Here is a 72,089-nt window from a genome sequence, read left to right as displayed (position 1 = left end):
CCCCTCCTCCATATGTCCCACAGGCTATTGAGGACACCCTCAAGGATATTTTGGACAACCAGAAGAAAATCCTTGACACTCAGAAAGTGCTTACTGAGGCAGTGGATTCTCATGGGAAAATTCTCAGGGAGATTTATAGGGAGGCCAAGAATATGAGGAAGACGCGGGCTTCCAAAGAGTCCGTAAAGGAGTTGCGGGTTGAGGTTGATAGGTTGAAAGAAGATCACCTGCCTTTGGATTTATTGCTAGATGACTCGGTGCCAGCAGCCCATCACTCAGAAAGTGCTTATAGAGGCAGTGGATTCTCATGGGAAAGCTCTCAAGGAGCTTGCTAGGGAGGCCAAGAAGATGAGGAAGATGTGGGCTTCCAAGGAGTCCGTGAAGGAGTTGCGGGTTGAGGTTGATAGGTTGAAGGAAGATCACCTGCCTTTGGATTTATTGCTAGATGACTCGGTACCAGCAGCCCGTCCTCAGCCAGTGCATTCATAGAGGCCTCCCAAGAGGAAGAGGGTGATTCCTCATGGACATGACACAATCATACAGATGGAGGACCAGCAGGGAGATTCCTCCAGCCAACCCCAAAAGTTATCCCAGGACTCAGTCCAGGCACAGGTCCCAGCAGAGCCACAGGTCATAAGAAGCCAATCTTAGGTTTCTGAGCTTATAGAGGTCCCAGGGACCACTCAGGATCCCATATAGGCAGACGGTCCATAGGGAGTTTCTGTATCCTCTTCCCTTTATTTTGGTGCTTATTTTGCTTAGGTCATATTGAGGATAATGCCAGCTTTCATTTGAGGGGGTATGCCCTACTTTGATTTTTCGGATGACTGTATATATATGACAAATTTTGTTATCTCTTTCTTTCCTTTTTCATCTTTGGTATGTATATAATTTTAGTACTTCATTACATTTTTCGTACTTCTCACTTTGGGTCTGTATATAAAAGTTATGTTACATTGTATATATTCATCCCCCTTATTATATATTCGATCAAACCCCTCTTGTATATATTCATTTTACTTTCCGAAATTTTTCTTTTTTAGCTTCTTATTTTTGTTCGTAGCTTCTTGTTTTGGATTTTTGCATAAGCCTTTGGTTTTCTTAATGCCACGGTTCTTTCCAAAGGTAAATTTTGTGTGAACCAGGTGGCTCTTCCCGATGATGGATGGCATGACTACCTTCTTAAGAGTTAGAGTCTGTTTTTCCTTTCTTTTTGCTTTTTAGTGGTTAAGAGTGCCTCAAGCAAAGCTTCACTTGGACCTATCACATTTGCCTTTGATCTTATGGTCAAAAACAAATCGTTGTGTATAGGATGGTGAAAGTTGTGACATTGAGACTCTTATGTTGGCCGATAATCATCAAGTGGTTTTTCGGAACCATTGTGTGCTCAAATCTTATCTAAGTTTGTTATGGGCCCCTGACTCTGTGTCTTTATCGAGCCCATAGCTTGTGTGGTAAGAAATTTGCATTGCAAGTCCAAGTCCCGAGCCATTGGTCTAGAACTTGCCATGAATGTTTGTTGAGGCAAAATCCTAAGTGAATTTTGACTTGAGACATGATTATAGGCTATCCTTGATCCAAATGATAGCTAGAACACTTCCATAGCCTAACAATGATAAAATCCCTAGTCAACCCTTTAGAGCTTTCGAACTTTTTCCTTCAAGAACCAGAATACGAGCCTTTACCCATTCTAAAAGATACCCTCTCTTGGCACCCGATCTTTCCTTAGCACATGGAAAAAGTATAAGTTTGGGGGGAGAGACGAGGATTGCAACAAAGTGGTAAAAAGGCACAAAATGAAGAAAAGAAAAGGCAATGAAAAAGAAATAAAAGCAAAAGGACAAAAAGAATGTTCAATATATAAATGAATAAAGGGATTCAAGAAATGCAAAGAATGAAAGGTGGAAAGTTGAGAAAGGAGAAAAGATTTGAAATGAACAAGAAAGAGTGACAGTGTGTCTCTCTAACCCCTTAGAAAGAAGTGAAATGACTTAAAAATTCAAGTGAATGTGTGCCAAAATAAAACAAAAGAAGTGCTTAAGGGAAGATGGAACCTACTTAGACCAAACATTTCCTGCCCTGAACCAAAAGCCTTCACTATGTCTCCACAAAAGCCCTATATGATCTTGAGTTGAATGAAGCTTACATTAGTGGTGACTCACATAAGGGGCAAGCATATGGTACTTAGAGCCGAACTTGTGACTTTTCCTTGAGAGAGATGAGTGAGTTTCCAATAACCTCGTTCTGAATGCCACTATCCCAAATGTGAGGTTTGCTTAGGGAGAGTTGAGGATGTGTGAGTTTGGGTTCCACAATGACCAAAGTAATAGAAAGAGTTCTTTGATGTGTTGAGTCAACTCTTGATGCTCTTGCGTCGCACTTAATCCATGGTGTTTAAAGGAGTAAATGTTGTTAATGATTCATTTGTATTGAGTGCAATTGTTAGTCCTAATTGATGCTAGATGAGTTCACTTTAGGACAACTGAAATTCTTGAATTTTCTCTTAAGGGGTGGGTCTTATTTTGTTTGCTTGAGGACAAGAAAAAGCTTAAGTTTGGAGGAGTTGATAACTAGGAAATATGATGCATTTTACACTCTTTCTTGCTTAAGTTTTTATTAGAAATGTGCACAAAATAGTCCCAAAGGCTCACAAGTTGTGCTTGATTGCAGGTTTGATCAACAAGGTGATAAGAGATGTCAAAAACCAGCTCAAAATTAGTGAAACTTGCACAAGTAGCAAAACAAGACAAAGCTCAGTCAAACAGGGCCAGTGCGGCCGCATACCATTCTGTGCGGTCCGCACAAGTGAAGTTCAAAGAGGTTGATATTCAGGCCAAAAGGCAATGCGGCTGCAAGGTGTTTTGTGCGGTCAGCATTTAGGATCATTGCGGCCGCACTCGATTTAGTGTGGTCCGCGGAGCCAAGGTTCAGAGATGTAGTGTTTTGGAGGTTGAAGCTTAATGCGGCCCGCAATCCTTTTTGTGTGGACCGCAATGGAAGCCACCGCGGCCACACTCGATCTCGTGCGGTCCGCATTTTCCAAGTTCAAAGAGCTGAGTATTCGAGTTCAGAGCCTTAGTGCAGTTGCACTTGTTTTTGTGCGGTCCGCACTAACCCCGCAAGGGTATTTTTGTCCAGATTTTTCAGCCTAGTGTAAATAGATTCTTTTCCCATTTTTAGGGCATCAAATAGTTTTTTATCAAGAACTGCGCTCGTGACTTCGTTCTTTTAGCTATTTCGAGTAATTTTAGTGTGATTTCAACATTGAATCTTCAAGTTTAATTTAGCAATTAATAATTATGAGTTTCTCTTCATCTATTTCCTTGTTTTCTTCTCTAATTATGAGTAGCTAGACCCATAAGCTAGGGTTCTGGCTCAACCCTAGTGTGGGTAATTGATGGGTCTTGTGTTTTGATACTTGATTGTCTATGGGTGTTTGATGTTTGGGATAATTTAGGGTTTTAATTGTGAATTAGTGGTTGCAAACACTAGTTTATGCCTAGTAGACTTTGGCTCTTCTTGAGAAAGAGAGCCTAAGTCCATGAAATTATTCCAACAAGGAATTGGGGCGTACTCAAGAGATTGATAGCCCCAATTAAAGGGTTAAACCTAGAGATAGCAATACCCCGACTTGAACCTTGATTGCCTACACAAATTTGCATTCCCAATTGGTTTTGAGAAAGTCAATTCGGGCAAAATCACTCGAACTACCGAGAGGTGTAGAGTGAGTATTGATACCCAATTTTTTCCCATGTATTTTATACCCAAAATATTTTTCAAAATAACATATATGTGCATATATAAGCACACCCAAGAGTTTTGGTGGTTTTTGTGATTTTTAAACCAATTTACTACCTATTTTAATACCACAAAAATCCAAAATCATTCCCAAAATTATCATTTGATGAATAACTTATTTCATTCTCATATTTACACCAAAATATAATTAATATGATTTTTTCATATTTTTACAAATTTATTCGGAATTTCTAAAAGCTGGCCCATTTCCATTTCAATTTTAGCCACAATTGAACCTCAATTTTGACCCCAACTCAGCCTAATTAGACGACCCAATTTTTACCCGATCCAAACCCAATTAATTTAACCCGCCCGCTTCCCATCTTTAAATCCTGGCCGTTGATTGTTTTAATCAACGGCCCTTGTTCTTTCTTTCCTTTTTTAATTCCTCCCCAGCCCCTAACCCTAATCATTTCTCCAAAGTAGCCGCCCCCGAATTCTCTCATCCTCTCAAATTCTCTCTAACACTCGAAACCCTAGCCGCCTCTGTCGTCGTCTCCGGCTAGTCCTCACCGGAGTCCATGGCTTCTCAGGCCATGGACGGCCTGTGCTCTCTTCCCTTCACTCCCAAACCATGATTATTCAAGGTTCTTCGAGGATTCGATATTCAACAGGCTTGTTCAGGTCCTCCGCCGACCTGAGTTCCTTTGGTTTCTCTGGCCCCGTTCCGGCATGTTCGAGCTTCGACAAGGCTTAGCACGGCCCAGACTCGTTCAGAGACCAAACCATTCCAGGCCTTCTCGTCTCTAGGGTTTCCGAGAAACCCTAAAAAGCTTGATTCGAGGTTTTTCTTTCCTTATTTTCTTAGATCTGTAGCAGATCTATGCTCTATTCGATGTTTTAACGATTTCCCCTAATTTTCCTTTTTCAAAATTAGTCTGTTCAAATTAGGTTTTCAAAAACTCCTAAAACGATTCTTCTTCTTCTTCTTTCCTTATGTGAATCTGTGTGTTCATGCCATGCTTTAGGGGTTTTCGTTTGTTTCTTATGATTTGCTGTTAGTATGCATGTCTCTCTGCCTTTGTTCTATTACTGCTTCTACTGATTTTTCTATAAGCATGTTTATACGTCTATCTTGCCTGTCCCTTTACTATTTCTGCTACTGAAAGTGTTTACTCCTATTGGATTTATTTGGGTTATTGAACTTGCTTCTTTTACTACTTCCTAAACTTCTATGGCATCTCTTCTCTCTTCTGAACTGGTTGAGTTTTAGCTTGCACTCTACTGCTTTCGATTGCTACGTATGTCTGTGTATTTCCTCAGGGAATTCTGAAAGAGTTCCCCAGGCTTGTTGAGTTTGCCTTCTCTTTTTGTGTGTCATACTCGGACTGAAACCCTATTCAGGGATTTTGCGAGCTTTTGGTTCTAGGGTTCTACTCTAGAAACCCTAGGCTCTCAAATTTGTGCTGAGTTCATAGACTGAACTGAAACTTGCTTTCCTTTTTGCTTATGATTCTAAAACTGTTTATGCCAATCTTTCTTTCTTGCTTGATACTAGCATGCTTATATACGAGGGTTTTGTTCTTTTTGAATTGATACTATTAGCTTGTGATTGATTTCAATCTCCTTTTACTGAGGCTCGATTGATTTGCTACTGATTTTTTACAACTTAGCCTTTTCCCTATTTTCCTAACTAAGTTCATTCAAAGCTTTTAAAACTTTCCGGCTGTTTGATTACTTTGTTTCCTTATTATTTCAAAACCGTGTACTATAGTTTCTTACCTTAAATAGACTATGTATGAACCTACCCTTTATTATGCTACTCTAAAAGGTTTTTCTTCCCTTAATTACCACTCTCGTTTGAAATCAAATCCCTTTGACTAAGGGAGATTTTATTTGATTGACTGAGATTTTATTTCCTTGCCTTCTTGTCTACTCGTTTTGCACTATAAAAGCTCACAGCTCTCACAAGTTCTAAGACAAGTTTTTTTACACAAACACTCGAACACAACACAGTTCTCAGAACTCTTTTCTGCACCTTTGCAACACACAATCATCTCTGTCTTTACTGGCTACTACTCTCTTTACTACTACTCTCTCTATTACCATTTTCCCTACTACTGTCTCTCTACTGAGCACTCTGCTCCCTTATCTCCTACTGTCTGAACATTTCTGGAGTTCCTCTGAACTCCCAAGTACTTGCTGAAGTTTTGAATTGTTCCTGCTAACTGTCTGGCTGTCTACTTGTTGTTGTTTCTCTGCTGTACTAGAACTGAAAACTGGTATGTACTTCTAAGTTAAATAATACTCTCCTACTATGTGTATTCACTTCTCTTGTTTTACACATTCTTCACTGTGTGTTTATGTTCTGTAACATGTTCTTCTATGTCCTTGCATCTGCAGTCTGCTATGCTTTCTTATATTTTTTTAATGTCAGTGTATGATTCTGTATGGAAATCCCTTCCCCCTATTCCCTTTTGTGTGCTAGTATTGTTCTGAATCATGGCAGCATCTGATATTGCTGACCATGATCCAGAATCAGACTCTCCTGAGTCTCTACTCAAATGCTTTCCCATTTCCTCTCCCATTTATGTGTTGAGCTTTAACTTGGGTCTGGTAGTGTCCTAATCACCACTCAGACCCTAAGTTTGACTCCCCAGAGTCTGCTCCTATTTGATGACCTAAGCAAAGGGTTAGGGGTGTGCCAGCCTATGCCATGGTTGGGTATGACCACCCTCTGCTATGGTTCCCCTCTCACTTTGCACTCATTCCTAGTTCCTAAGTTCTACCCCCCTTTGGTAAGCCATGCTTAGGGACCCTGGAGTTCCCTCTGAACTTGGATGCCTGAGGGCTGGTAATTTCACACTCGCACTATTCTGTTACAATATTTACTCTTCAGAGTGTAAGCATTGCCTGGGCTCTTGAAGCTCCTTGGAACTTTGAAACACTCTGAATAAGAGAAGGCCTTGGATTCTGGAATCTGGATTTGGTGGAACACATGTTATTGGATATTAAGATTGAATTAGGCTGCTCGGATCTAGCTGTAGGCTGTGATGTATTTCTGTTTACCTTCTTTCTTCTGGTTCTGTAATATTTTTGTAAAAAATGAATTCCGGGAAATATTAGTAAAGGGTATGGGAGGGGGTTTATATTTACTTGCATATGTTAAAGGGTAGATACCATGCCTATAGGATCAATATTGTTGTTTAATCACTTAGATATCATGCCTATAGGTTAAACGTATAAATCACCTAGAGATCATGTCTATAGGCTTTTGCATTCCTTTCATTCAATCATTTAGAGATCATGTCTATAGGATTTAATGTTCAACCATGTTGCCAATCATTAGAAATCCTAACTATAGGACCTAATAATCAACTAATTGCATATAGAAATCATGCCTATAGGGAACACACGAAACGTTAGGCAAACCGTAGGGTAATCAAATACTCTTTTTCTTAACGTTTAATAACAGTAACGAGCCTTAAAAATCAAGACGTAGATACCATGCCTATAGGAGCTCAAACCGCCTAATGTGCTTAAGTAAGAATAATCTATCAATTGGCTTCAAACTTTGTCAACAAAAACTCTTCCAAATCTGTTTGCTTTTGAAACTCTTACAAATCTGCAATGCTCTTAAATTTTCTAAACTTGCATATTTCTTTTTTTTTCCTGAAACGGTTCCTTTAACCCTCTGCCTGAATTTATTCATCTCATGAAGCTACTATTTCAAAACGGCCTTTAACTCACTATTCCTTTAAGGTCTTTTCACTTTCGAAAACTTTTCTTCACAACTCTACTGTAGTTTCACTTAAACAATTCTGCTGATTTTCAAGTCATCTCTGAACCTCTGCAAATTTTCAACCTTCTGTCTTAAACTATTCTGCGTTAGGTCCTTTCTGAAAACAGTGCTTTTTTTTCTCTAAATGACTCGCTTAAAATAATTCAATTTCTGACAATTGGATCCAGGCTGCCTAATGTAGACTTTTTATCCAACTCTACGTGTTGAACCAATCTGTCCGCTGTTTAATTTTTTTTAAGACCAAATCAGTACACGTAAGACATGCTAAACTAGTTGCTATGTGATTTATGGGGATTATATGAGCCTTTTGTGTGTTTGTTTCATTCCCTATTCATTTGCTATTTGTTTTGATTGATGCCTTAGTATTTTATCCTTTTGCAACTCCATATATGCCCATACTTCCCTTCCTCCTCCCTTTAGGATTAGAAGTCCCAAAACCCCAGGACTGATAGGTTGGGACGGGTATTAGCATGCAATAAGTAAACGAGACTAATCGCGTTTAATACCTTAATGGGGTGGGAAGGGTAGAATATGGATATGATGACCGGTGCGCTAATATCTCGTGTGAGAATGATTGCTGGGTATTGCACCAAGGTGATCCATTTTGTATTTAAACCTAGGACCTTTTTCTTTATTTATACGATGTGATGTATTCTTAAAAGTAATGTTTTCTTCAATCAATCTTTTCTTTCCAAAACCACTTATGTCTTTTTTCTCTCTTTTCTTTCAAAACTTTCAACTTATTTGTATTCCTTATGTGCAAACATTATCTGTTACTTCTACTCTTCTTAAAGTCACAACTAAGTACGGCCGGGAACCACAATAGTGGATCTTGAGGGGTGCCTAACACCTTCCCCTCGAGATAATCTCAAGCTCTTACCCGAACTCTGGTTTTTCTTCCAAAAAATCTTCTTCTTTTCTCTAAAGTGTCCTAATGCACTATAATCATTAGGTGGCGACTTTTCAAATTCCATAACCCGATTCCTCGAAAGGGAATAAGAGTTGTTTTGCCCATAATGTCGTAAACCCGATTTCGCCTTCTTTTAGGGAGGGAAAAAGGGGGTGTCGACAGTGAGTATAATCATGAAATGGTTATATCATATTCCCCAAATGTGACAATCTAGCTTTAGACTCAAGAATCCGTCAATTGACCACCTAGGAGAAAGTCACTACCCTAGTGCCTTTTAATCATTTGAACAACTCGCAATAGTTTTACTTTAGTCTTATTTAGCTTAATTTAGAATTGAAGCATTATAAAATTAGAATCATAATCAAAACCAAAAATGTGTAGAAGTGCAACTAAGATCAAATACGCAACTCTACTTTAGATAGACACTCAACTCCAATATCTAGCTCCATGAGGAAATTGATCCCGACCTTAATCAGGTAAAAGCTGTTTCGACCTCTCTCGCTACTCCATAGTAGTGCAGGGTTGGCCTCGATCAGATAGTCCTGGGGATCCTCTGAAGATGTACCGCCATAGTGAAATGGGAAAAGCTTGGTAAACCTATCCAATCTCCACAAAGCCTCAAAAGACATAGATGTGTCGTCATCGGTCTCTACTGCAACACCCGAAGGAACTACCCCAACTGGCTGAGATGCTGGAGTCTAAAACGAGGGAACCATCTGCTCGAGAGTGTGAGTAGTAGGAGTCCGGACTCATCCCCCAGCCTGAGAGACGGCTGATGCCATAGGAAATGTGCCGGTCTGAGCAACACTTTCCATAAGGACCACTTGACGGACCAAGACATCCTGAATACTAGGGTGGCTATGAACCCCTCTAGAACCTGATCTGGTCCGGCAGGAACATTCTGGGATGGAACCTCATCATCAAACTCCACCTGAGGCTCTGCTTCTGGTGCTGCTGCTCGAGCTATGGGCTGAGCCCTTCCCCTGCCTCGGCCTCTCGCATGGCCTAAGCCTCGACCTCTGCCCTTCGTGGGAGTTGCCACTGGGGGTTCAGGCTGTTGCTCAGCTGAAGAAGTGGTGCGTGTTCTCGCCATATGCGAGAGAATAGAATAGAAAAGTTAAATTAGCATTGATAGAATAAAATCGCACAATAGAGAAGAATAGAAGTGCAATTGTTCCTAACTCCATAGCCTCTGGCAGATAAGTATAGACGTCTCCATACTGATCCTCTAGACTCTACTAAGTTTGCTAGTGAATTGTGAGACCTAGGCAACCTAGTGCTCTGATACCAACTTGTCACGACCCGGATTTTCCATCGTCAGGACCGTGATGGCGCCTAACCTTTCAGTTGCTAGGCAAGCCAACAATTAGAGATTAATACACTAACTCTTAAACAATTTAGTAAATAACAACAGTTAAACCATAGAAGATTAAAGGAGTACGGAATTTTATAATAACCCAAATAATTATACATAACTATCCAGAATCTGGTGTCACAATTCACGAACTTCTAAGAGTCACTACAAATACTTACTGAAATAAAGTACAATTGTTTTCTAATTAAAAGAAACAGTAAACTAAAATAAGTGGAAGGGGACTCCAGGGTCTGCGGACGCCGGTAGATCTACCTTGGGTCAACACGGTCCAGTACCTAAATCTGCACAGAAAGTGCAGAGTGTAGTACCAGTACAACTGACCCCATGTACTAGTAAGTGCCGAGCCTAACCTCGGCGAAGTAGTGACAAGGCTAGGACAAGACACATATATAAACTTGTATAGTTAAACAATATACTAGCAAAATAACAACCAGTAGAAGCTAAACATATGATAACGGGAGGGGAAACATGCTGAGGGATTGCAAGATAAAGAATCACAGCAGTAGAGGAATTTAAACAACTAGTACACCTTGAGCCAGTAACAACAAGTAAATACAGTAACAGAAAATGCACGGTATCACCCTTCGTGCTTTTACTCTCAACCTCACCATGTTAATCAAATATGAATGTCATGGCATCACCCTTTGTGCTTTTACTCTCATCCTCACCACATAAAGCAGATAAGAATGGCACAGCATCACCCTTCATGCATTAACACTCTCCCTCACCAAAATAAGGAACAATAATAATAGGGAGATAGAAATGACAACAGCAAGTCTTACTTCAACAATTACTTCCACAATATCAACCTCTACTTTGAGTCAATACCCAATCAATACCAAAATCTGTATATATGATAAGAACAATCAACATAACAATAAACTAATCTAAGTACGGATAATATGATCACGAAAAGCTACAATTTTATAAATAAGACTCACTCACATGCTATGACTCAACAACAACGCATAGATACTCGTCACTTCACCTATACATTGTACTCAACATTCAAACACATAGCAAATAGGAAAATAAGACCTAATCCCTCAAGCCAAGGTTAACCACGACACTTACCTCGCTCCAACGGCTAAACTCAAAGCTCAATCATAGCTTTCCCTTCATACAAGTCTCCGAACCAATAGAATCTAGCAAATTACCAACCAAACAATTCAATTTAAGCCTTACCCACGATTACCAGGAATTCAATTTAGGCCATTTCTGAAAAAATTCAACAAAAGTCAACTCCCAGACCCGCTTGGTCCAAACTCAAAATTCGGACTAAAACCCGATTATCCATTCACCCCCGAGCCCAGATATATAATTGCTTTTGGAATCCGACCTTAATTTGAGGTCTGAATCCCCAAATTTCCTACCCAAAAATCCCCAATTCAACCATGAAAATCTTTGGTTCTAGGTTGAAATCTTGTAAAATGAAGTGAAAGATTGAAAGAAACGAGTTAAGAATCACTTACCTATGATTTGGGGAAGAATGATCTTTAGAAAATCGCCTAGAGGGTTTCTCATTTTAAAAAATTTGAGAAATGATAAAAATCTCGTCAAAGTTAGGTTTTACACAGCTGCAGATATTGCAATTGCGACTTGAGCTTTGCAATTGCAAAGCTCGCAAATTCAATAAAACCATCACATTTGTGATGACATCCAAATCCACTACTAAAAAGTAAATGGACACGGACGCATGGAATATAATATACCCCACTATGAATCGGGGTCGAATCCCATAGAGAACAATATATAGGCGATTAGGAATGTAAGAGAATTATCACTTGTTATGCAATATCAAACACTTAGAATTGATTTGAGAAAATATTTATATCTAAATGCGGAAATGTAAACTAACCTTGAAAGCGAGTAAAATGATCAATGGCTACAAGTATGGATGCATCGGGAATTACACTCAAGTAACGATCCAATGTATTTCACGATTTTACAATTATCAGCGAGTTTATGTTATTTAGCCTCGGGTAATAATTCTATATTAGCTTTTTCCAAAGACTAACAAGACTTCCTAATTAAATTATCCCTAAAACAATTAAGAGATTAAGTACACCCGGATATGGCTACAAGTAGTTCAATCCTATCCCTCGGTAGAATCTATAAAATAAGGGTTAAAGCCTCAAGTTCTTGTTAATTAATCTTTCCCAACCCCAAATAATCTTTCCCAAAATTAATTCGGAGTTAATGGGCGAGTCCTAGGGTTAGCTAATACCTTTGGAAACATTAAACAACAAGAATAATTAAAGAAACAATAACTCACTTCATAAAAAGATAAAAATCATTCAATACATAAGCACAACAAGGTATTTAATCCACACTTTAAATATGAATATTCCCATAAACAAGATTCAAGTGTTGGATAAAATACTACACACTTAGATGTACAATACAAGGCAAGGAAATGAAGAAATAAACACAAATGGGTAAGAAATTCTCCACTATAAGCTTCATATCTTCAAGACCAAAGTGTATGTGCAAAACCCTAGTTTCCCACCTTGTTCTCTCTAGTTTTTAGAACTGAAAATATGCCAAAAGATATTTACAAATGAGCTAGTTTGGGTATTAAATGGTTTGGGGTGAAAAATGTGAATTTCCAGAACTGCCTAGTTTTCTCGCCCAATTTCTTCTTCGCATTCGCGACAATACCATCACGCTCGCGAAGGTTTGCTTTCCTTGGGCTTCGCGTTCGCGAAGGTTTGGTTTCTGATTCTTCACGTTCGCGAAGGTTTGGTTTCTGATTCTTCACGTTCGCGATGTGTACTTCATGTTCGCAAAGAGTAAATCATTGGCAGGTCCCATTTGTCCATTTTAGCTCCTTTTTGACTTGTTTTCACTTGGTTTCTTCACCATTACTTCTAAATCACATACAACCTGTAAAATAGAAGTAAATGACATTAAACACACGATTTTATCACTCAAACATAGCAAACGTATAGGCTTAAAGACAAGATAAGTTGGTAAAATACCAACTTATCAAACCCCCAAACTTAAACTATTCCTTGTCCTCAAGCAATGAAAGCGACAAAATCTCCTCCCAAGTATTTAACTTAATAGTGCATCCATATCATGCCAAGCCAAATAGGTCTACTATAAGCACAAACACATGACTTCGATTGGTACCAATTACTTCAAAGCATATGAATTATCAAACACTTCTCATGAACTTCATTACATTTCAATTGCTCAAACACTATGCAAATCAAAGTAGCAATCAAGTCATGACACTAAAGCTTCACAATTTGCCTCTTTATCATAATTAACTTTCTTTGGTCATTCCTTCCAATTGAAAATGGGATTAAATTCACAACTCAAATCTCATATGCCCTCACATTTAAGAGAGAATCCCATCTTTTAAATTGCAATTTAAATACACATGGGATATCAAATGGAAAGAATTAACTCTCACTCTCTCAAAGATGTTCAAATGCATACAAGTAGTACCATAGGCTTGCCCTTCATGTAGTTCTCCACTAATGTAAACAACTTGGTTCAAAATCAAATAGGACTTAAAGGGTTGTAGTTTAGGCTTTTGGTTAAGGTAAGGCACAATTTTTGTTAGAGTGACTCAAAACCTCCCCAAGCACTACACAATTTATAACTAAAGTCCATTTCCTTCAAAAGCATTTTCCATCCTTTCTTCACTTTTCATTCCACATCTAATCTTCCCTTTATTCACAACTTCTTATTAATTTATTTTATATTATTTTTCCTTCCTTTTTAAAATCAAGGAAGGTTTCATTTTTTATCATTTTTTTCTACCTTCCACCTTTTAAACAACTTCTATATCACAACTTTTCCAACCTTCACCCCCAAACTTAGGCTTTTAGCCTATGTTTACACTTTCAAAGTACTTAGGGAGGTAGGGTGTCAAAAGCTAGATCAATAACAAAATAAAGGATTAAATCTTGTAACATGGTTGCCAAAGAACAAGGTTAAAGGCTCAAAATGGGTTGACCAGGGAAAATATTCAAGGATAGGAAATTTAAGGCACAATGGCAGTCCAAGGAAAACCTAATATCATTTTTCAAACCAAGTTAGTCTATGATTTCTCCTTGAAGCACATTCCGAGCAAGTTCTAGACTACAAGTAATGCAAAAGAACTCACAATAAATCTCATCCCACATGGTACATGAACACTCAAGTGGAATACAAATCCAAAATTCAATTGAAACCAATGACTCAAAGAGGTTACATATAGCATAGGAAGCTATTTAGTGAATCAAAGAGCCAAAATTTGAGTCTAAAAGTCATGACATCTTTACTTCAATTATTTTTCTTTTTCAACAACCAAAAATTCATATGCTGAGGTTTAAATCATGCTGGTACCAAGCAAGTCACAACTTGGTCAATGGGCACAAACCGCAACTCAAATCATTTATTCTTCCTAAACTAACATAAGCTATATCTAAACTACAAGACTAATTCCCTTAACAAAGTTGCCTAGCTATCCATCATCGGGAAAAATCAACAAAAATTTACTAACAATTACCCGGTTCAAGAAAAAAATTGGTTTCCTTGGAAAAAGAACCGTGGTACAAAGAAAACCAAGGATATCTCCACTAACATAAAACGTACTACATATAAAAAAAATTAAGAAGCTAATAACCAAAATTAAGAAGCTAATAAATATCATGTAACTAAAACATAATTATATATATATATATATATATATATATATATATATATATATATATATCATGTAACTAATAAACATAATAATATAATATCACACATCACATGAAAATACAATAACAACAAAATGAAAACAATCACAGTACCAATCTGCCATACCCACAGTTATCCACAGTTATACAAGAAGCCACCCCTAACTAAAGATGTTGCAATGTCCCCAATGCAACTAAACATGATAGAGTAAAATGGTGGAAAGTGCTCCCTGAATACTGCATCAGTCAGAGTTGGAGGTGGTGGGAAATTTGAGCTCCAAGTCCGCATCATCATCATCCTCCAATTCATGTGAACCACAAAATATACTCAGCTTTTGCATCATCTTGGACAGAAGTTTGCTTTTCTTCTTCTCATGTTCCTTGAACTTTCTCTGCCTCTTCTCAATCTTTCTTTGCCGGCGACTCATGTTCTCCAACCTGGTGTTAATGGCCTCCATCTTGCCCGCGATTGCTTTTTTCTCTTTGACCACATCCTCCATGGATGGTGGGATAGCGGCCCCAGTAGATGTGCCAGCCCCAGGTGGGCTAGTGGGAAGGCCAGCTATAAGCTGCCTAATATGCGCAACTACTCCATGTATCTGACTGGATAAGTGGCGCATAGTGTGAGGACCAGACTGGAGTGGTCCCATGGGGTCAAAGGACCCTGATGCAGGTGCAAAGGATCCGGCGGGATTAGTAGTGGCCTCAGAGAACTGCCCAAATGAAGGGGAAGCAACATCAATTCTTCTCTTTTTCTGCTTGTCACTAGGTCCCCTTTTCAGCAAAGGATAGATCATTGGCTTTCCTGGACCTTTCTCAACATCATTTGGGCGTTTTGGCACCCCAGCATCATAGCAAAGTCTAGTGATCAAGGATGGGAATAAAAGGCTCTTGGACCTCCCATGAGTGGCTTCCTTAATTTTTCAGACAATGTGCTCCCCCACGTTCACAGGTAGTCCATCCATGATAGCAGCAATTATCAGTGCCATGTCTAGTGTTACATCAGTGTCATTTGTAGAGGGTGACACTCTTGAACAGATAATAGAGAGCCATGTCTTTGCCTCAGCCGTGAAATCATAAGAATCAACTCCCTTGTGCACTGTCATCCACTTCGGGGTAACCCCATCATGTAACTTATCCGCTAGCCACTGGTTTCCTCCTGCTTTAACTTTGTCTCTGTAGACCTCATTATCAGCATTGATAAGGCCATAAATACCATTGATTATCTCAGAGCCAAAATGGACTTGTATGCCCCGCACAGTAGTAACAAAGGCACCTTGGAAGTCGGTTCTCAAGGCATTTGCGTAAAATTCCAAAACTATTGTGTGGTTGGCATTGTTTGGTTGCTCGGCAAAACAAATCCACCTGTTTTCTATCAACCATGTGTAGAAGTCTGGCATTTTAGCTTCGACCTTTTCCAAGTTTATGCCTATTTCCCCGACGATGGTCTTTGACAAGAGTTCATCGTATCTTCGCTCACATGCTGCAGATAGAAACCGGTCATTATCAAAGGGTTCCTCTTGTTCAGCTCCAAAGACATGTTCTTGCTCAATTTCATTGTGTTCCGGATCCATTTTATGCCCAAAGTTCCTACAAAATAAACCAACAATGTTAAAGGCCCATATAGACACTTAAAACAATGCATTAGGAAGAATTTAGGCCAAAGAAATAGGCGAAAAAGGCCCCGGATAGAGCTGTGCGAAGCTACTATTTTTCGCCAGTTTTGGGACTGCTAATGGTTGCTCTTCGCGTTCGCGAGCAGACCATCGCATTCTCGAAGGACAAAAAAAAATTGCCCAGAATTAGACCTTCGCATTCGCGAGACCACATTCGCGTTCGCAAAGGTAAAATATTTCTGCCCCTGAGTTTTGCCTTCGCGTTCGCGAAGGTTATCTTCCTCGCCCAGACCTAGTTTTCTTTCAGGCTTTTCTTCAAATAGTTAGGGTGCCCTTTTTTGGTTCATTTTACAGATCATTTAAGCACAGATCTTGCCCAAATTTTTCTTCAACAACAAACACTTACACTCAACCAACCTCACCCAGCAAGCACAACAAATTTCACACATGAATTTGACATTTATGATTTCATATTTTTGAACCCTAAGCACCAATCAACCTTGGTTGTTCTTCCCATGTTTCACATTAATAAAGAGAAGAAAGATTCAAGAGGGAAAAGAAGAAATCACATACCTTGAGAATGGAGATGGAAAAATGCAAAAGACTTGAAGATTATGGATGATTTGATTGGGGGGTTTAAGGAGTAGAGGGAACTATTGTTTGAGAAAATGGGGTGAATTTCTCATTTCCAGTAGGCTTTTTGTATTTTAAATTACCTGACCCTATGCGTTCGTGAGGGCTATGTCGCCTACGCAAAGGGTAAAAACTGTCAAAGGCCACGAACGTGAATGATGTTCACGTGATCACGAAGGTTTAAAATTTGCTAAACCTACGTGAACGTGATATGTCCACGCGAACGCGAAGAGTTGTTGTTTTCTCCAGTTCTGGCAACTACTAGTTTTGGCTCTCAGGACCACTCCGACCTGCTCAAATCAACTCCAAAAAATCTAAAACATGGCAAATTAGTTACAAATAATATTCTAATCTATTATAAAAATAAATTTAAAAAATGACTAAAAATTTTGAAAAATGATGGGTTGCCTCCCACCAAGCGCCGCATTTAACGTCGTGGCATGACGCAACTCAATTTTACCACTTTTCTCGCCACTTGGACGATATGAATTGGGCACCCAACTTGGAATCAAGCTTGTGACCACGAGCAGTGGGGGGTGGTAAGTAGATGATCAAGCTAAGACTTAATTTCTTCATTTTGCACTTTTTGGCTTTCATGTGAGGAATGTCATTTTGCCTTCTTGTTCCCTCAAATTGTAAAATGTATGGCTTTTGCCTTTCCTCCTCGCAATCTCTCATTGACTCGTGTAGTTCAATTCCCATATCACCACACAATTCCAATGTTGAAAAATGCTTGGAATGTGACATCAAACCTCCAAGTTGCAATTCTTCCCGGATTTGGACATCCTTTTTTTCCCCCGGATTAGAGTCAATCTCACAAATTTTTATTTACACTGGTTGACTCTAATTCCATATTTTTCTTGGCATCACTAACACTCATGGAGTCGGTTGGTGGAGGTTCAATTCTTGATTCCTCAACGTAGAGCTCACTTTCTTCCTCGAAATCGGACTCTTCTTGACTTCCTTCCACACTCTCAAGTTGGTGGGCATAGTGAGCCTCAACCAATATTTTCATTTGATCTTCCAAAGTGCGGATATGTTCATCATTGTGAGTCAAGCTTTGTTTCAAGTCCTCGAGTGCAAAGTTTTGCTTTTCCTCATTTTCAAGAATGGTCTCCAACATGAGCATCATCTTCTCATTTTGAGCAGTTGAGAGTTCTTCTTGGTTTTGGTCAAGTGCCAAGGAAGGATTTTCGGCTTCCATATTTAAGGAAAATTCTTGGCTATCATTTACTTCCGAGGATTTTTGGACCTCTAAATCTTCAAGCATTTCTCCCATTTGTAAGTGCAACCTTTCAAGTGCCAAGTCATTTTGGAGACTATTTTCCAAAAGCTCCTCCAAGGCACTTTGTTCTTTGTTTCCTCCTTCAAGTAGGCATTCTAACATGAGCTTGAACTCTCCATTTTGACCATGCTCAACTTCTTCCATTTCCATAGCCCTATACTTTTTCATCACAAAAAGTAGAATCATCATAGCAGGGGCTTGGGGAGGGGAAGGACAAATAAGCACAATACTCCCAATGACTATTTTGACAACCACATTCATCACAAATACTCCACTCATGGGTTTGAGATTGTGCGCACAATCCACCCCCTGGAATATTTAAATAATTTTGCCACGAGTGTGGTCCTCCACAATACGGACAAGGGTCATCAAAGTATGAACAACTACCATCCGACCAATTTTCATTAAAAGATGCCATTTTTCAAAAATAAGAAAATAAACAAGAAAAATAGACCAAGGTAAGAAAAATAATTACACAAATATTCACAAGTTTGGACCAAAGCACTTATGCTTATTTCTCAAACAACCTAAATTACGCCAAATTGTTCCCCGGCAATGGCGCCAATTTTGATGACGTCCAAATCCACTACTAAAAAGTAAATGGACACGGTTGCATGCAATATAATATACCCAACTATGAGTCGGGGTCGAATCCCACAGAGAACAATATGCAGGCGATTAGGAATGTAAGAGAATTATCACTTGTTATGCAATGCCAAACACTTAGAATTGATTTGAGAAAATATTTATACCTAAATGCGGAAATGTAACTAACCTAGAAAGCAAGTAAAATGATCAATGGCTACAAGTAGGGGTGTATAAAGGAAACCGACAAACCGCACCAACCCGATAATCTGAGTCAAACCGAGAAAAAAACCCGACTATGGTTTGGTTTGATTTGGTTTGGTGTTGGAAAAAAAATCCGACCATAATTGGTTTGGTTTGGTTTTAACTAAAGAAAGTCAAACCGAAACCAAACCAACCAGACATTATCATTATATATATATATATATAAAGAAATTTTGATATATTTAATATATAAATATATTTATTGTAATGTAATTTATAAATATTTCTTAAAAAATTTCATAATTTTATCTTTTAAGGTATTATTTTAAGATTGGACTTAGAACTTTTGACTATTCCAACAAATTTTATAGCCACTAATATTAGTAAATTAAATAATGCTAACAAAAGCCCAAACCAAAATCAATTTAATACGAATGCTAACAAAAGACATTCAATTCAATAGTCAATACTACGAATGGGAATGTATTGATTATCTATTTTTTGTTTACAATAATTTAGATTTAAATGCATAACCTATTTTTATCTTTTCTTTAGCGTTTAGTCATGTAATTAATACTCCCTTATTAGTTTACTTACTTTAGCATGCCTTAGTACTTTTAGATTATGTTTATTTTGATTATGATTTTTTAATTAGCAATATTTATATTACATAATTTTATTGTCTTTATTGTTGAATATTTTAGGATAATGCCATGACACATCTCATATTTTGTATTGTTTTCTTGAAAAATACTTTATATAGTTGTATCTTACTTGAGCACAAGTTATATGTTTTGCTCTACGAAGATTTTACCGGAAAAAAATTCGAAAAACCCGAAAATCCGAGAAAATCCGAGGGTGAAAACCCCAAATTTTATTGGTTTGGTTTGGTCTTTAGATTTAATAACCCGACACAATTGGTTTGGTTTGGTAATCGTAAAATCCGAACCAACCCGACCTATGTACACCTCTAATTACAAGTATGGATGCATCAGGAATTACACTCAAGTAACGATCCAATGTATTTCACGATTTTACAATTATGAGCGAGTTTATGTTACTTAGCCTCGGGTAATAATTCTATATTAGCTTCTTCCAAATACTAACAAGACTTCCTAATTGAATTATCCCTAAAACAATTAAGAGATTAAGCATACTCGGATATGGCTACAAGTAGTTCAATCCTATCTCTAGGTAGAATCTATAAAATGAAGGTTAAAGCCTCAAGTTCTTGTTAATTAAGTTTTCCTAACCCCAAATAATCTTTCCCAAAATTAATTCGGAGTTAATGGGCGAGTCCTAGGGTTAGCTAATCCCTTTGAAAACATTAAAGAACAAAAATAATTAAAGAAACAATAACTCACTTCATAAAAAGATAAAAATCATTCAATACATAAGCACAAAAAGGTATTTAATCCACACTTTAAATATGAATATTCCCACAAACAAGATTCAAGTGTTGGATAACATACTACACACCTAGATGTATAATATATGGCAAGAAAATGAAGAAATAAATATAAATGGGTAAGAAATTCTCAACCACAAGCTTCAAATCTTCAAGACCAAAGTTTGTGTGCAAAACCCTAGCTTCCCACCTTGTTCTCTCTAGTGTTTGGAACTGAAAATATGCCAAAAGATATTTACAAATGAGCTAGTTAGGGTATTAAATGGTTTGGGGTGAAAAATGTGAATTTCCAGAACTGCCCAGTTTTCTCTCCCAATTTCTTCTTCGCGTTTGCGACAACCATAGCGTTCGCGAAGGTTTTCTTTCCTTGGGCCTCACGTTTGCGTTTGATCCTTCGCATTCGCGAAGGTTTGGTTTCTGATTCTTCGCGTTCGCGATGTGTACTTCGCGTTCGCGAAGAGTAAATCACTGATAGGTTCCATTTGTCCATTTTAGCTCATTTTTGACTTATTTTCACTTGGTTTCGTCACCATTACTTCTAAACCACATACAACCTGTAAAATAGAAATAAATGAAATTAAACACACGATTTTATCAATCAAACGTAACAAAAGTATAGGTTTAAAGATAAGATAAGTTGGTAAAATACCAACTTATTAATTTGCGAGGTTTCTCACACTCCTGCTTCCTTCGCAAAAGTGAAGAAATGTTCGCAAATTGCGAGCTGAGCTGAGCTGATCGCAAATGCGATCAAATGGTTGCAAATGCGAATTCTACCTTCCCCCTGTCCCTATCGCAAATGCGAAGGGTTGTTCTCATTTACGAACATAGACTGGCCCCGCTCCTCTTAGCATTTGCGATGAGGAGCTCGCAAATGTGAACCAAATAATGGTCACAAATGCGAAGCTTGACCTCGCATTTGCGAGGTCTGAGGCTTGCAACAAAAACCAACATTGATCAAATCCCTATTTTCACTCTGTAGCCTATCGGAAACTCACTTGAGCCCTCGGGGCTCCAAACCAAACATCCATACAAGTCTTAAAACATCCTACGAACTTGCTCGCACAATAAAATTGCCAAAATAAAACCTAGAACTACGAATTTAGCACCAAATCAAATGAAATTCTCAAGAACACTTTGAAATTTCTATTTTCTCAACCAGACGTTCGAATCACGTTAAACCAACTCCGCTTCTCACCAAATTTCACAAACATGACTTAAATATTATATTGAACCTCTACCAGGCTCCGAAACCAAAATACGGACCTGATACCAACAAGATCAAACATTAACAATTTCTTAAAAGCCATTAAATTTTCAGACTTATAATTTTTAACAGAAAATCATAACTCGGGCTAAGGACCTCCATATCCGATTTCGTACATACGCCCAGGTCCCATATTTCACTATACCCATCGGGACTGTCAAAACATGGGTACGGGTCCATTTACTCAAAACGTTGATCGAAGTCAACTAAATCAATTTTAAAGGCAAAAATTATTATTTTCATCAACTTTCAATATAAAAGATTTTCGGAAACTCGCCCGGACTGTGCACACAAATTGAGGAGGAATGAAATGAGGTTTTAAAGTCCTCGAAACATGGAATTTGGTTTTAAATCATAAGATGACCTATCGGGTCATCACACCCTGCCTCGTGCTCTGGCACGACCTCGGCCTCGAACTCTGCCCCTCGTACGAGATGCCACTGGGGGCTCTGGCTGCTGCTTAGCTGAAGATGCAGTATGTGTTCTCGCCATCTATGAGAGAACAAGAGTAGAAGAGTTCAATTAGCAATAAGAGAACAAAACCGCGCGACAGAGAAGAATAGAAATGGAATTAGTTCCTAAATTTCACAGCCTCTGGAAGATAAGTACGGATGTCTCCGTATTGATCCTCCAGACTCCACTAAGCCTTCTCGTGATTGTGAGACCTAGGCAACCTAGTGCTCTGATACCAACTTGTCACGACCCGAAATTCCCACCTTCGGGACAGTGATGGCGCCTAACATTTCACTTGCTAGGCAAGCCAACATTAGAGAACCCTTAAGTCCATTTTCATTCAATTTCAATAATTAAAGTCAATTAAGCCAAAAAGAATTAAAATTGAGTGCAGAATAACATAAAATCCCTATAACTACTACAATACGGATCTGAAGTCACAACTCACGAGCTTCTAGAATTTACTACAAATAGAGTCTGAAAGAAATACAACTGTTTGAAAGAAAAGAAACAGTAAAATAAGAAGAAGAAAAATAAAAGGGGACTTCAAGGTCTGTGGACGCTAGCAGATTTACCTTGAGTCTTCAAAGCTAGTCCAAGCTACTCCAACTCACGGACATCTAGGGCCGGTACCAAAATCTTCACAAGAAGTGCAGAGTGTAGTATGAGTACAACCGACCCCATGTACTCGTAAGTGTCGAGCCTAACCTCGATGAAGTAATGACGAGGCTATGATAAGACACCTATATAATAAACATATACAGATAACAGTATATGTACAAGATAACAACAAATAAAAGCTAAACGGGTAATATCATGAGGGAGACATGCTAAAATGGATACAAGATAAGAGAGATACAACAGAATGATAACCAGAACAGTTAATATGCCGTTGACCAGTAAAAACAATTAAGCACAATGAAGGAAATTGCACGTCATCAACCTTCGTGCTCTTACTCTCAACCTCACAATGAAACATTGATACTGCACGGCATCACCCTTCGTGATTTTACTCTCACTCACAGCATAAATCAATAGATACGACACGACATTACTCTTCGTGCATTAAATCTCATAACATGGCACGGCATCACCCTTCGTGCATTAACACTCACAATATGGCACACATCACCCTCCGTGCATTAACACTCACATACGGAACGATATCACCCTTCGTGTATTAGCACTCTCCCTTACCACATAACAATGAACGAGTAATAACAGGGAGATAGGATCAACAAGTACAAGCATTAATTCAACAACGGTTCCACAATTTCAATCTCAACTTTGGAATCAATACTCAATTATCACAAAAGCCTATAAACATGGTAAGAACGATCAATTTAACAAATAACTAGTCTAAGCATAGATAACGTGATCAAAGAAAGCAATAATTGCAACGAACAAGTCCTACCTGCATGCTATAACCCGACAACAATGCATAAGTACCTGTCACCTCACATATACATTGTACCCAACATCTAAACATATAGCAAATAGACAAACAAGTCCTAATCCCTCAAGTCAAGGTTAACCACGACACTTACCTCGCTCCAAAGGATCAATTCAAAGCTCAACTACGACTTTACCTTTCAAACAAACCTCTGAACCAATAGAATCTAGCAAATTACCAACCAAACTATTCAAATTAAGCCTTAGGAACTATCTACGATTGCAAAGGATTGAATTTAGGTCATTATTGGTAAAGTCAATAAAAATCAACTCCCGGGCCTGCTTGGTCCAAACCCAAAATTCGGACCAAAACCCGATTATTCATTCACCCTCGAGCCCAGTTATGCAATTTGTTTTGGAATCCGATCTCAATTTGTGGTCTAATCCCCAATTTTACAGAAATTCCTATTACTATCCAAACTCTCAATTTCCACTATGAAAATACTAGATTTTAGGTTGAAATCTTAGGAAAAGTAGTGAAAGACTGAAAGAAAATAGATTAGAATCACTTACCAATGATTTGGAGGAGAATAGCTCTTTAAAAATCGCCTCTAGAGTTTTCTTGTTTTGAAAATTTGAAGAATGAACAAAAATTCTGTCTAACTCCCATTTTGATCAGGTGCAGATGTCGCAAATGCGACCTGGGGTTCGCAATTGCAAATCTTGCAAATGCGAGAATTGATTCGCAAATACGAAGATTCCCCCATCTCTGCTAATATCGCATTTGCGATGGTTTGTTCGCAAATGCCAACTTCGACAATTCGCAAATGCGACCGTTTGACAGCAATTGCGATCACTGTACCCCCTGACTCACTTCGCAAATGCGAAGTTTTGTTCGCAAATGCGAACTTGAGGTGGCCCAGCTGCTCATCGCAAATGCGATGAGTTGCTTGAAAATACGAATCCATCAGAGGCCGCAAATGCGAAGCCTGACCTCGCAATTGCGAGGTCTAAGGCCTGCACCAAAAGCTGAAGCACACCGCGATGTTCTAAGTCAAATTTCACTTTGTAGCGTATCTGAAACTCACCCGAGCCCTCGGGACTCTAAACCAAACTTGCACGCAAGTCTAAAAATATCATACGAACTTGTTCGCACGATCAAATCACCAAAATAATACCTAAAACTATGAATCGGACACCAAAAATGAAATGAAATTTTTAAGAAACTCTACAATTGCTATATTAACAACCGGACGTCCGGATGATGTCAAACCAACTCCGTTTCTCACCAAATTTGATAGACAAGTCATAAATATAGTATTGGACTTGTACCGAGCTTTGGATAAAAAATACGGACCTGATATCCAGAAAGTCAAACATTTCAAAGTCATTAAGCTTTTAAACTTCAAATTTTAACAAAATGTGATATCTCAGGCTAGGGACTTCCAAATTCGATTCCGGAAATACGTCCAAGTCCTAAATCATGATATGGACCCACCGGGACCGCCAAAATACGAATCTGGATCTGTTTGCTTAAAACGTTGATCGAAGTCAACTCAAATGGATTTTACGGTAAGAATTTCATATTTTCTTTTAACATAACAACTTTTCGGAAACATGCCCGAACTGCGCACACAAATCGTGGAGGGATAAAATAGGGTATTTAAGGCTCCAAAGCACAGAATTAGGTTCTAAAACATAAGATAACCTATCGGGTCATCACAAGTTTGAAGTGTAATAAATTACTCACAGATTCGTTCAAGTGATAATATGGCTGATTTGTTCACAAATCTCTACCGATGTCAACCTTCAAGAAGATAGTGTATAAGATTGGGATGTGAAGGCTCAATGATGTGAATTGATGCTCTCATCAGGGGGAGTTAATGCACGTTATTTTTCCTTATAAGATTTTGCCCCACTAATTTTTCCTTGCAAGGTTTTTAACGAGGCAATTAGTATTTTAAAACATGTGTACTCTTTTTCTTCACTAGAATTTTTTTCCACTGGATTTTATTTTAGATAAAGTTTTAACGAGGCACATTATCTGTTGAATAGACATTCAAGGAGGAGTGTTGTAAATAAAATTGCATTCTAGATGAATGTCTATCTTTTAAAGAGTTTGTTATTTTGTGGCTAAGTCACTTTTTCCCTATAAATAGAAGAATTTTATCCCATTATAATTTATCTCAAAATTAATAGAATTCTCTCTTTCTATGCAATATTCATCTTTTCATTATTGCTTTATTTCAAAAGTAAACTTTTAGTACTGAAGTTCCATTATCTGTAGCCAACTAAGCAGCTTCAAATAGTCTTGGCAGATCATCTTTGTATTAATTATACATGAATTGCTCGGGTATTATTTTATGAGATTCAAAACCTGAATAACAACTCCTAAAAAAACTACAATTCAAACAAAGAAAGAATTTATATTTATATAAATATAACCCTTAAAGAATTTACACTCATATAAATATAATCTTAATCGATATTAGATGCCTAAGTATTAAGAGTAAATAAGGAAAAATTTAATTAGCAAAATTTTAATTAATTTAAAAAATTTTAAATATTAAGAAAATAGTTAAATCACTATTTTGTTTAGTGCAAAATTTACTTTTAAAAGTTAAAAGGTAAACGATATTTTAATAAAAAATTTCTTACTTTTAATATAGTATATAAATATAGACAAATTCTGTTAATCTCTTTGATGGAACTTATGCCGTCACTAATTACACATCATTTTAATACTAGTAACAGATAGTTCGTGCTGCATATGGGCCCAAGCTCAAATACACTAACACAATATAAGTTAATTAATGATTTATTTTTGTATTCTGTAGATTTAGGTATGATTAAGAAATTTAATCATAATTAAGACAATACTGGTAAAATATTAAAAAATTTATTAAGGAATATTTCTAAGGAAATAAATGTGATGTTTCAGGCGCAAGTTTTCAATAAATATTTTCATGTCAAGTTCACGTCCAAACACAATTTAACTTGCAAATAATTTTTTTTTATTTCAGCTTTAAAAAAATTTCCTTCAACCTCAGTCAGATATTATTTGAATGCCTATTAAAATTTGAATTGAATCCCAGCAGATATTCTAATATAACCTGTGCTAGACCCTTTTATTTTGAGGAAAATGGGTATATAATAAAATATTACTAAGATCCAACATTAAGCTATAACAATATTATTCTCTTAATTTTTCTTTAAAAGAATGACAATGATGCAGTAAGAGAGTCAAACTTTCTAGTTTTTATTTCATATTTTTATTACGATAATAATTCCTTTTTAGTAATAAAATAATACAATTCTAACTCGCTAATCCTAGACACTTACCTACGTATTATTTCATCATTTTGTCTTCTTAATATTACTCCCCAGTATTTGATAGGGAGTCAGCTTTTTCTTAATAAATAAGATCATCTTCTTCCTCAAGCTAAGGCCTAGAATTTAATATTTTTATTGCTTGTTTTTCTTTTTAATAAATTCATTAGTGCCCTCTGGATCCCAATTAAATCTTTTCTTTTCTCTTAAATCTTCTGCAAAAATTCCCTAAGCTTTTGCTCTATTTTTGTAAATTTATTAGCATAATGTAAATGCCTTTCTTCGATTTGATTAAGGAATTTTTCATCAATATCATTGTAAGCAAACTAAAATTTGCACCAATTATAATCATGTTACCTGACAATACTTGATTTTAAACTAATAAACTTTGCATGTTTATCAATCCTTTTAGATTATTTTTCATATCACCATTATGTGTAGTTCATTTACTTTTATATAAATTGTTGAATAATTTACTTCTTTTGGAATAAATATTTGTGTTGCTTCTAGAGTATTAGATTTGCATGTTGTTTTGTTTTGATATATTTTCTATAGCCTATTATAAAAAAATAAAATAAAAAATAAAAACATTTTTACTCCACAAAATATTTTCATATTACTTCCAGTATATTAGGTTCCTTGTTTAATTTTTGATAAATTTTCTATAATCTATTGTAAAAAATAACTTTTTGTGGTACAATCAATATTGACCTTAAACTGCCTGATAATGTTTTTGGATAGCAAAAATAATTAATTCAACATTTCCGTCCATTAAAACTTTGTAAAATAACTACAAGCAATATAAAAATCTAAATTATAGCTGCGAAAGGAGAGCAACAAGAGAATTGCTATTTACGTACTTTATACTGCTGAGTTCTCCACGTTTACTAACTTCACACAAAATCAAGGTCATCTAAAGCAATAAACTGATAATTCAAGGGTATATACTGCTAGGCAGTGGCGGAGCGCACGTGGTGGCAAGGGGTTCAACTGAACCTGCTTCATCAAAAAATTATACTATGTATATATATAAGTTACGATTAAAGCTGTCTAAATTTTGTATAAATATTTTATTAGAACTCATTTGATAACTGCGTACTATTTTACGATTAAAGTTATATACTTTTAAGATTGACCCGCTTGTACAAAAACTTAAATCCACCACTGCTGCTAGGTGTGACATTGGAATATGCAAAGAGAGACCACGTGAACAGGAAATTCAGTTCCAAATACTACTGCTATGAAGGCGTGGAATGGGCCCGTATACTTTCAGCAAACTCATCAAATATGTCCAAGTGATAATGCTACAAAGTACAATATCTTAAAGCATATAAACAGTGCCCTTGTCAACAAGCAGGTATGTTGATGGGAGGTGCCTGCTAACTCTCTCTCATAGAATAGTAGAAAAACTTAATACATACTGTAGTCATTAAATTTTATAAATAGGTTTGTACAATCTTCCGCCGTATATGTCAAAAATAAATGAGAGAATCTATTTTCAGCATTTAGAAAACATGATCTTACCCGTCACCTCACATATACATTGTATCCAACATCTAAACATATAGAAAATAGACAAACAAGTCCTAATCCCTCAAGTCAGGGTTAACCACGACATTTACCTCGCTCTAAAGGATCAATTCAAAGCTCAACTACGACTTTACCTTTCAAACAAACCTCTGAACCAATAGAATCTAGCAAATTACCAACCAAACGATTCAAATTAAGCCTTAGGAACTATCTACGATTGCAAAGGATTGAATTTAGGTCATTATTGGTAAAGTCAATAAAAGTCAACTCCCGGGCCCGCTTGGTCCAAACCCGAAATTCGGACCAAATCCCGATTACTCATTCACCCCGAGCCCAGTTATGCAATTTGTTTTGGAATCCGACCTCAATTTGAGGTCTAATCCCCAATTTTACAGAAATTCCTAATACTATCCAAACTCCCAATTTCCACTATGAAAATACTAGATTTTAGGTTGAAATCTTAGGAAAAGTAGTGAAAGATTGAAAGAAAATGGATTAGAATCACTTACCAATGATTTGGAGGAGAATAGCTCTTTGAAAAATCGCCTCTAGAGTTTTCTTGTTTTGAAAATTTGAAGAATGAACAAAAATTCCGTCTAACTCCCATTTTGATCAGGTGCAGATGTCGCAAATGCGACCTGGGGTTCGCAATTGCAAATCCCGCAAATGCGAGAATTGATTCGCAAATGCGAAGATTCCCCCATCTCTGCTAACATCGCATTTGCGATGGTTTGTTCGCAAATGCGAACTTCGACCATTCGCAAATGCGATCGTTTGACCGCAATTGCGATCACTGTACCCCTGACTCATTTCGCAAATGTGAAATTTTGTTCGCAAATGCGAACTTGAGGTGGCCCAGCTACTCATCGCAAATGCGATGAGTTGCTCGAAAATACGAACCCATCAGAGGTCGCAAATGCGAAGCCTGACCTCGCAATTGCGAGGTCTGAGGCCTGCACCAAAAGCTGAAGCACACCGCGATGTTCTAAGTCAAATTTCACTCTGTAGCTTATCCGAAACTCACCCGAGCCCTCGGGACTCTAAACCAAACTTGCACGCAAGTCTAAAAATATCATACGGACTTGTTCGCACGATCAAATCACCAAAATAACACCTAGAACTATGAATCGGACATCAAAAATGAAATGAAATTTTTAAGAAACTCTACAATTACTATATTAACAACCGGACGTTCGAATGATGTCAACCAACTCCGTTTCTCACCAAATTTGATAGACAAGTCATAAATATAGTATTGGACTTGTACCGAGCTCCGGATAAAAAATACGGACCTGATATCCAGAAAGTCAAACATTTCAAAGTCATTAAGCTTTTAAACTTCAAATCTTAACAAAGTGTGATAACTCGGGCTAGGGACTTCCGAATTCGATTCCGGAAATACATCCAAGTCCTAAAACACGATATGGACCCACCGGGACCGCCAAAATACGAATCTGGATTTGTTTGCTTAAACGTTGATCGAAGTCAACTCAAATGGATTTCACGGTAAGAATTTCATATTTTCTTTTAACATAACAGTTTTTCAGAAACATGCCCGGACTGCGCGAGGAGGGATAAAATGGGGTATTTAAGGCTCCAAAGCACAAAATTAGGTTCTAAAACATAAGATAACCTATCGGGTCATCACAAGTTTAAAGTGTAATAAATTACTCACAGATTCGTTCAAGTGATAATATAGCTGATTTGTTCACAAATCTCTACCGATGTCAACCTTCAAGAAGATAGTGTATAAGATTGGGATGCGAAGGCTCAATGATGTGAATTGACGCTCTCATCAGGGGGAGTTAATGCACGTTATTTTTCCTTATAAGATTTTGCCCCACTAATTTTTCTTTGCAAGGTTTTTAACGAGGCAATTAGTATTTTAAAACATGTGTACTCTTTTTCTTCACTAGAATTTTTTTCCACTGGATTTTATTTTAGATAAAGTTTTAACGAGGCACATTATCTGTTGAATAGACATTCAAGGAGGAGTGTTGTAAATAAAATTGCATTCTAGATGAATGTCTATCTTTTAAAGAGTTTGTTATTTTGTGGCTAAGTCACTTTTTCCCTATAAATAGAGGAATTTTATCCTATGATAATTTATCTCAAAATTAATAGAATTCTCTCTCTTTCTTTGCAATATTCATCTTTTCATTATTGCTTTATTTCAAAAGTAAATTTTTAGTACTGAAGTTCCATTATCTGTAGCCAACTAAGCAGCTTCAAATAGTCTTGGCAGATCATCTTTGTATTAATTATACATGAATTGCTCGGGTATTATTTTAAGAGATTCAAAACCTGAATAACAACTCCTAAAAAAACTACAATTTAAACAAAGAAAGAATTTATATTTATATAAATATAACCCTTAAAGAATTTACACTTATATAAATGTAATCTTAATCGATATTATATGCCTAAATATTAGGAGTAAATAAGGAAAAATTTAATTAGCAAAATTTTAATTAATTTAAAAAAATTTAAATATTAAGAAAATAGTTAAAGCACTATTTTATTTAGTGCAAAATTTACTTTTAAAGGTTAAAAGGTAAACGATATTTTAATAAAAATATTTGTACTTTTAATATAGTATATAAATATAGACAAATTCTGTTAATCTCTTTGATGGAACTTATGCCGTCACTAATTACACATCATTTTAGTACTAGTAACAGATAGTTCGTGCTGCATATGGGCCCAAGCTCAAATACACTAACACAATTTAAGTTAATTAATGATTTGTTTTTGTATTCTGTAGATTTAGGTATAATTAAGATAATACTGGTAAAATATTAAAAAATTTATTAAGGAATATTTCTAAGGAAATAAATGTGATATTTCAGGCGCAAGTTTTCAATAAATTTTTTCATGTCAAGTTCACGTCCAAACACAACTTAACTTGCAAATGATTTTTTTTTATTTCAGCCTTAAATAATTTTCCTTCAACCTCAGTCAGATATTATTTGAATGCCTATTAAAATTTGAATTGAATCCCAGCAGATATTCTAATATAACCTGTGCTAGACCCTTTTATTTTGAGGAAAATGGGTATATAATAAAATATTACTAAGATCCAACATTAAGCTATAACAATATTATTCTCTTAATTTTTCTTTAAAAGAATGACAATGATGCAGTAAGAGAGTCAAACTTTCTAGTTTTTATTTCATATTTTTATTACGATAATAATTCCTTTTTAGTAATAAAATAATACAATTCTAACTCTCTAATCCTAGACACTTACCTACGTATTATTTCATCATTTTGTCTTCTTAATATTACTCCCCAGTATTTGATAGGGAGTCAGCTTTTTCTTAATAAATAAGATCATCTTCTTCCTCAAGCTAAGGCCTAGAATTTAATATTTTTATTTCTTGTTTTTCTTTTTAATAAATTCATTAGTGCCCTCTGGATCCCAATTAAATCTTTTATTTTCTCTTAAATCTTATGCAAAAATTCCCTAAGCTTTTGCTCTATTTTTATAAATTTATTAGCATAATGTAAATGCCTTTCTTCGATTTGATTAAGGAATTTTTCATCAATATCATTGTAAGCAAACTAAAATTTGCACCAATTATAATCATGTTACCTGACAATACTTGATTTTAAACTAATAAACTTTGCATGTTTATCAATCCCTTTAGATTATTTTTCATATCACCATTATGTGTAGTTCATTTACTTTTATATAAATTGTTGAATAATTTACTTCTTTTGGAATAAATATTTGTGTTTCTTCTAGAGTATTAGATTTGCATGTTGTTTTGTTTTGATATATTTTCTATAGCCTATTATAAAAAAATAAAATAAAAAATAAAAACATTTTTACTCCACAAAATATTTTCATATTACTTCCAGTATATTGTTTTATTTTTGATAAATTTTCGATAATCTATTGTAAAAAATAATTTTTTGTAGTACAATCAATATTGACCTTAAACTGCCTGATAATGTTTTTGGATGGCAAAAATAATTATACTATGTATATATATAAGTTACGATTAAAGCTGTCTAAATTTTATAGAAATATTTTATTTGAACTCATTTGATAACTACGTATTATTTTACGATTAAAGTTATATACTTTTAAGATTGAACTCGCTTGTACAAAATTCTGGATCCGCCACTGTTGCTAGGTATGACATTGGAATATGCGAAGAGAGACCACGTGAACAGGAAATTCAGTTCCAAATACTACTGCTATGAAGGCGTGGAATGGGCCCGTATACTTTCTGTAAACTCATCAAATATGTCCAAGTGATAATGCTATAAAGTACAATATCTTAAAGCATATAAACAGTGCCCTCGTCAACAAGCAGGTATGTTGATGGGAGGTGCCTGCTAACTCTCTCTCATAGAATAGTAGAAAAACTTAATACATACTGTAGTCATTAAATTTTATAAATAGGTTTGTACAATCTTCCGCCGTATATGTCAAAAATAAATGAGAGAATCCATTTTCAGCATTTAGAAAACATGATCTTAGATAGGAAAGCTTGGAGGGCGAGCATTAGGATCGTAGGTTAGTACGTAGTTGAGCGTCTTTCTTCCCTGTTGAGGGCGTTTGGCAGAGTTTGTAGTGTCTTGCTTTAGATTGTTAGTGGTACTTGTTGTGTTTGTATTGTTTTCGGCTCCGATTACCTAGTATATTTTCATTATTCTGATTATTGATATTGCTTTTTTCATTTATTTTTCTGATTCTTAGGTTGCTAATACTATCTTCTTGACATATGTGATTGTTATTGTTGCCCTCCTTTTCATTTTCTTTTACCGAGGACCTTTCGAAAACAAGCTCTTTACTTTTTGGGATAGGAATAAGGTATGCGTACATAATATCTTCTCAGACTCCACACGTGGTATTATACTAGGCAGCTGTTCATTATTTTCAGCATTTAGATACTGGAGTTAGAGCTGTGCAACTATGCAAGTTAGTCAAACTCATCGACGCAGCAGCTGCGTACGTAGTTGGTAGAGTCGGTCTAATTCGGGGACGTAGTAGATATGTGGTTGGTTGTAGACCATGTCCTTTGTGGTTTTGCTATTGGTACATCAACTGTTTCTCCCTGCAGCGTCCATTTACTTTAACCTATCTACTTGGGAGTTGGGGTCCACATGCAACTCCAAAGACTCCTTGCTCATGAAGGAAGCAACTAGTATCTAAAGATGGGAAGCCAAGATTAAGCTCCCGTTTGGTCACAGATCTGACTTTATTTTTTCTAAAAAACTAAAAAATATTATTTATTTATAAAATATGATCATATTTTGAGAAAAAAAATTAAAAATTTCTAAGTTCCCAAATGATTTAGCGCAATTTTTGGGTAAAATTTTTTCTTCCACTCACAACACGTCAACTTTTCTTCAAATAAAATACATGACCGAACACAATTTCAACTTTCAAAAATTATTTTTTAACACAATTACAAATTTTTTTTTTCAAGTTTCAATCAAATCAATAAAATGCTAGCTAAGTTTGTGTATTCGGGGTTAGAGGCAAATTTAGAATTTCAAAATATGGATGCACCACTGAAAAAGCGAGAAAGAAAAAAACAAATAGGAATTGATCTATGTTCTTTTGGCGTGCACTATTCAAACTTTTGGAGATAATATTAGATCAACTTTATGAAATGTATGCATAAATATTTAATTTGACAAAAAGAATATGGGTTCACGTTCACCGTTAAAAAGCTTAAATCTGCCCCTGTTCGAGATTATAATTATATTAAATAATTATTGAATTTAAATAAATAATTTATATGTATCTAATAAATTTTTAGAACAAATACTACCTTCATTTCAAATTATGTGAATTTATTTAATTGAGCACGAATTTAAGGGGAAAAAAGACTTAAACTTTTGATTTTCAAACGGGCAACATGTGGAATCTATGCATGAAAAGATCGAAGAGCGGTAAAATTACGCATTGCGCTGACTCAATCGACTCTTTGCTGCGCGTAAGAGGCGACAAAAGGTGATTATTGGATTTGGGATATAATTCTTTGTTGCTTCAATAATTATGTACATGGTTAATACATACTAAATTTTTGTGAACTTATTTTTAACTATACTCAATCATAAATATAAACTGTACGAGTGATCTAGCAATAATCAGAAAATGATCTCCTTAGATCAAATCCATATTTACAGTATTTTCATTGTTAAATAATCCTTCGCACTCTGTTCAAAATTCGTTCTTTCAAATTTCTTTAAGAATGTAAAGGTACAAATTAAAACTAGAAAAATTTATTTAAGTTTATTTATTGAAATCATATGCATAATTTATACTATACTAACATGGGCAAAGTTAGGGGAATAGAAGGTGGTTCGGCTATGTATCACTTTGCTAAAAAAATTACATTATAAATAAAGTTATTTTTTTTTTATTTTACACACACGCGCGCGCACACATATGTGTGTGTAAAATTAAAAGAACCTTATATAGAGAGAGAGAATCCATTTTCCTTCTTCCCGTACCTTTTTTTAATCAACTTGGTGAAAAGCATATCTTTGCCACGATAATACTAAGTATATATCATTGTCAGTCTAATAAATCAAACGTCTATTAATAAAGTATATTCACTAAATAACCTCATTATTATTTAATTGTTGTATTATAAACAACATATTATAGTTCTAATATAATATCTTTACAAACCTAAACATTTACCTTACATCCACTAAATAGTCTCATTATTATTGAATATTTCATATTCTAATGAGCACATTATAATTCTAGTATAATTTATTTGACAAACGTAACAATAGGTTTAAGTCGTAAAAATAGCACGGTATAGCTAGTTTTCGGACTGGTCATTCAAAAATAACCAGCATTTACGAAGTCAATGAAAAATAACCACTATTTTACTGCAACAGAGACTGGTCCAGCATAATATACTAGAGTTCGGTGCACCTGTGTATGAACTTCAACATATTATGCTGGACCGGTATACTTTGCTGACTCCAGTATAATATACTGGAGACTGGAGCACCGGTGCTCCAAACTCCAGTATATTATACGGGACAATTATACTTGCTAGAACTCCAGTATATTATGTTAAAGTTCTAATGTACTTATGCCTGGAGTTCCAGCATAAGTATGCTGGAACTCCAGTATAATATACTGGCATATTTTTCGGGTTTTGAACAGTATTTTCGCTCAAATTTATCTTTAATGAAAAATGAATAAATTTTGATTACTTTTAAAACTAGACTATTTTTAAACGACCTGTAAATCTTACTATTTTTAAATTTCTCCCGTTTAAGTCGGTAAAAATCAGACCAAGAGAAGCAGCGAAAGCATTCAGCACAGCAGGGACGGTTTTCTAATTGAAACATAAAGTGTTCCACGTGTCGGAATGCAGGCAGAGCTCAAATCGGCGAAAATCAATCCAAAAGGACAAATAACGAGTATCTTCGCGTATATATAAACTCCCATGTAGTCATTGTTATGATACATCAGTTGATTTGCTGTTCTCTTCAAACTCTGAAGCTGCTCGATAAATGGTAACTCTCACATTGTAACTTCATATTTCACATATTCCCGAATAACTTTTTTTAGGAAAAAAAAAGTTTTCTTTTTTGGTGCTTGATTTCCTTCACTTGTTTTGTAACCATTGTATTACTTCTCCAATCAATATTATTATCAACTTTTACTTCTCAAAAATAGACAAGTTTTCTACTAAATCTATTTGTGTTTATATTAGTTCTTGACAGCATTAGATCCTCCTAGCCAACATTAATGTGATAGAAGGTGTCATCTTTTGTGCTCCCTTTCTTTTAATCATTTTATGTGAATGTATTTAATATGTACCTGGAGTTTAAGAGAGAAATATAGAGCTTTAGATATTATGCCATAATGCTATAAAATTTGACTAAGTTTAAATTTAAGTTGTTTCAAAATGTATACAGACAGTAATGACAGCCATAAATACAAATTTTTTCCCATGCATGTATCGTTCCGATTGTATCAATAAATGAAAATAAGGACTGAATCCGTACACATCTGACTTGCAAAGAAGAACTCATCACGCTCACAACCAATCAGTTGGTCTTATAGAGGAACATTCAAATATCTTTTATTAATTCTGGAAACTCCTTATTTGTAGTACTGTTTCAGGTACAGCAGGACAATGGGAATTTAAAAAGTAAAGATGCACCAGATAACCTTGGCAAGTAGTAGTTCCAGTTACAGGAAACCTTTCCTGAATAACTAGAGGAAATTCAGGGTCGCTTTTTGCTGTCGACAGTTCATGCTGGCTGGTGCAAGGTTAGTGAAATCTAAAGCCATCGTCCCATTGGTCACTTCTCTCTCGTTCTTAGTCGTAGCTATCTATGGGGCCATAGATATGCACATTAATTAGTCATTTGGAGAAACATGGAAGATATTTTTGCAGACTCCACCTAATTCGATCGTGCAAGTGGAAGAAAAGATTTATCATCTAAAATTTACCTGGTTCTCCAGATGTTTGTTTTCTTCACTCAGCAGTTTTTCCTGTATAGAAAAGTCTTAAGGTCATGCCTGCTGTCAAGCATAGTGTAATGGCAACTTAACATCATATTAGTTCTGCCTCAAAGTTAGAATAACCAACATTTTTAACACAAGTAGGTAGAGCAGTACTAGACAACAGCGCGCATGATGTTTTCGGAAAATGAGCAAGTCTACTAGTGCTGTGAGTTTGATCCCCCTAACTTATTTTAGTGTAGCAGATCAAGGAGCTGTATTACTTAAGATTATCTAAGCTTAAGCATTTGACGTTAAGATGGCATGCAAGTTCCAGGCAGGTACAGGAAACCAAGCCAAGCATATATCAAGTATATATACCATGATGAGAGTCAATATTCAGGGAGTCGGAGACAAAGAGATGACATGGCTCTGATAGAGAAGGGTTCACTAGTTAGAAACATGATAGACCAAACTCTTATTTTTCTAGAAATGCTTTCCCCATACCAACATATCTGGGCCAGTAGTAACCGAGACCTACCTTCTCGCGAAGACTTTTGATAGATTCAATCATCAAATGCGTCTGCATAAAACAAATTAGTCAAATCTCCTTCCAAGGATAAACAAATGTCAAAATATACTTAAAAGAATATGCAAATACTTCTAAAATTACGAAGTCGTCTAAATAAATGTTAGTACAAAGAACAGCTTGCGTTACCACGAAAAATTTTCAGGTCCCTGGCTTTTGGACGAGAAAATAAATCAAGACAAACTTACAAATTACAACCTGGTACAAGATTACAAGAGGTATAAAGAATGAGAACACAACTGAAGTACACTAGCTACGGGGTGTAACGTCTAAAAAACGCGATGTACAGATCAACACCAGAGTTCTAAAAAAATGTAAATTTAACTAGGAAAGTAAAAAAGTAGAGAGGAACTTGGTGTGACCTTGCTAGATCTGGCTTGCATTAGAGCAGTTTGCAGTTGGTCTTCCAAATGGACAAGGTCAGTCACACTGAGATCATCAACAGCAGGTTCCTCGAGTTGCCTTTCAAATTGAGACAGAAGATGAGTAGTATTCCTTTCAAGAAATGAAAGAGGAGCATGAGGTCAGTACCTTTCTACCGTTTGTAACAGTTCTCCCACTGTCATGAAGCTTGAATATTTAGAGTGCTATTTCCACCTCACAAGGACAGAAAACTTTCAACAATCAGAACTGTAAATATTGATCACTACTCTAAACGAATTGACCATAAGTTACTCCATACAAGAATGAACCATAAAATACTGTCAGAGGTTGTACTTATCAAAAGAAAAATGCTGTCAGGTTTTTTGGTTTCAACAAAATACTAACCATGTCTAAGCACAAGACACTTGTTAGGCACCATGATGACAAGTTACCATCATTAATCACTACATACTAGGTTGAACCTTCAAGTCAGAGGGCACACAAATATCCCGGATAGTGTCTTTAGACCTATTCAGGATTACAGGAAGTTACATGGATTATACAGTGCATTTGGAAATAGTCTCCGACAGATCATTTAGAGCTATAGTAGCGGATATTTTTTGGGTGTATTAACTATGCACCTATGGGTTGTTTGATATTATTCAGGGTACTGTACATAAGTTATTACTAGTTCACAGGCCGCGAACATATTTCAGGTATCCAGAGAGAGCTCTAAGTCATCAGAATAAACTGGATTGCCAAGTCAACTACACATATACCTCTGTGTCCAAAACTTCTGTAGAGCTCTCTTTTTCTGCTTCCACATGGCTGTGGTACTGTTGAACGATCTCTGTGAGACTGAAACATACAAAAGTGTGAGATGCGATTACTAATGTGTAAGTACACAAAATTGTAGGATACAATTATTGAGTGATAAATTAATTATTCCCTCGGGTTATTTGATGTTTAAGCAGTTAAGTTTACATGTTCTAAAACTATGAAAGAAGCTGAGAATTGCATAATTACAGGAAAATAATAAACTTAATTGATTCTATCTGATCCTATATAGTATATTTCACAATTACCTCAAGCTGGTGTATACTTTCTAGATGTGCTTTATAGTTTCTCCAACAAGCTGCAAGCCCTCATTTGTATTACTCGTGCCTTTGATTTTTTTTTTTAAAATTTTATAATCCAACTGTTGGTCGTTGGATTCTTTAACATCGGTTGACTTTTTTCCTTTTTTCCCTTTGGGTTGCAAGCCTGGAAGGACTGACCGATCTAGTAAACCCCGACCAGAGCAGTAATATCTGGACCTTTCATCGAAGCATAAAGTTCGTATTTGGCCAACATAATGGGGTGCCTTCGGTGATGATGCTACACAAGCTCCCTTGATTGGGTTCAAAGGTGTGTGTTTGTCTATGTTGTTGATGTTAACAAGAAATATCTTGAACAAGAAATATCTTGAACTAGAAATATTAAGTGCATGTGCAGAAATGCTCTACAAAGTTGACATGCCAAAAACATAGACGAGAAAGAACAAGCATGACAATAAGCAGCATCAAATCTTGTTGAGGTTGCCTTAGCGATAAGGAAATAATCAGCTAAGGTGACACGAATCATCACAAGTCCAATCACTCAATTAACCATGCCAGGTAAAGGTGAGTATTCTATTATGAGGTAAAAGGGTGTAAAGCATACTTTGACGGACATTAAAAGCTTCGTATAACTTGAAAAATCATTCGTTCATTCATCTGTACAGGGTTAGAGACCTTAGCTACTAACTTTTATACTTATAATGAGCAATCTTTGATAGATTAAAACTTGATTACCCATAGTATGGTAAGAGTTTCATATTAGAATCAAAGGAATAATTGCACTGGTCCTCGTATGGCACAAGATTATGCTCTAGTATGGTGTAGAGACCTAGCACAAAATTATTATGCATGCGTGAGGGTCACAAAATATGTTTAACATAAAGAAGCAAATCGAGCATCGGGACTAAGTAGAGTTGATCCTAAGCCAAGAGCAAAGAAGGAATAGATAGTACATCCTAAAAAAGACAATGTCGAATAATAGCTAAAACCTCATTCCAAAAGGCAGTGTTGTGAAGAGCGTGAAGCGAGAAAAAGCGACAGCCTCCATTTCGCTTAAAGCGAGAAGGAAAAGAGAAAAGCGAAGCGCTCACTTTATTGAAGTGAAGCGGAATTTTAAAAAAATATTAAAATAAGAGGTAGGGCAATATACCATTTTGTTAAAAACTGGGCACCATAAAAACAATGGAAGAAGAATTGGGCAGCATTTCAGTGAAGAGAAGACGACTTGGAAAGAAGAACCGAAGGTTAACAAAAAAAATTCTCCAGCATTTCTCTGCTATTTGGAAGCTGAAACAGTGAAAGAAGAAGAAGAAGAAGAAGAAGAAGAAGGAAGAAATCATCACATACCTGTTGCTGCTGAATCTCTGTTGAAATTGAAAAGGGAACCCTAGTCGTTGTTGCTGATGGTCGTGTTTTAATAAAAGAACACTGAACCCTTCTTTTTCAATTAAATAGGCTGGCAGCTGTTTAAAACAAAGAAGTGCACGCTTCGCTCGATTCGCTTCGTCGCTTCTCGCTTTTTAGTGGGAAGCGCACGCTTTTGTCTACCTAAGTCGCTTCATATAGCATTAGCAGCTAAGGGGTCGTTTCGCTTCGCTTCTGGCTTTAAGCGAGGAAGCAAGCGCTTTTCACAACCCTGGTCGCATCTGTGTTAGATCCTTAAAAAATACACTATTTTTGAAGGATCAGACATGCACCCGGCGAAATTTTCAAAGAGTTCGAACAACGTAGCTCACGACACATTTCCATACATTAACTCATTGAATTCAAAAATATCTCCTTATGGCACACCATTATAGCACAACACATTGCAAGTTGTCTTCCTTGTTGTATCTTTATAGAGTACAATATCCATTCTCCTTCTATGTACTTGATCTCGTAAAAGCAACTTATGTCAAGAAGCCTGAATTCCTAGTAAATATCAAAAAACAAAACATGACCTCTTTCAGAAGATGATACTAAGAACAACTGATTGACGTTATTTCAAACAGTGTTAATGATACCATCCACTAGGAAGTTGTAAAGGAGAGAACATATATCACTACAGCTGCAGCTGCAGCATCCCCCGCAACAGCACGAAAAATGATTATATGCTAGAACTATAATAGAAAGGCCTTGCACCAAATTAAAAAATCAAAGAAAAAGGGCATTCCAGGGATCATCTTCCAAGGACCATGCCCGACGAACCAAACATGGGTTATGCGACATGATTATAAAGGCCAAGGATAAAACCTTTGCTTCGTTGATGATCCACTAAAGGATGAAAATCATGCTAAAGATCCTCACACAGAAATATACATAAAGTAGTAAGGAATTGGAGGAAAAAAATACACCTTCATTTAGAGAAACAATTTAGGAGAACGGAACATGTGACTTGCCCAAAAGGCGTGAGAACGTTAAAATCTCTTGCACGACCTTGAAATAAATCAAGCTCAACAAAATAGATAACATTCATTGGTATGTTGATTTTACCGACTTTCAAGTAACACAATCCAGATAGTAGATTAAAGAGGAGCGTAAGCGCAAAAGAAGTAAAGGAAATACAACACTTATCAACAGCGGATTCCATTATCCTAAAAGTGGAAAATGCACCGACTTCTCCAGCCACGATGGGTCTACCAACACAAATAACACCCATCAATCCAGTCGACAGAGAAAAATGAGCGACCACCAACAAACCTATTATTTCTAAAAAGGATAACCGCTATTAATGACCACTAAATATGAACAACTACAAATAACAATTTCGAGGGTTGTATCAAAGATATTGTGAGACAAATTTTCTCATATAGTCAAAGAGGATAGGCAGAAAGAGAAAACTAAAAGGTAAGGTGATATAAGCAAATGATCACATGAAAAGCAGATCAAGACAGGAACACTACGAAAGAGAAGGAACCTCAGCCAAATATAAGCGAAGCACAGACTGAAACGTGAACTATTGCTCGGAGAACACGATGAACTTTTTCATAACATGTCGTGTTCATTACATTGTCTTTCTCTCTCTCTTTTTTTTTTGTTGGCTTCTAATATCTTAAGTAATGCTTTTTTCTTTTGTTCTTTGTTGCAAGGAAGGAAGAAGATACGATGAAACCCTGTCTAGTCCAGCTCCAGCAACCATGGTGAGATGCCCAATTACTACACAACTATGGACCCAAAGTGCAGAATGTTCGTCCACAATATCGTCAAATAATAAAGGACTTTCAAAAATATATATGTTGCATGAAAGATAAAGATCCGGCTAAATCATCAATATTTTATTGTAGAAGAAACAATTCTATCTCCTAACTCGAGAATATGTCAAGGCTAATCGTCTAATTTTTGTTTATATGTATATTCTATACTACTATGAAGCAAACGGTCCAACATGTTATAGTATTACAAAAGTATTATAGTCCCTTTTTCGTTTTATGTGACACTAATTTTTTTAGTATGTTCCAAAAATAGGAATTTCTATATTTAGAAATAATTTAGCTAAATACTTTTTACTTTACCTAAATGACATGACTTTATAGCCATAAAAATGTCATGGTATGTTGCTCTAAAAGACGTTCTTGTTGGACTTCGTGCGTAGTCAAACACTTTCACAAAAGATGAAACGGAGGAAGTGATTAAAGATATGAACCCCATCCATTTGGAGAGTTATTGACAAGGTATGGTCACATATTTGTTAGATTGCCTGTGATGCTTTCACTATGTTAAGACTAATAAGTTTGGGTAGTCAAACACTTTCACAAAAGATGAAACGGAGGAAGTGATTAAAGATATGAACCCCATCCATTTGTAGAGTTATTGACAAGGTATGGTCACATATTTGTTAGATTGCCTATGACGCTTTCACTATGTTAAGACTAATAAGTTATTTTGGATATTTTAACTAGGGGTATTTAATAATTTTTTGTTTTACAAAAATTTCAAAAGCTGATATTAATATGCTAATCTTTTGAAGTGTTTGTAATGGATGAGTAAATTTATAATTGATGCACCTATTTTTTTAAGATGCTTGAGTTATAATTTCCATCAGCAGTGGTATCAATAGTCATAATCCCATTATCGAATCAAAGAAAAGCAAAAATTTATTCTCTAGCCAACAAAATGTCTATAACTTCACTATCAGGTAATGTAGAAATTGCCCATGTTAAGTTCGATGTAAAATACATTGGCCATTTTAAATTCATATTGGAACTACATCAAAATATGGCCGAGTAGGGTTTTCCTAATACTTTGGGTATCGGTAAGCATTTGGATCACTTGTAAGGTTTTCCTAATACTTTGGATATAGGTAAGCATTTGGATCACTTGGATCAAATTCTTTTTTTTAGACCTTTTACAAGTATATAGAGCAATATATTTTCTTTGGTTCGATGTTGCAAGAATGATATCTTTTTTTATGACCGAGAAATCCGTCTAGGGCCGATCCTTTGAACCAACCGCAACCTTCGAAACTCGGTGGATAATGGGTCCACCCCTCTACCCTTCTCCACTTAAATACCAAGCTTTGCTTTGCATGGTGTGGGGGCTTGAACCTGTGACCTAAGACACAAATCCACCACCCTTTGCCACTTGAGCGAGACCCTGGGGGCAAGAATGATATCTAGGATTTTGTTTTTACCCTTTATGGCCGTGAGTTGAGAAAATAAGCATATCTCTTATAAAATGATGGATGCCATTCAACTTTGTGTCTCATATGCCAAATTGTTGTAACCACAAAGTGACCCAGGACCTTGAACAACCCGCCAAATCTAATCCCTAATTAACTCAATAGTATTCCACTGCATAATTTACATATTCATATACCAAGTTGACAATAAATTTTGACAAATCGATGTTAGGGATTCTTTCTCCTCAAAGTAGGTGTGAACTACGTCTTTTTAGGATAAATGTTATATACAAAATTTCTTGGAATTGAGATTGAGGTTTTACTAAATGAAGAATTTACAGCAAAAGGAGTAAAGCTTGAGTCGGCTAGTCCTTTTTTTTCTCTTCATTTCTCGATGAAAGACTATCCCTATGACAATGGACACCTTCATGGTCATTAATTGGAATTCATATGTTGTACCTCCGGAAAGAAGAAAGGCAAAAGGCTCAAGTGATTTTCCCTTATGCATAACCTAGGGAATACAACTTCATAAGAGCGAGAAAGTATGGGTATAGAAAGAATCACATGGTTCCCTATCGTGATAGAAGCAACAATACGATAGGAGTGCACGGGTTTGCAATTGGACTCTTCTCCAACTAGAAGAGTTGCGCCTATGACTCTGAAGCAAAGGGAGGTGGTCCCGAGCATTGCCTATATGGCTATATAGCGTCAGCGTTGTTTGCAAATCACGTTAGTGTCAGTTCTGATCCCTATAGGAGAGCGGGAAGGAATTTCCCCTTAAGTATTGTCAGAATTGAAAGTACGTCAAATAGCAAATCTTGAATGCATTGAATGCCTTTGGATTTGAATAATTAGCATGCAATGTTATGCACAGTATTCATGATTGCTACTCGTTTATATATTTTGTGCTACCACATGAAACGCTTATGGATTAAAATATCAATACTATGATACAATGAGAAGTGTATGACATACAAGAAACATAAAGATACACCAAAGTAATCACCACATTCAACATTAAGTGCATGATATGATGCAAAATCAAAAAGGTAAAAAATCAAGAAATTCAATAAGTCCAAGAACCCATTCAAGATTAGAATTTCTTTTCCTTAAAGATTAGAAATTCCTATTTATTTCTTGTTTTAGTAAGATTATATGTGTAGTTTTAGTCAAACTAGGATTGTTAGTCGGTATTATATTCCTACTAGAATTTTTTTTTCTATTTTAATTAGAATATGTTTTTCTTCACCTTATTCTTAGTTTAGTTTAATTAGGATTAGTTTTTATTAACCTCGTCAATTTTATTCATTGTCATGCCTATTTAAAGAATTTTATTCATTGTCAGGCCTATTTAAAGGGCTCACTCAATATGATGAAAATAAACATTGGTGATCAGTTTTTCTAAACTCTTGCTTCAAAAACGTGAGTTATCTTTTATTTTCACTCTTCCCCTATTATTAAACACTTCATGCAATCTTGCGAAACTAGGGAACGAATGAGTAAAGTTTCTTTCATCTTATATTCTTCTCACGTGAGTTTGAAAAACAATTTAACTAGTTTTGTGAATAACTTTCGTGGGGGCGCTTTTGTTTTCTTTATTCATTGTGCTTGAGAGGTGCAAAACCTTAAAAGTACATCAATTTGGTATCAGAGCATAAGTTTCAAGTTCGAATTCTTGATTTGCTATCTTGTTCATCATGTTACCAGACAAGAAAATAGCAAGTTCAGGATCCTCTTCAAGGGATCTGAAATTTAAAATTAAAAAATTAAGAATTAAAGTCCTTAAACGAGACAATGAAGAAATTACAGTTCAACTAGATCGCTTCAAAGTGCATCTAGATGGCTTTAAAGTGCAGCTAGACAGCTTGATGGAATCTACGAGGTGTCTGGCTGAATTGGTTGAAGGTCGTGCTTCAAAATTAGCTACCAAATTTGTCACAATGCCTACATCCTCCACTACTACATAACATATCAGTACCACCGCCACGTTAACTACTTCGATATTCACCAATTCAACCGCATAGAGCAGGATAAATTGGCAGGCTGAAGAGGTTAAAGCTGACCAAGGCATGAGAGTATCGAGGCACCATGCCTAATATGATAAATATTTAGATAGTCAAGGGAGTGAAAAGGACAAAACTGATGAAGTCCATTATCAAAGACACAAGGAAACATGCATTGGATCTACAAGTTGAGGATTTACCATCAAAGTTTTATGATAAAACCATTGGAGTATCCAAACCATGTGCGTCATTGACTTTCCACCTTTCAGAGATGCTCAACACAATATTGACTTGATTGTCGAATCTATCATTTCAAACAAGGCAGCATATTGCATTAATCCTAAAGTCCATAAGATGAGCAAAAAAATCAATCCCCGTCTTTCTCTTAAACTCCGCCTTGACATCATAAATGTATATGTATGGCTATCATCCCAACAATTGTTGGTGTAGAACCGTTGCAGTTGATGCATTCTAAGAAAAAGCGTTGACCTCCACATGCTTAATTCAAAGCAAGACATGGAGTTAGTTAAGTTTCTTAAAGTTCTAACACCAATAACTTTATATTGTAAGTGGAAGCTTGATAATCAATATAAAAAGATTACATGAAGAAGGCTTGGTAAAAAGTTAATACTTAAAAATTGAAATTTAGTTAAACCAAATGCTAAGTTTTCTGATAACGTGAAGAAGCTCTACGATTAGCTAACAGAATGTAAGTTAAAACCTAGTGAGTATTTGGTCCGTGTTCTTTACTATATCAAATCTTGCGCCATTCATGGAAGTTGTTAGGCTCGAGGGCGAGTTTTTTTCATCTAGAAGAATGATGCAAGATCAAGAAGACCAAAATTTAAAAAAAAATTCAAGAAGTCTTAAGAATCCAATCAAGATTAAATTTTCTTTTCCTTAAAGATTAGGATTTTTGGACTTAAAATCATGAGGAAGAGAAAAAAAAGTTGTGTATGGTCAACCAAGGATCAGGTGGGTGCCTTGAATGAGAAAAAGCTCAAGAGTTGGAGGAGAAGGTTCTGATTATGGGAGCCTGGAGGATCAATGGGGATGCGAGTTGTATGTGGACCATGACAGCAAAATGTATTATATAAGCTGCGAGAGAGAGAGGCGTTAAAGGTCTCGAAGGTTATTCTCTACCAGCCACAAAGGAGGCTGGTGGTGGAGTGAAGAGGTCCAAGGAAAAGTAGAAGATAAGAAAGTGGCATATTTGACGCTAATAGAGAGCATAGACAAGGAGGCGAAGAGGAAGAACAAGGAGCGGTATAGAGAAGCTAAAAATGAGCTGAAGTTAGCGGTTCGTGAAATCTTGCGGGATTAAGAAACGAGTGGGTAAGATACTTTTCATCTCACATGAGTTGAAGAACATTTTCGCTAATTCTATTAAATACTCTAGTGGGGTGCTTTTGTTTTCCTCTTTTTTTTGTGCTTGAGAGATGCAAAAACCTTAAAAGTATATCAGGATACATTCATGGTCCATGCACATTAAGGAGATTCAACAAATAAAATCAATTTCTCAAGGTATAATGTCAATGTTCATATATAACACGGACATACCGTCTTAAAAAAGAGAATAGACAACATATGAAATCTTTTGGATGAGGAGTCTCAAGTAGAAACATATACACTTAATTGGTCCTATTAAAATCCTATTAAAAACAAACACAAGTAGCATACATATTGAAACCACTAATAGGGATGATAAAAGTTACTCCCTCCCGTTAAAATTAGATGAGTTACTTTCCTTTTTAGGGTTGTAGGTTAGGAGATAGTTGAGTCTTTCCTTACTTCGTACCTTTGTGAGGCTAGTCTCGTACGTAGAGGTTTTGTCAAAGTCAGATAGTGGCAATTTTGTGTCTTACTACTCTTTCGTTTTTCATAGCGCCGGGTTTATGTACTATATATTGCTTTTGCTTTGCATCTACTTTCTCATTTTCTTGATGTTATTTTTCTTATGTTTTCTTATCAGTCTCTTTTCGTCTTCTTGAGCCGAGAGTCTTTCGAAAACAACCTCTCTACTCCTTCGGGGTAGGGGTAAGATCTGCGTACACACTACCCTCCCTAGACCCCACTAGTGAAATTTTACTGGGCCTAATGTCGTATATATATAAAAAGGAAAAATTGTCAATCTTGGATTTTTCACTTTTAATTATAAATCCTAAAAAGAGAACTATTACATTGCTTCTGTTCAGGAGATGTGTATCTTATAAATGATCATAGCAACCATCACTAGGTGCTATTACCAATTAGATTGCTCATGTGGAATAGCAATCAATCACAAAAGATACCACAAGCACAATAATATACCATAGACTCATGGAAATCTTATTCCCTACTAGCCGTTGTTAAAACAGGCCAACCCCTTTTTTCTCCAAAATTTTCTTCAAACAGCAATGTTTCTACACATCAATATTTAATGTACAAGTCTTAAGCAACAAGAAGTGAATCTTTTGACATACACAGACGAAAAATATCAGAATATCCCCAACTAAAATTCCTGTAAAAGAATGTTCAAGAAGGTGGTTCCTGATATTCACGTCATAATTCTATAATCACATGCAAAAAGACACTCTTTACTATTCATTGGACAGGAAAACTCAGATAATAACAGCACAAGACTGACTGTTTTGTGTCAGCATATATGGCTAGGTGTCATCCTAGAGATTCACCAGCTATCATTCTAATAATGCTTCTCGAATGTTGAAGAGGTAACAAATATAATGGAGTGCACCTTCTGGATAAGTACAAACAAACAAACAGAAACATAAAAGTATGGAAAATAGGAACAAACTAGATCTAACAATATGAGGAGATTTAATGAGGAACCTGTTAGTACTGGAGAAGTCGTAGAGTCTGCCCCGATTGGAGAATACAACAACGGCGACATCGGCATCGCAAAGAATGGAGAGTTCCTTGGCTTTCTTTAGGAGTCCTTTCCTCCGTTTAGAGAAAGTCACTTGCCTGCTGCTCTTGTCTTCGATTCGCTTTATTTCTACTTTCTTACGCCCCATTAACTTGCCCAATTGAAAATCTTTTAGGTTCCTTTTTTTATCTATAATAATTGTATCGTTCCATATCCACTATCATCGTCTCTAGGGATTTTTATATGCTTTCCATTTTTTTTTCTTGGCTTTCATTCTTCTTCTCTGCCCTCCCCCTCCCAACACACGCACCCCACCCCCAACCACTACTCTTTTCAGTATCACTTCGTCTATCACTCGTTTAATTTTTACTGTTCAAAGCTGTAAATGGCAAAATTATTAAAGTGGAAGGAGAAAAGGATAACTATCGAAATGTGTGGGTTTGACACTAAAGATTTTAAAATATGAACGGGACTGTTAGCAGCCCTCAATGCGAAATTCGTGGCTGCAGGACGGATTGACACTGCGGACTGCTGAGTGGTTTAGTAGTTTCGGCTGCCGGAAATAAATCGTTCTTAGGAATCAATAATTACGGGATGCGTGTTCCGTTTCCGCTTCTTTTACTTTCCCGTATCGTGTCCGTCGTTTTCTCTTTCCTTTTTGTTTTTTTTTAAAAAGTTACTTGAGAAATTTATAAAACTAATAGTCAGTATTGAAAATATTAATTAAATTAAATTATAATCGGGTTATTAGATCGTATTACTTTAATAAATTTCAATTGTCATTTTATTTATCAGTATAATATACTCAATAATAAAATCTCTACTAAATTAAAGAAACTTATATTGTCATTTGTATAGGATAAAATATGTTCATATAAATGCTCGCATAATAAAGAGACACATGGAGCCAAACGCAGAAGGCAATCAGGTCCGAAGGCAACGGCCCCGCTTGTTCCTGAAGGGAATAATGTTCATAAAGGCGAAATAAATTGTCACGATCCAAATTCTCCTATAGACCGGATGGTGCCCAACGTTACCGTTAGGCAGGCTAATAGTGAACTAACCTTGTGATCATTTCTTTTAAAATTTGAAATAGTCGATTTTTAATTTATGCATAAATAGGAGTAAGAATTTAATAAAACGAGATCTCAAAATTCTTGAAAACGAGTAAGATAAGTAAAATAACCCAAAACCATCAACTGTCTACTAGCATAAATCTCCAAGACCTGGTGTCACAAGTGTATGAGCTACTAGTGGAATATACAAAAGAATACTACACTACTGTCTGAAGTGAAATAGACAGAAAATAAAGCAAAAGAAAGACTTCGCTTGCTGTAGAACGGGCTCAGAAGGCAGCATACCGCTAAGTCTCGTAGTAATCAAGAATGCACGTCAGATTGATATCCAGATGCACCAGCCTCAGATCCTGCACAATTAGTGCAGAAGTATAGCGTGAGTACATAAACAACATGTACCCAGTAAGTATCCAGTCTAACTTCGAAGAAGTAGCGACGAGGGGTCGATTTTGACACTTACTATGGGCTAACAATAAGAATACCGAAATTATAGTTAAGCGTCGATTATATAAATATAGCTGAAAACTCATTAACAGGAAATAATAAATAATTCTTTCACTAATAGTAATCCCAAATTTATTTCCATCATTTAACAATTTAACCTCTTAAACCAATGAAGCAATAGCAATTATAATTGAGCTCCAAGAATTTATTACACACAAATTATGCCGAGGTCGTACAGGCCGATCCAACATAAAAATATTTAAGTTGTGCACAGCCGAGGGTCGAACGACACGAACTATAGATGCATCTATCTATTACCGAGGCGTTCGGCCCACTCCATGAGAAGAGAAAATACTTTATAAACAGTCGATTCAAGATTTATTAAGAGGCTAATATTCAAAGAAACACCAATCCTCAGTAACAGTAAAGTGACCCTTCCAAAATTCAAGTAAATGAAAATTTAACCTTTAACAATTCCTAAGTTCCAATATGATTTAAGCAATTAAATTAACAAGTACGGTACAAACATCGTAAGTATAACATGGTATGGGTCCTAAACTACCTGAACATAAGCATAATTAGTAACTACGTACAGATTTTCGTCACCTCGTGTGTACGTAGCCCCCACAAGCACACATTAGTCAATTCACTTATGGGGTTAATTCCCTCTTACAAGGTTAGAAAGGAGACTTACCTCGTCTCAAAGCTTACTTTCTGGTCCAAAATTGTGCTTTAAACTGTCACGACCCGAATTTTTCACCCTCGATAGTCGTAATGGCACCTACTAGTGAAAGCTAGGCAAGCCAATGATTTCAATTATTTTACCCTTTTCATCTTTAATCCCTTAATAGTTGTATGTTAACATTTTATAAGTAACGAAAGTTAAATAAGCGGAAGAATGAAATGTTACTAGGGGTGGGCGTTCGGTATTTCGGTACGGTATTTAAAAATTACGATTCGATATTTCGGTATTCGGTATATCAAGTGTGCATACCAAATACCGTACCAAAGTAGTTCGGTATGATTCAGTATCTTCTTGTTTGGTTCGGTATGATTTCGGTACGGTTCGGTATCGTACCATATTTTTGTGAACTAAACAATGTTGAACTACTGAATTCTAATTTATTAGAAAATTTCTAATTGCGTGATAATGAGTATAGCAACAAGAAAATGTGGGCAGTACCTTCACTTCTAATAATTTCTAATAGAAATCACTATATGAGCATAGCAGTAGAATATGAGTACTTTCTTTACTTCTAATAATTTATAATAGAAATCATATCATTAAAAAAATTCAAATAAAGTGATAAATGAGTTGAACAGCAACAAATACGAGAAGTTCCTTTACTTTTCTAATTATAATAATTTCTAATGGTTGGGGCGTTGGGCTTAATCTTAGTGGGCTACTGGCTAAGGGTAAGAAATAACAAGTTAGAAACTTGGGCTGAAAATTGATAACGGGTCGGGCAGTGAAGGAAGGTGTACTTAAATTATTCGGTATTTCGGTATACCGATAATATCAAAATTTCAATACCAAGGATCGTACAGAAATACCGAATAACTGGAAATCCTATACCAAAATACCGAATAAACTGATACCGAAATACCAAAATAATTTAGTCCGGTTCGGAATTCAGTTTTTCGGCTTTTATGCCCACCCCTAAATGTAACAATTAAGCCAATACCAATACGAATCTATAACATAAACCACCTAGAACTGGTGTCACAATCTCACAGACTATCTAAGAAAACTACAAATAAAATCTAAACAAGAAAGTACATATCTATCTTTGGAATATAAAAGAAAAGAAAGAGATTAGATAAGGAGGGGACACCAAGGCCTGCGGGCGCCTGCAAGTCTACCACGGGTCTCCTGATGAACTGAAGGTAGCAACCCCTAGCTAAGGTCCGTATGCTCCAGTACCGGGATCTGCACACAATGCAGAGTATAGTATCAGCACAACCGACCCCATGTACTGGTAAGTGTCGAGCCTAACCTCGGCAAAGTAGTGACGAGGCTAGGACAAGACTACCAAATAAACCTGTGCAGTTAAAGTATATACGTCAAGAAATAATAACGGAAACTAGCAGTTAAGGATGAGAAGGGGAAACATGCTGCGGGGGAATATCAAGTAGTAACAGTAACTCAGGAGAAAAGCATAAAGAACATTTTAAAGTTCGCTTCAGTAAGAATAAGGAAACAATAACATTAATATTCACTTTTATTATTTATTGTTGTGGCGTACAACCCGATCCAAATCATATAACACTGTTGCGGCATGCAACCCGATCCAATCATATATCACTGTTGCGGCGTGCAACCCAATCCAATCATATATCATTGTTGCGGCGTGCAACCCGATCCCATCATATATCATTGTTGCGGCATGCAACCTGACCCCTCCTGTCCTCCCTTATTACTCCATGTTACGACATGCAACTCAATCCCATATAATATTATTGTGGCATGCAACCCGATCCCAATATACAATTCAACACCAATCACAAAAGAGTCCCGACAAGGGAACAATAAGGAAACAACAATATCCCGACAAGGGAATCAACAATGAGAATAAACATATCCCGGCAAGGGAACCAACAGTAAGAATTAAATACGTCCTGGCAAGGGAATCAGCTATAACCAAACTTGTACCAATATTTAACTTCACAGATGAAACCTCAACTGGAACCAATACTCAACAATAAACAACAACCACGAGAATAATCACAATTCTTGCTCAACACGGAGAATCAACAACTTAGGCATCTGTAGTACTTACTATGAACACAACGATTACAATTTAAGACTCACGGGCAAGCCTGACAATGACGTATAGATACTCGTAACCACACCTATATATCTTACACTACACTAGCATATAGCAATTAAAGCACAATACTTATTCCCTCAAGCTAAGGTTAGGACAAACACTTACCTCGAACTTCCACGGCCAACTCAAGCCTCAAACACCGCTTTTCCTTTAGAATTCGCCTCCAATTCAATTGTATCTAGCCCAAATTAATTTAACAACATCAATAAATGCTAAAGAATTCATACACAATGCTTAATTATAGGTTTTCTATCATTTTTTCCAAAAAGTCAAAAATCGACCCCGTGTCCATTTGGTCAAAACTCGAGGATCGGACCAAAACCTGATCTCCCATTCACCCTCTAGCCCGAATATGCAATTAGTTTCGAAATCTGACCCCAAAATGAGGTCTAAATTCCAATTATTCAAAAAGCCCTAATTGTACCCAAAATCCTAAATTCTACCATGGAAGAACAATATTTATGCCTAGAAATCTAATGGGTGTTGATGGAAAATGAAGGAGATGGGTTTAGGAATACATACCTATGATTTGGTGTTGATTTTGCTCTTCAAAAATTGCCTAGGTTCTGTTTTTGGGGAAGAAGATGTGAAAAAATGACTTAATCCCGTTTCTGCTACTGTTTAAAAGAGCTGGGCGACAGTGTTCATCGCAATCGCGTGAACACTGTCGCGATCGTGAAGAGTTGCCAGATGTGGACTTACGTGATCGTGAGTTCTCCTACGCGTTCGCGAAGGATTGTCCCCCTGACCTTCACGTTCGCAAACTTGTGTACGCGTTCGCGTAGAAGAACGATAACATCCCAGACCATCCTCCATTTTACACTACGCGTTCGCGGGACAAGGGTCGCGTTCGCGTAGAGAAACCCCCCAGTGTTCCGCGTTCGCATCCCTTACTTCGCGTTCGCATAGAACAAGTTCACCCCAGCCCCGATTTCCCTTTCGCGATCGCGAAGCACAGAATGTTTGTGCATCAAAAACAGCATTTCTGCAACTTTTCCTAAGTGTAAAACCTTCCAAAACCTATTCAAAACTCACCCGAGCCCTCGGGGCTCCAAACCAAACATGCATACTAACTCAAAAACATCATATGGACTTACTCGTGCGATCAAATCGCCAAATTAACACCTTTAACTGCGAATTTAACATCAAATCAAAGAAGAATCTCAAGAACTCTTAAGTTCAAATTTTAACAACCGAGGGTCCGGTTCACATCATATCAAATTCATTTCTTACTAAATTTTTATAGGCTCGACCTAAATACCATATAAGACATGTACCGGGCTCCGGAACTAAAATGCAGGACCGATATCATCAATTTCAAATACATTTAAATTTTCAAAAACTCTTAAAATTTCAGTTAAACAATTTTCTTTAAAAATTTATTTCTCGGGCTTGGGAACTCGGAATTCAATTCCGAGCATACGCCCAAGTCCCATATTTTTCCACGGACCCTTCGGGACCGTTAAATTACGAGTCCGGGTCCGTTCACCCAAAATATTGACCGAAGTCAACTTAAATTATTTTAAAGGCCAAATTAGCATTTTCATCAAATTTTCACATAAAAACATTCCGGATATACGCCAGGACCACGCACACAAATCAAGGTGAGATAAAAAGAGGCTTTTAAGGGCTCGAAACAGATAATTTACTTGTAAATCAAGTGATGACCTTTTGTGTCATCACATCCTCCACCTCTAAAACAACCGTTAGTCCTCGAATGGACATAGAAAAGAAGTACCTGAGTCGGGGAAAAGATGGGGATAACGGCTTCACATATCAGACTTAGACTCCCAGGTAGCTTCCTTGGTAGGCTGACCTCTCCACTGAACACGAACAGAAGGGTAACTCTTCGATCTCAACTGGCGAACCTGCTGGTCCAAAATGGCCACCGGCTCCTCCTCATAGGTCAAATCCTTGTCCAACTAGACAGTGCTGAAGTCTAACACGTGGGATGGATTGCCGTGATACTTCTGAAGCATGGACACATAAAACACTGGGTGCACAGCTGATAAACTCGGCGGCAACGCAATTCTGTAAGCCACCTCTCCCACTCGATCAAGAATCTCAAAAGGACCAATGAACCTAGGTCTTAGCTTGCCCTTCTTCCCAAATCTCATCACGCCCTTCATGGGAGACTCCTAGAGCAACACTCGCTCTCCGACCATAAATGCCACATCACGAACCTTGCGGTCGGCATAACTTTTCTACCTAGACTGTGCTATTCAAAGCCTATCCTGAGTGATCTTCACCTTGTCCAAGGCATCCTGGACTAAATCTGTACCCAATAACCGAGCCTCTCCTAGCTCAAACCATCCAAATAGCGTCCTACACCTCCTACCATATAATGCCTCATAGGGAGCCATCTGAATGCTCTACTGGTAGTTGTTGTTGTAGGCAAACTCTGCTAAAGGCAAGAACTGATCCCACGAACCACCAAAGTCCATAACACAAGCTCGGAACATATCCTCCAAAATCTAAATAGTACGCTTGGACTATCCATTCGTTTGGGGATGAAATGTTGTGTTCAACTCGACCCGTGTGCCCAACTCACGCTGAACTGCCCTCCAGAAATGCGAGGTAAACTGCGTACCTCGCTCAGAAATGATTGACATGGGCACACCATGAAAACGAACAATCTCCTAGATATAGATCTTAGCTAACCTCTTGGAAGAATAGGAGACTGCCATAAGAATGAAATGCGCTGACTTGGTCAACCTATCAACAATAACCCATATCGCATCGAACTTCTTTTGAGTCCGCAAGAGTCCAATAACGAAATCCATAGTGATACGCTCCCACTTCCACTCAGGAAGCTCAATCCTCTTAAACAAACCACCAGGTCTCTGATGCTCGTACTTTACATGCTGACAGTCAAACACCGAGCCACATACGTAACAATATCCTTCTTCATCTGCCTCCACCAGTAATGTTGTCGCAAGTCCTGATACATCTTAGCGACGCCCGGGTGAATAGAATACCGAGAACTATGAGCCTCCTCTAGAATCAACTCACAAAGTCCATCCACATTAGGCACACAAATATGACCCTACATCCTCAGAACTCCATCATCTCCAACTGTAACCTGCTTGGCACCTCCGTGCCGCATTGTGTCTCTAAGGACAAGCAAATGAGGATCATCATACTGCCGATCTTGGATACACTCAAATAATGAAGAACCAGCGACTATGCAAGCTAGCACACGGTTGGTTTCAAAGACATCCAACCTCACGAACTGATTGGCCAAAGCCTGAACATCCAAAGCAAGTGGTCTCTCACCGACTAGAATATATGCAAGGCTTCCCATACTGGCTGACTTCCTACTCAATGCATCGGCCACCACATTGGCCATTCCTAGATGATATCATTGTCTTTCAACAGATCCAACCACCTCTTCTGCCTCAAATTTAGCTCCTTCAGTTTGAACAAGTATTGCAAACTCTTGTGATCTGTGAACACCTCACATGACATGCCATATAAATAATGCCTACAAATCTTCAGCGCGTGAACAATAGTTGTTAACTCCAAATCATGAACTGGATAATTTTTATCGTGGATCTTCAACTGTCGCGAAACATATGCAATAACCTTGCCATTCTGCATCAACACCGCACCAAAGTCCAATACGCGATGCATCACAATATACTGTATATGGCCCCGAACCTGTGGGCAAAACCAACACTGGCGTAGTAGTCAAAGTTGTCTTGAGCTTCTAAAAGCTCCCCTCACACTCATCCGACCACCTGAACTAGGCACCCTTCTGGGTCAACCTGGTCATCGGGGCTGCAATAGATGAAAACCCCTCCACAAACTGACGGTAATAACCCGCCAAACCCAAGAAACTCCGGATCTCTGTAGTTGATGTGGATCTAGGCCAGTCCTTGACTGCCGCAATCTTCTGAGGATCCACCAGAGGCCTGAATACCCTCTGCTATTACAACGTGACCCAAGAATGCAACCAAACTCAACCAAAACTCACACTTTGAAAACTTGGCATGCAACTGACTATCCCTCAAAATCTGAAGAACGTCTCGAAGATGTTGCTCATGCTCCTCCTGGTTACGGGAATAAATCAAAATATCATCAATGAAGACAATCACGAACGAATCTAAATAAGGCTTGAACACTCGGTATATTAAGTCTATGAAAACTGTTGGGGCATTTTTCAACCCAAATGACATCACTAAGAACTCATAATGCCCGTACCGAGTGCGAAAAGCTATCTTAGGGACATCAAACGCCCTAATCCTCAACTGATGGTAGCCAGATCTCAAATCAATCTTCGAGAACACCTTGGAACCCTGAAGCTGATCAAACAAATCATCAATCCTCGACAATGGATACTAATTCTTGATTGTGACCTTGTTCAACTGCCGATAATCTATACATATCCTCATTGATCTGTCCTTCTTCTTAACAAACAACACCGACGCACCCTAAGGCGAGACACTAGGTCTAATGAAACCTTTATCAAGCAAGTCTTGCAACTGTTCTTTCAATTCTTTTAACTCTGTAGGGGCCATACGATATGACGAAATAGAAATGGGTTGAGTACCCGGAGCCAAATAGATGCAAAAGTCAATATCCCTATCGGGCGGCATGCCTGGCAGGTCTGCAGGAAATACCTCTGGAAACTCACGAATAATAGGCATAGAATCCATAGAAGGAACCTCGGCACTAGAATTACGAACATATACCAAATAGGCCAAACACCCCTTTTCAACCATACGCCGAGCCTTCATATATGAGATAACCTTACGAATGGAATAACCAGGAGTCCCTCTCCACTTGTGAGGTAAACCTGACAAAGCTAAGGTCATAGTCTTGGTATGACAGTTCGAGATAGAGTGGTAGGGTGATAACCAGTCCATCCCCAATATGACATCAAAATCAACCATATCCAAAAGTAACAGATCTACTCGGGTCTCAAAACCCACAATCACAACTATACATGAACAATGGACACGATCCACCATAATAGAATCACCCACTAGTGCAGACACATATATAGGAGCACTCAAAGAATCACTAGGCATGACTAGATATAGGGCAAAATAAGATGAAGCATAGGAGTATGTAGACCCTGGATCAAATAGAACTAAATCATCTCTACTACAGACCAAAACCGTACCTGTGATAACTGCATCGGAGGCCTCAGCCTTGGGCCTGGCTAGAAGAGCATAACATTGGGACTAAGCCCCACCACTCTGAGCTACGTCCCTGTGATGGCCTCCTGCTGGCTGGCCTCCACCTTTAGCGGCCTGACCTCCACCTCTAATACCTCTACCTCCACCTCTAGCACCTCTACCCCTAGCTGGCGAAGTAGGCAGTGGAACACCCAGTGCCTGAACCATAGCACGGGAACCTGCTGTTGTGGCTGAACACCCACTAATCTCGGACAAGCCCTCCGGATATGACTATACTCACCGCACTCAAAGCATCCACCTGAGTGCTACAATTGAGGAAACTGAAATTGACCCTTGTTGGCCGGCTGAACATGAGAATAGCTCTAAATAGAAGGGGCTCTGAACCTGCCTCCAAATGAGGCACCACTGAACCTGCCTGAATGACGGAGCCTCTTATCAAACCCCTGACCACTACCCTGTGATAGAACCATCTCAACTCTCCTGGCCACATTGGCCGCATCCTGAAAAGAAATCTCGTTCCCAATCTCCTTAGCCATCTACAATCGAATCCATTGAGCAAGTCCCTCAATGAACCTCCTCATTCTCTCTCTCTCTTGGTAGGAAGTATGATAACAGCATGACGGACCAAAGTAATGAATCTGGTCTCGTACTAAGTGACGGTCATAAAACCCTACTAGAGACGCTCAAACTTCCTCTGATAGTCCTCCCTCTGAGTGATAGGAAGAAACTTTTCCAAAAATAGTTGAGAGAACTGATCCCAAGTCAAGGCAGACGACCCAGCTGGCTTAGCCAAACAATAATCCCTCCATCAAGTCTTGGCAGAACCTGACAGACGAAAAGCAGCAAAGTCGACCCCATTGGTCTCCACTATCCCCATGTTCCGAAGAACCTCATGAAAGTTGTCTAAATAATCTTAGGATCCTCTGAAGAAGTACCACCATAAGTAATAGTGAAAATCTTGGTGAACCTGTCCAATCTCCACAAAGCATCGGCAGACATAGCTTCTCCATCACCGGTCTGAGCTACCACACCCGACTGAACTGCTCCAACTGGCTGAGCTACTGGAGTCTGAAATTGGGGAGCCATCTGCTCCAGAGTGGGGGTAGCAGGAGTCTGTGCTCCTCCCCCAGCTTGAGAGATGGCTGGTGCTACAAGAAGTAAGCCCGCCGGGTGACACTCTCCATAAGGCCCACTAGACGTACCAGAGCATCCTAGAGTACGGGGTAACAATGAACCCCTCTAGGACCTGAGTTGGGCCTACCGGAACTGTCTGGGCCGAAACCTCATCATCAAACTCTACCTGAGGCGCTGTCGCTGCTGCTCTAGGCTAAGCTCTGCCCTTGCCTCGGCCCCTAACACGATCTTGGCCTCGTCCTCTGCCCCTTCGTGAGGACTGCTGCTGGGGGCTCGGGCTGCTGATCAGTGGATGAAGAAGCACGTGTTCTCGCCATCTATGAAAGAACAAAGTAGAATTCCAATTAGCATTGAGAAACCAAACCACATGACAGAGATGAATAGAAATGAAACTGTTCCTAACTCTGTAGCCTCTGGGGGATAAGCACAAACGTCTTCGTGCCGATCCCTCAGACTCTACCAAGCTTGTCCGTAAATTGTGAGACCTAAGAAACCTAGAGCTCTGATACCAACTTGTCACGATCTAAATTATTTTATGAATAGCGGAAAATTAAATAAGCGAAAGAATGAAATGTAACAATTAAGCCAATACCAATACGAATCTATAACATTAACCACCCAGAACTGGTATCACAATCTCACGGACTATCTAAGAAAACTACAAATAAAGTCTGAACAAGAAAGTACATGTCTGTCTTTGGAATATAAAAGAACAGAAAGAAACTAGATAGGGAGGGGACGCCAAGGCTTACGGAAGCCTAGTCTACCTCGGGTCTCTTGATGGACTGAAGGTAGCAACCCCTAGCTAAGGTCCGTATGCTCCAGTACCGGGATCTGCACACCGTGTAGAGTGTAGTATCAGCACAACTGACCCAATGTGCTGGTAAGTATCGAGCCTAACCTCGACGAAGTAGTGACGAGGCTAGGACAAGACTACCAAATAAACCTGTGCAGTTAAAGCATATACGGTTAGAAATAATAAAGGAAACTAGTAGTTAAGCATGGGAAGGGGAAATATGCTGCGGGGGAATATCAAGTACCAACAGTAACTCAGGAGAAAAGCATAAAGAACATTTAAAAGTTCGCTTCAGTAAGCATAAGGAAACAGTAACAAATCAGTATTTACTTTTATTATTTATTGTTGCGGCGTGCAACCTGATCCGAATAATATAACATTGTTGCGGTATACAACCCGATCCAAGCATATATCACTATTGCGGCGTGCAATCCGATCCAATCATATATCACTGTTACGGCGTGCAACTCAATCCAATCATATATCACTATTGCGGCATGCAACCCGACCCCTCTTGTCCTCCCTTATTACTCTATGTTGCGGCGTGCAACCCGATCCCATATAATATTGTTGCAGCGTGCAACCCCATTCCAATATACAATTCAACATCAATCATAAAAGAGTCCCGACAATGGAATAATAAGGAAACAACAATATCCCGGCAAGGGAATCAACAATGAGAATAAACATATCCTGGCAAGGGAACCAACAGTAAGAATTAAATACGTCCCGGCAAAGGAATCAGTTATAACCAAACTTGTACCAACATTTAACTTCACAGATGAAACCTCAACTGGAACCAATTCTCAACAATAAACAACTACCACGAGAATAATCACAATTCTTGCCCAACACGGAGAAAAACAAAGTAGGCTTTTAAAGTACTTACTAAGAACACAACGATTACAAGTTAAGATTCACGAGTATGCCTGAAAACGATGTATAGATACTCGTCACCACACCTATACGTCGTACACTACACTAGCACATAGCAATTAAAGCACAATACCTATTCCCTCAAGCTAAGGTTAGGCCAAACACTTACCTAGAACTTCCACGGCCAACTCAAGCCTCAAACACCGCTTTTCCTTTAGAATTCGCCTCCAATTCAATTGTATCTAGCCCAAATTAATTTAACAACATCAATAAATACTAAAGAATTCATACCCAATGCTTAATTATAGGTTTTCTATCATTTTTCCCAAAAAGTTAAAAATTGACCTCAGGCCCGCTTGGTCAAAACTCGAGGATCAGACCAAAACGCGATCACCCATTCACCCATGAGCCAGAATATGCAATTAGTTTCGAAATTCAACCCCAAAATAAGGTCTAAATTCCAATTATTCAAAGCCCACACTGTACCCAAAATCCTAAATTCTACCATGGAAAAACAATATTTAGGCCTAGAAATCTAATGTGTGTTGATAGAAAATGAAGGAGATGGGTTTAGGAACACATACCTATGATTTGGTGTTGATTTTGCTCTTCAAAAATCGCCTAGGTTTTGATTTTGGGGAAGAAGATGTGAAAAAATGACTTAATCCCGTTTGTGCTACCGTTTAAAAGAGTTGGGCGACTGTGTTCATCGCGATCGCGTGAACACTGTCGCGATCGCGAAGAGCTTCCAGATGTGGACTTACGCAATCGGGAGTTCTCCTACGCGTTCGCGAAGTGTTGGCCCCCTGACCTTCGCGTTTGCGGACCTATGTATGCGTTCGCGTAGAAGAACTATAACATCCCAGACCAACCTCCATTTTACACTACGCGTTCGCGGGACAAGGGTCGCGTTTGCGTAGAGCATCCCCCCAGTGCTCCGCGTTCGCGTCCCTTACTTCACGTTTGCATAGAAAATGTTTACCCCCGCCCCAATTTCCCTTTCGCGATCGCGGAAAGGTTTCACGATCGCGAAGCACAGAATGTCTATGCATCAGAAGCAGCATTTCTGCAACTTTTCCTAAGTGTAATACCTTCTGAAACTCTCCCGAGCCCTCGGGGCTCCAAACCAAACATGCATACTAACTCAAAAACATCATATGGACTTACTCGTGTGATCAAATCGCCAAATTAACACCTTTAACAACGAATTTAGCATCAAAATCAAAGAAGAATCTCAAGAACTCTTAAGTTCAAATTTTAACAACTGAGGGTCCGATTCACATTATATCAAATCCGTTTTTTACCAAATTTTTACAGGCTTGACCTAAATACCATACCTGTACCGGGCTCCAGAATCAAAATACGGGCATGATACCATCAATTTCAAATACATTTAAATTTTCAAAAACTTTTAAAATTTCAGTTAAGCAATTTTCTTCAAAAATTCATTTCTCGGGCTTGAGACCTCGGAATTCAATTCCGAGCATATGCCCAAGTCCCATATTTTTTTACGGACCCTCCGGGACCATCAAATCACGGGTCCGAGTTCGTTTACCCAAAATGTTAACCGAAGTCAACTAAAATTCAATTTTATAGGCCAAATTAGCTTTTTCATCAAATTTTCACATAAAAGCGTTCCAGATATATGCTCGGATCGCACACGCAAATCGAGGTGAGATAAATCAAGCTTTTAAGGCCTCGGAACACATAATTTACTTGTAAATAAAGTGATGACCTTTTGGGTCATGACATAAACCCTCAACTCGGTGCCAAACGATTCGAAACTAGTCAAAATGTTATATAAAATAGTCAATACATGTTCAAAATTCATATCCTAACTATTAAAGTGATTTTCCAACCCTAATTGAGGAATTCCTAAAATTCACTCCCCAGGCCCACGTGCCCGTGTTTCGGAAATTTTTGAAGAAAATTGTTACCCATAGCTTCATGAATTCAAATATATGATTTTTACTAAATTCCATAACAAATTTCATGGTTAAATCCCATCTTTATCAAAAACCTAGGTTTCCACCTAAAACCATGATTTTCACTAATTTATATGTTAAATCTACCCATAAACTATGTATTTTACTTACATTGTGTAGAAATGACTTACCTCAAAGTGATTTATTAAAATCTCTCTCTAACCAGCTCCAAAATCGCCCCCAAGAAGTGTAAGAAATGAGCAAAAATTCCTAAGTCCCATATTAAATAAAGTATTTTGCCTTCTGCGATTTTCGCACATGCGGTTCCGCTTTTACGGACAAATCACGCAGGTGCGGACCAATGCCAGGCTGCCTCCTCTCGCTTCTGTACTCAAATGATCGCGCCTACGGACCCGCACCAGTGGCAAAATGTGCGCATCTGTGAAGCTGTCGGCTCCTGTGATGGCTGCCTTCGCACCTGCGCCTTGGCAAGTACGGTCTCTGGCCCACTTCTGTGGTCACTGGCCTTCCCTTGTTGGTCCGCTTCTGCGGCTCGTGGCTCGCATATGCGGCTGGCCAAGCACAGGTGCGTTTAAACCATGTTATACCCCATTTTAACTGGATCAAATTATAGTATACCATATTGGTAATTCCGGGGTTAATTAAAAGAGTTAAGGAGTCGCCACCTAATTACTTCTAAATTGAATTAGGACACCTAAATTGATTAAAGTAAATTAATAAAGTATAATTCTGTTAATGGTCTACTTAACCTAAATATTCTAGGTAAGGGTTCTAAATATTTTTAAAAAAAAAGTTTTTTTTAAAGTATCCTTTAAAAATCTATAACAAAACGGTTAACCGACCAGACTTAGGTTAATTAAATTTATTATTAAAAGGGATTTAGCATTTTGTAAGTACTTGAAGAAAACAACTCACAGTAAATGTATAACCGTAGCTAATCTTTGATTGTAAAGATAGATTCATCAAAACGTCTTTGAATGGTGCATTAAGGAAAACCAATTGAATTGCACGAGGAAAGCGAGACGGATCCGTTAGCGAATTCAAACTTCTAAACTTTCTTCTTGAACTTGACAATGATAAACTAATAAGGAGTTAAAAAATACTTGACATATTCACACTTCAAACTTGGAATAAATTGTAAAAGGATTTACTGTTCAAGAATATTTAAAGATTCTGATCAAGATACTATTCTAAACATTTGGAGTAAAACATATTTCTTATAAAAATAGATGAGCAGTTTAAGGAAACCATTAAACTAATAATATACGGGCATCATTAGTATAAACGGTTGTGCATATCCTTAAGCGCTTATGTGATAAAAAATTAGTTTAAAACTTAAACGGCGACTCCAAATGTTATAGGCTCTTAATAAAGATTAAAAAAAAATAAACCTAAAGTAAAGGATCCGACAACCAATGAAATAAATACTTAAAATATACAACAATTGTTCATATGATTTTATCATTTGGCTGCAATTTTAATGCAGCGATATGAAGATAATGCAATGCTGATAGACTACGGGTGGCTGTGGTCGCGACGGCGTTGAGTCTCGCATTGAGACTCTTCATGGCTCCTATTGCACTACCTTTTTCTGAACAGTGAATGGGGCGTCGTCGGACAGGTTTACTATTTCCGATTACCTCGAATGGCCGCCAAACTCCGAAACAACAGAATATCGCCTCTTTTTTTTATTGCACAAAATTAGCGGAGACTAAAGTAAGCGAAAGCTTTTTGGGAGTAAAAGCAAGAGAACAGTAGTATTAGGATTTGAGACAGCCAAGAACCATGATCCGGAAAGCTTCTAATGGCTGGTATTTATAAGGACGAGTTAGGGATAAGACTTGGCATTTGAGTGGGATTCTGGTTCCAATTTCAGTCAAAATCGTTTGAATTTCAAACGTTACAAATCCTCAAGACACGTTTTGGCAGAGGGGAAATTAGAGGGTAAATAAAAACGAGATTTCATCTTTGATTTTGAATTGCTATGGTCAAAGCTTTGCTAAAAAATGGAGATAGATCCAAAGGATGACTCTGCTATCACACAGAGAGAGAAAAAAAGAAAGAGAGAGGCAAGTAAAAAACCCTAGTCAAACTAGGTATTGAGATTTTTATCTAAGAAGGGATCTTGATCGTTTTATTAGAATCTATCTATGGCTGAGATTGCACCTAGGGTAAATAAATAATAAACAAAAAATTAAGTGTTGGATTTATTTTTGGAATTCTCTAGAAGGTGGTTTATTTAATCTTGACCGTTGATTTAAAATTCTCAGCTCAGATATGTAATGATTCGACTGGTCGTTTTGAGCTCTAGCGTGTCGTTCGACAGTTTGAGACCATGAGCAGCTTCACTTCAGGTATTATGACTTGTACACGTGATCGAAATTGAAATTCGGGAAGTTCTTAGTTAATTTGGAAAGAAAATTCTCATTTTAGAAGCCTTAAGCTGGAAGAATTGACTAAGGTTAGATTTTTTATTAAACGACCTCGGGATCGGAATTTGAAGATTCTAACAAGTTTGTATGATGATTTTGGACTTGGGCGTATGCGCGGATCGGGTTTTGGATGATCCGGGAGCGTTTCGGCACCTATTGTGGAAGTTGGCATTTTGGAAGAATTTTATAAATTTGGCTTGAAGTGCATTTCAATGTTATCGATGTCCGTTTGGGATTCTGAGTCTTGGAATAGTTCCGTATGGTGATTCTAGTCTTGGGAGCGCATCCGGATGTGGATTTGGATGTGCGTAGGTCATTTGGGAAAAGTTAGAAATTTGAAGATTTTTGAGAAGTTTGACCGGGAGTGAAATTTTTGATATCGGGTCGGATTCTGATTCCGAAAGTTGGAGTAGATCTGTAATGTCGAATGTGACTTGTGTCCAAAATTTGAGGTCAATCGGACGTGATTTGATAGGTTTCGGCATCGAATGTAGAAGTTTTAAATTCAAAAGTTCATTAAGCCTGAATTGGGGCACGATTCATGATTTTGATGTTGTTTGAGGTGATTTGAGGCCTCGAACAGGTCCGTGTTATGTTATGGGTATGGTTTGTGTGATTGGATGGGGTCCCGAGGGCCTCGGGTGTGTTTCGGAGTGGTTTCACGTCAATTGGAGCTGTTTTGGAACTGCTGTTGCTAGTGTCTGGTTTCCTTCTTCGCGAACGTGAATGAAGTCCCACGTTCGCGAAGAGGAATTTTGGGGCTGCTGAGATTTGGCATTCGCAAACGCGATAGGAGAGACGCGAACGCGGTGAAGAACTTGAGGGACCTATGCGGACGCGAGTGGACAGTAGCGAACGCGTAGAAGGAAGTGTGGACTGGGCCTGAGGCCGTTTAGTCTATGCGAACGTGAGGCTAGGTATGCGAACGAGAAGCAGTGAAGGCAGAAGGCTTCGCGAACGCATAGTGAGGAATGCAAAAGCGAAAAAGGTTTCCTGGGCCTGGGCTTGCTGAGCTTCACAAACGCGAGGGGATTGCCGCGTTCGCGAAGAAGGGCAGTGCCAGACAGTATCATTTTAAAAGACAAGATTTGTCACGACCCGGACTTTCCACCCTCGGGAGTTGTGATGGCACATACTCGTGAAAGCTAGGCAAGCCGAGTATTATATATCTTATTACCCTTTTTCTTAACCTTTTAACAATTTTTAAATCAACATGCGATCAACCGCGGAATAATAATAATAATTAACGAAACGCGGAAGACGAAATATGATAACTTAGCCAAATACTAGTACGAAAAATATAAAGTACATCTCTACCCATAATTGGTGTCACAATATCACGAACCATCTACTAATACTACAAATAGTTGTCGGGAAAGAAAGATACAATCTGTATCTGAAGTAAATGAAAACAGAATATAAGGATATAAGGTGATGCCAAGGCCTGCGTACGTCTGCAGGACTACCGCGGGTCTCCGCTAGACTGAAGGCAACAACCCCTCTAAGGTCCAAAAGCTCCGGTACCGAGATCTCATACAGTACAGAGTATAGTATCAGCACAAACGACCCTATGTGATGGTAAGTGTCGAGCCTAACCTCGGCGAAGTAGTGACGAGGTTAGGACAAGACTACCAAATAAACCTGTGCAGTTTAAAGCATATACGACAAGTAATAATACGGAAACTAGCATTTAAAGATGGGAAGAGGAACATGCTGAGGGAAATATCAAGTATCAACAGAATCTCAGGAGAAAAACATAAAGAACATTTCAAATTTCGCATCAGTAATAATAAGGAAAACAGTAATGAATCAATGTCCATTTTTATTCTTTATTGTTGCGGCGCGCAACCCAATCCAAGTCATATAACACTGTTGTAGCGTGCAACTCGATCCAATTCATAGAATATTGTTGCGGTGTGCAACCCAATCCAAATCATATATCATTGGTGCGGCGTTCAAATCGACCCCTCCTGTCCTCCCTTATTACTTCTTGTTGCGGCGTGCAACCCGATCCCATATAATATTGTTTCGGCGTGCAACCTGATCCCAATATACAAATCAACACCAATCACAAAAGAATCCCGGCAAGGGAACAATAAGGAAACAACAATATCCCTACAAGGGAATCAACAACAAGAATAAACACATCCCGACAAGGGAACCAACAACAAGAATTAAATACGTCCCGGCAAGGGAATCAACAATAACCAAACTTATACCAGCAATTAACTTAACAAATGAAACCTGAACTGGAGACAACGCTCAACAACAAACAAATACCACGAAAATAACTATAATTCTTGCCCAACGCGGAGAATCAACAATTTAGGCATTTGTAGTATTTATTAAGAAACACAGCGATTGCAATTCAAGACTCATGGGCATGCTTGACAATGACGTATAGATACTCGTCACCACACCTATACGTCGTACACTACTCTAGCACATACCAAATAAAGCACAATGCCTATTCCCTCAAGCTAAGGTTAAACCAAACACTTACACTTCCACGGCCAACTCAAGCCTCAAACACCGCTTTTTCTTTAGAATTCACCTCCAATTTACTCGTATCTAGCCCATATTAATTTAACAACATCAATAAATGCTAAAGAATTCTACCCCAAGGCTAAATTATAGGTTTTCTATCATTTTCCCCAAAAAGTCAAAAATCGACCCCGGGCTCGCTTGGTCAAAACTCAAGGCTCAGACCAAAATTCGATCGCCCATTCACTCATGAGCCCAAATATGAAATTAGTTTCGAAATCTGACCCCAAAATGAGGTCTAAATTCTAATTATTCAAAAAGCCCTAACTCTACCCAAAATCCTAATTTCTACCATGAAAATTCTTGATTTTTGATTAAAAAGTGATGAAAAACATTGGGTAATTGAAAGAGTAAAGTTTAGAATTGATTACCAACACTTTGGGGATGAACTTTTTGTGAAGAAAATTGCCTCTAGGCCTTGGTAGTTCAAAAATATAATAAAAATGAGTTCTGCCCGTTTTTGGTTCTGTTTTAAAAGACTGGGCAGGCTTTCATCGCGTTCGTGATGGGCCTGCCGCGTTCGCGATGGGTCAGGACCAAATGGCCTTCACGTTCGCGTTGGATAGCCCGCGTTCACGGAGCTTTAGCTCCTCTGGCCTTTGCGTTCGCTGTCAAAGGGCCGTGTTCGCGTAGAGCAATTTGGACTCCCTCCCCCTGGCCCACTAACCTTATGCGTTCGCGTGAGACTGAACGCGTTCACGAAGGGTTATTCCCCCCAAAGCTTCGTGTTCGCATCCTGAGCTCCGCATTCGCGAAGAACAAACTGACACCTGAGGGAATTTGCCTTACGCGTTTGCAAGTGAAGCCACGTGAACACGAAGAACAAAATCTCTGAGCACTTGAGACAGCAATACCTGCAACTTTTCTAAGTGTAAAAACATCCCGAAACCTGTCCAAAACTCACCCGAGCCCTCGGGCCCCAAACCAAACATGCATACTAACTCAAAAACATCATATGGACTTACTCGTGCTATCAAATCACCAAATTAACATCTCTAACAATGATTTTAGCATCAAAATCAAAGAAAAATCGCAAGATCTCTTAAGTTCAAATTTTAACAACCGAGGGTCCGATTAACGTCATATCAAGTCAGTTTCTTAACAAATTTTACAGGATCGACTTAAATACCATATAAGACCTGTACCGGGCTCCAGAACTAAGATACGAGACCGATACCATCAAATTCACACACACTTAAACTTTCAAAAACTCTTATAATTTCAGTTAAATAATTTTCTTCAAAAATTCATTTCTCGGCTTGGGACCTCGGAATTCAATTCCGGGCATACGCCCAAGTCCTATATTTTTCTATGGACCCTCCGGGACCATCAAATCACGGGTCCGGGTCTGTTTATCCAAAATATTGATTGAAGTTAACTTTAATTCAATTTTAAAGGCCAAATTAGCATTTTCATCAAATTTGCACATAAAAGCGTTCCGGATGTACGCCCGGACTGCGCATGCAAATTGAGTTGAGATAAAAAGAGGCTTTTAAGGCCTCAGAACACAGAATTTAATTGTAAATCAAGTGATGACAAAAGATCACACATCCTCCACCTCTAAAATAATTGTTCGTCCTCGAACGGACATAGAAAAGAAGTACCTAAGTTGGGGAAAAAATGGGGATATCGGCTCCGCATATCGGACTCGGACTCCCAAGTAGCTTCCTCGGCAGGATGACCTCTCCTCTGAAAATGAACAGAAGGGTAACTTTCGATCTCAACTTACGAACTTGCCAGTCCAGAATGGCCAACGGCTCCTCCTCATAGGTCAAATCCTTGTCCAACTGGACAGTGCTAAAGTCTAACAAGTGGGATGGATTACCGTGATACTTCTGAAGTATGGACACATGAAACACTGGGTGCACAGCTGATAAACTCGGCGGCAATGCAAGTCTGTAAGCCACCTCTCCCACTCGATCAAGAATTTCAAAAGGACCAATAAACCTAGGGCTTAGCTTGACCTTCTTCCCAAATCTCATCACGCCTTTCATGGGCGACACCCGGAGCAATACCCACTCTCCGACCATAAATGCCACATCAGAACCTTGCGGTCATCATAACTCTTCTGCCTGTCCTGAGCTGCACGAAGCCTGTCCTGAATAATCTTCACCTTATCCAAGGCATCCTGGACTAAATCCGTACCCAACAACCGAGCCTCTCCCAACTCAAGCCATCCAACTAGCGACCGACACCGCCTACCATATAATGCCTCATAGGGAGCCATCTGAATGCTCGACGGGTAGCTGTTGTTGTAGGTAAACTCTACTAAAGGCAAGAACTGATCCCACGAACCTCCAAAGTCCATAACACAAGCTTGGAGCAAATTCTCCAAAATCTGAATAGTACGCTCGGACTGCCCGTCAGTCTGGGGATGAAATGCTATGCTCAACTCGACTCATATGCCCAACTCACGTTGAACTGCTCTCCAAAATGTGAGGTAAACTGCGTACCTCGGTCAGAAATGATAGACACGGGCACATCATGAAGACGAACAATCTCCCGGATATAGATCTCAGCTAACCTTTCAGAAGAATAAAAGACTTCCACAAGAATGAAATGTGCTGACTTAGTCAGCCTATCAACAATAACCCATACGACATCGAACTTCTTCTGAGTCCGTGGGAGTCAAACAATGAAGTCCATAGTGATCTGCTTCCACTTCCACTCAGGAATCTCAATCTTCTGAAACAAACCACCAGGTCTCTGATGCTCGTACTTTACCTACTGACAATTCAAACACTGAGCTACATATGCAAAAATGTCTTTCTTCATCCTTCTCCACCAATAATGTTGCCACAAATCCGGATACATCCTAGCGGCGCTTGGATGAATAGAATACCGGGAACTATGGGCCTCCTCTAGAACCAACTCACAAAGTCCATCCATATTAGGCACACAAATACGACCCTGCATCCTCAGAACTCTATCATATCCAACTATAACCTGCTTGCACCTCTGTGCCGCATTGTATCTCTAAGGACAAGCAAATGAGGATCATCATACTGCTGATCTCGAATACGCTCAAATAATGAAGAACGAGCGATTGTGCAAGCTAGAACACGGCTGGGCTTAGAAATATCCAACCTCACAAACCGATTGGCTAAAGCCTGAACATCCAAAGCAAGCGGTCTCTCACCAATTGGAATATACGCGTGGCTACCCATACTGGCTGACTTCCTACTCAATGCATCGACCACTACATTGGCCTTTCCCGGATGATATAAGATGGTGATATCATAGTCCTTCAATAGCTCCAACCACCTTCTCTACCTTAAATTTAGCTTCTTTTGCTTGAACAAGTATTGCAAACTCTTGTGATCCGTGAACACCTCACACTACACGCCATATAAATAATGCCTCCAAATCTTTAGCGCGTGAACAATGGATGCTAACTCCAAATCATGAACTGGATAATTCTTCTCGTGGATCTTCAACTGTTGCAAAGTATATGCCATAACCTTGCCATTCTGCATCAATACCAAGTCCAACACGCAATGCATCATAATACACTATATATGGCCCTGAACCTGTAGGCAATACCAACACCGACGCCGTAGTCAAAACTGTCTTGAGCTTCTGAAAGCTCGCCTAACACTCGTCCGACCACCTGAACTAGCCACCCTTCTAGGTCAACCTGGTCATCGGGGTTGCAATAGATGAAAACCCCTATACAAACGACGGTAATAGCCCGCCAAACCTAAAAAACTCCGTATTTCTGTAGCTGATGTGGGTCTAGGCCAGCCCTTGACTGCCGCAATCTTCTTAGGATCCACCTAAATACCTTCTGCTGATACAACATGACCCAAGAATGCAACCAAACTCAACCAAAACTTACACTTAGAAAACTTGGCATACAATTGACTATCTCTCAAAGTCTGAAAAACAACTCTCAAATGTTGCTTATGCTTTTCATGGCTACGAGAATAGATCAAAATATTATCAATGAAGACTATCATGAAGGAATCCAAATAAGGCTTGAACACTCAGTTCATCAAATCCATGAAAGTTGCTGGGGCATTTGTCAACCCGAATGATATCACCAAGAACTCATAATGCCCGTACCGAGTGCGAAAAGCTGTTTTAGGGACATCAGACGCCCTAATCCTCAATTGATGGTAGCCAAATCTCAAATCAATCTTCAACACCTTGGCACCCTGAAGTTGATCAAAAAAATCATCAATCCTCGGTAATGGATACTTATTCTTGATTGTGACCTTGTTCAACTGTCGATAGTCTATACACATCCTCATCGATCCATCCTGCACGTGAGAACCACGACCACTTGGATGACCATGAGAAGTCTGAAGTGCTGAATGAAACGGCCTAGGTGGATGGCCCCTACATGAATGACGGGGCCTCTTGTCAGAACCCTGACCACTCCCCTGCGATAGAACCATCTCAACTCTCCTGGCCACATTGGCCACATCCTGAAACAAAATCTCGCTCCTAGTCTCCTTATCCATCTTCAATCGAATCGGCTGAGCGAGTCACTCAATGAACCTCCTCACCCTCTCTCTCTTGGTGGGAAGTATAATAAGAGCATGACTGGCCAAAACAATAAATCTCGTCTCGTACTGAGTGATAGTCATAGAACCTTGCTGGAGACGCTCAAGCTGCCTCCAATAGTCCTCCATCTAAGTGATAGGATGAAACTTCTCTAGAAATAGCTGAGAGAACTGATCCTAAGTCAAGGCAGGC

At 37.9% G+C, this 72,089-nt stretch overlaps 1 protein-coding gene across 1 annotated transcript; it reads right to left on the bottom strand.

The window, feature by feature from the left end:
• Positions 1–36,260: 36,260 nt before the first annotated feature.
• Positions 36,261–48,747, bottom strand: LOC104241796 (agamous-like MADS-box protein AGL27). The gene is made up of 7 exons (XM_009796750.2): positions 48,129–48,747; positions 38,382–38,460; positions 37,771–37,826; positions 37,602–37,701; positions 37,192–37,233; positions 36,660–36,701; positions 36,261–36,539 (listed from the first exon to the last, which is right to left on the bottom strand). The coding sequence occupies exons 1-7, from the start codon at positions 48,311–48,313 to the stop codon at positions 36,420–36,422; spliced, it is 624 nt and encodes a 207-aa protein (XP_009795052.1). The 5' UTR covers positions 48,314–48,747; the 3' UTR covers positions 36,261–36,419.
• Between the last annotated feature and the right edge of the window lie 23,342 nt (positions 48,748–72,089).

This window comes from Nicotiana sylvestris, chromosome 10 (assembly GCF_000393655.2).
Source record: "Nicotiana sylvestris chromosome 10, ASM39365v2, whole genome shotgun sequence".
NCBI lineage: Eukaryota > Viridiplantae > Streptophyta > Magnoliopsida > Solanales > Solanaceae > Nicotiana > Nicotiana sylvestris.
Note: the sequence above shows the minus strand (reverse complement) of the source record. Positions and strands in the feature narration are given on the sequence as shown.

What these genes read in the sequence shown, in the direction of transcription:
- LOC104241796 (XM_009796750.2), bottom strand. Translation starts at nt 48,313, where the DNA reads ATGGGGCGTAAGAAAGTAGAAATAAAGCGAATCGAAGACAAGAGCAGC. An exon ending in GACTTCTCCAGTACTAACAG is followed by an intron (nt 38,461 to 48,128) that starts GTTCCTCATTAA and finishes TGTATGTTTCAG; the next exon opens with TCTCACAGAGATCGTTCAAC. An exon ending in CAGAAGTTTTGGACACAGAG is followed by an intron (nt 37,827 to 38,381) that starts GTATATGTGTAG and finishes AGGTGGAAATAG; the next exon opens with CACTCTAAATATTCAAGCTT.